The sequence below is a fragment of the Pteropus medius genome, unplaced genomic scaffold, assembly GCF_902729225.1.
Source record: "Pteropus medius unplaced genomic scaffold, Ma_sr-lr_union100, whole genome shotgun sequence".
Classification (NCBI taxonomy): domain Eukaryota; kingdom Metazoa; phylum Chordata; class Mammalia; order Chiroptera; family Pteropodidae; genus Pteropus; species Pteropus medius.
Window position 1 is genome coordinate 17,017,641 of NW_024347791.1, and position 72,089 is coordinate 17,089,729.

At 35.3% G+C, this 72,089-nt stretch overlaps 1 non-coding gene and 1 pseudogene across 1 annotated transcript; both read right to left on the minus strand.

The window, feature by feature from the left end:
* Positions 1–904: 904 nt before the first annotated feature.
* On the minus strand, positions 905–1,393 carry LOC120615140 (60S ribosomal protein L22-like; annotated as a pseudogene).
* Positions 1,394–27,646: 26,253 nt separating this feature from the next.
* LOC120615187 (5S ribosomal RNA) lies at positions 27,647–27,765 on the minus strand. The gene has a single exon (XR_005656207.1). It is a non-coding gene; the product is annotated as a 5S ribosomal RNA (ribosomal RNA).
* Between the last annotated feature and the right edge of the window lie 44,324 nt (positions 27,766–72,089).

Genomic DNA, 72,089 nt, shown 5'->3' on the forward strand with positions numbered 1-72,089 from the left:
ATCAGAAGAAAACCTGGGAGAGTTAAAAGTAAAAATAACACCATAAAAAGGAAGAAAACATAATCAAATATTAGTCAAGATATGAAATTACAGAAGAAATGATAATATATCTGATTATATAAAAGTTAAAACTTCCATTTCTCCTCTGAACCATCATAATCAAAATTCAAGAGCAAATGTCAATCTTGTTTGCTCTAAAGATAACAAGGTGCGATAGCCTAAAATACATAAAATAAATCAATACCCCTGTATGTAAATGGGTGATTTATATCAACGAACATTCAGAAAAGTGAAAAGAAGGCTGATAAATGCATGGGAAGGTTTAATCATAAAGCTAACGAAAAATAATTTGAGTGCAATATTGTTTGCGTAACAAAAAAATCATTATGCATATGAGGGTATAGGAAGATAGGCACATATGTATATCGAATTTGCAGTATAAATTGGTATAACTCTTCCGAGAAGCACTGTGACAATAATATGTATTAAAACTTAAAAATGTCCCTTGCCTGGTAATTTCACTTAGTCTCCAAGGAGGAAATAATCTCTAATTCTGACAAGGTGTGATGTATAAAGATATTCATTTTAGCATTATTTATAATAAAGAAGCATTGAGGAATGTCTAAATGAACAGTAATAGTGAAATGTTTGTAGCTATCTTATTACTACACAGCCATTTAAAATTATGTCTATGAAGGGGATGAGAGAAAGGAGGAGATGTTGACCAAAAGGCACAAAGTTTCGATTATACAGGACGAGTAAATCCTGGGGAATCTAAAGTACAGCAAGTTGACTGTAGTTAATAATACTGCATTGTGTACTTGGAAGTATTTCAAGTAGATTTTTTTTTTGGTTCCCAAGTTTTATTTAAGAACTCATATAAAATATTCCAGATAAATGAGCTTTAATCCTCATCTTCCTTCTCTTCTTTGTCTTGGTTAATCTGAAAGTAACATAATTTGTAACTCTCTTTGCTGTTAGCAACTATATGTAACAAATCACGTAGATTATTTTTCAAATATTTTTTGGTGAGATATATTTCAAATACCTTTTGGAAAAAGGCACCTCAGAAGCCACAGTGATCTTGCTTGTGCTCCTTTCAATGGTTACAACCCTTCCACCGAGATTCCCAGCTTTTCCATTCACTTTGATTCTCTCCTAAAGAAACTGCTCAAAATTGGCAGCATCCATAATTCCATCTTCTACAGGATGAGTGCAGTCAAGGGTAGACTTGAGAACCTGCTTCTTTTTTTTTTGCCCGTTTTGCCATAAGCTTTTTCACAGGCTCTGTGGTGGCAGCAGAGGCAGTCAAGTAGATTTTAAGTGTTCTCACCTCATACACACAAAAGCAGTAACTATGTGAGGTGATGGTTATGTTAATTAGCTTGATCATGGTAATCATTATATTATGTATGCATATATTAGAACATCATCTGTATACCTTAGATATGTATAAGTTTTATTTGTCAATTATATATCAGTAAAGCTGGAAAAATGAAACTGAATAATTTTGAATACAAAGGAAGATGTCTTTGTTAAGTGAAATATGAAAAGTAGAATATGTCACTATGATATATATCTACATATATATTTCTATCCATAAAAAGTTATATTCATAGAAAACTAACCAAAAATGTTTATTTTTAGGTGGTAGAATTATAGGTAATTAATGTTTTAATTTATTTCTGCACTTTTAAGTTTAATTGAAATAAGAATTTACAGAAAAAGAAATTGCTATTCTACTAAAGGCACCGAGCAGGAAGTTTCAGTGTAAACACTCTGGGCTCAGGCCATACAAAGTAACTTCTAGGGAGTTTCCAGATGCTTGGTGCATTCTTTTATCCCTTTTTCCTATCATCCTTTCAACTAAGAAATATTCCCTCCATTTTCTATGCTCCCCAGATTCCTCCATCATCCTTCTAAGTTCGAGTGTTACTTCCTTTGTAAAATATTCCCTGACATTTCTTCTCTTTTCCTCCTCAAAAGCTGGGTACATCCTTCCTTTCTAGTGGTCCCATAGCATCTGATATATAGATAAGGGTGGCCTTAAATTCTGGAGACACAGGCAATATACATATTTATTGATAATATATTCAAATATACATAAAATAATATGTTTCCAGATTGGATGGCTATGCTTTATATTAAAATATTTATTACATTCAATTATAATCATTATATTGTTCTTTCTGTACTGTGACCTTTTGAAGGCAGTTCCTTTGCCTTTCTTATCACTGTACTGGAGCCTACCTATTACAGTGCCTAACATGAAGTGGGTTCTCAGGAAACATGTATGGAATGAATGATCTAATTGGCCATTTTAAACAAAATGGTATTTGCTGTCTCTTGTTTATTAGTATTTTAAAAATAGACTTTGAAACATTCTAAGCATCTCTCCTCTTTTTTTTCTGGAAGATGTCGGATCTGTTTCCCTTTAGTTTTGGCTATGTTGGTTCAACTTCTCTTTTTGGTCTCTTAACATTTGTCTTGACATGTGAACAGCAGACAGAATTGAATCCATTATTACAGGTTTTGATATGCTGCTCTTTTGTACAAAGGTTTTGCTTCTAAACTTTTGTAATGATGTTTGACATGTGGGAATTTAAATAGCATAATGCCCTACTTCCTGCATTCAAAGAACATTCCAAATCATCTTTATTTCTTGTTAGATTATGAAGCTAGATTATGTTTCTGGATAACACTTTTAAGTTTTTATCCTAATTTTTCTTGCAGACTTTGTAGTAGTTTCTATCTATTGCTGTGTAGTTTACAATCAAGTCCAGAATCTTGTGTATTATCCTCCAAATAGTTTTGAGGAATGTTTAAAGTGGTATCTTGAAGAAAAAAGTACAATCTTTTCAAGATTTTTGTACTTTAAAAACTGAAACAAAAATTTATTCAACTTTTCTACCTTTGATTCTGTTTTGTTTTACTTTGAATGCATATACCTCTGATCTATAATACCAAGTGGGTATTTCTTCATCCATTCCAAACTAACATCTCCATCTTACGTCCTGGTAATGTGTTTTAAGATTTTGGGTAATGGTGTGGTTGACTGCTATATCACTATGACTTGGCTTGCTGCATTTTGAACACATGTCCAATATAATTGTGAGACTTAATAGTAAGAATATTGGTGGTGTTTTGATAGTTTGATATTAATTCTAATATCTAATCCAAGACCACAAAATATATAGCTATTTTCTTTCAAGACATTTTCTTGTTTTTCTGTAGTTTTCTTATTTTTTTAGGAGAAAACTTTTATGCATTTGATATTTCATGATTTTAATTATTTCTGTCTTTAGAAAATACTTAGCAGAGTGTACTGTGCTTAAGAAAACAGGTATTTGTCTTCGAATTTTTCTGCAAGTAGCTAACAACTGACTGTATCAGCACAGCTTAATTTGGACACTAGATTCTCACCAGTAAACCACTTGCTATTTATGGATTTAGATTTCATAGAGTTTACAGTTGAGGAAATAGATTCACACACACCTAAATTGTTCCAAATATATTTAAAAGTTTCCTAATTGTATTGAGGATGGATTTTTACATTTAAATTAAATTAACCACAATTAATCATTAAGTATAATTTAAAAATGTATTTAGAATTACATGTAACTTTAAATTAGTTTAAATTAAATAAAATTAAACATTTAGTTCCTCAGTCACGTTAACCATATATCAATACCACATGTGGTTGGTAACTTTGTATTGGATAGAGCAGGTTTGGATGGTTTGCTATAGTTCTGAGAAACTCCACCTACTGTTTTCCTAGCAAGCTTTTAATTTCTTAGTACTTAAAGAAACGTATTTGGTATGTAATATCTACTTTTCCTTTCAAGAAATTTCAAGTTGAAATTATCACATTCTGGTTCAAGTGGCATGATGTTCTTTGCCTTTATCGTTTTAGGGTCCTTCAAGTCACTGTCTAAAAAATGTGTTCATAGAGCTGGCATGTGTTAACAATTGCCCATGAAACTGTACTTATACTAGAGATTGACACTTTCATCTACTGACTAGATGATCGGTTATGCTCTCAATTTGGGTGTGTACATATTCTGTTGTCAACTATATACTCAGAATTGGACAGAAGAATTTAAAAGGCCAGTCTTAGATAATTTTTATAGATAGCATTTATCAAGCCTTCTTCAGACTTCTTGATATATTTATTTATAATAAATGCACATGTACTGATGAAGATTTAGTATGGAATTTACTTTGTATGTTTATATTGTTATTCTCTGAAATGAGTCCAATCTACCTGTCATGTCAATTGTTGATTGAGGGTGTGTGTGTGTTTTAAACTAAAACTATTTCCTTTGATCTAGGGTATACTAGGCATCCGTATGATTAAATAGGTGTGTGGTTTTATTCTAGCAGAATAATTTTAAATGCTTCTAGATTGTAAAAATATGTATAGATCAATTAGCCATTTATTTGTTCTTGGATTTATCATACGTTTATGGGGGTACCTACTGTGTTCAAAGTAATGCATTCTCTAAGAGAGAATTCATGAGCTTTCTCTGCCAGTACTGTTTTTTTCACATGCAAATTTCATTTTACTGTAGTTTATCTGTTAAAATATTAGCTGTGGGAATCATAGCACTATGCTAGTTGGCCATCTTGGCCAGAAAATGTGTCCACTTTTGTCAGAATTATGAAAACAAAACAGAGTGGAGCTTTGTCACTCTCTCATTAAATTATTGAATGTTCATATAGAAATCACTAAATCTTTTTGTTTCTCAGTTTCCACATCTAGAAAAATTATGATAAATGTGCTACTCACTACACCAGCCAATTTTAAGGATCAATTCTAACGACCAAATGAGACTGAATGTTTTTTTTTCATGAAAAGCTTATGTTATAGTACTTGAAATAACATAATAGAAAATTATACATAGGTATGTTTACAATTATTTGCAAAAACTGCAGATCATTATTTTTTATTCATTTTTTAAAATCTTCAATTGTAATTTATATTCAATATTATGTTAGTTTCAGGTATACAGCATAGCTATTAGACATTTATATAACTTAGGAAATGATTCCTCTTGATAAGTCTGGTACCCACCTGGCACTGTACATAGTTATTACAATATTATTGACTATGTTCCCTATGTTGTACTTTACATCCTTAGGACTATTTTATAAATGCCAATTTGTACTTCCTAATCTCTTCACATTTTTCACTAAGCCCCCAGCTTCCCTCCTATCTTACAGCCATCATTTTTTTTCCTCTGTATCTATGAATTTCTTTTGTTTGTTCATTTATTTTGTTTTTTATTTTTATTTATTTATTTATTTTATTTTTATTTTTTTAAGTTTATTGGGTTAACATTGGTTAATACAATTATATAATTTTCAGGTGTACATTATCATTTGACATCTGTATATTCTATTGTGTGTTTACCACCCAAAGTCCAGTGTCCTTCAGCTACCATATGTTTGATCCCCTTTACTTACTTCACCCTCCCCCTATTCCCCTATATTTGACTCCCTTTCTCCCATATACCTCTCCCCTCCTCCCCAACCCCCTATCCTCCGGTAACCACTAGTCCATTGTCCATGTTCCTGAGTCTCTGTTTATTTGTCCTGTTCATTTCTTGCTTTTAGGTTAATATCCCACATACAAGTGATATCATGTGATTTTCAACTTTTCTGTCTGGCTTATTTCGCTTAGCATGATTATTTTGAGGTCCATCCATGTTGTCACAAATGACAGTATTTCATCTCTTCTTATGACTGAGTAATATTCCATTGTATATATGCACCACAGCTTCTTTATCCAGTCATCTATCATAGGATACTTTGGTTGCTTTCATGTCCTGGCCACTGTGAATAATGCTGCTATGAGCATTGGTGTGCAAATATCTTTTGAGATATGGGTTTTCAAGTCTTTGGGGGTAAATACCCAGTAGAGAGATTGCTGGATCATATGGTAGATCAATTCTTCATTTTTGATGAAACTCCATACTGTTTTCCATAGTGGCTGTACCAGCTTGCATTCCCACCAGCAGTGTATGAGGGTTCCTTTTTCTCTGCATCCTCTCCAACATTTGTTATTACTTGTCCTGTTGATTGTAGCCATTCTAACAGGTGGTTTTGATTTGCATTTGTGGTTTTGATTTGCATTTCTCTAATAGCTAGCGATGTTGAACATCTTTTCATATATTTCTTGGCCATTTGAATGTCCTCTAGGGAGAAGTGTCAATTCATGTCCTCCGCCCATTTTTTTATTTGACTGAATTGTTTGTTTTTTTGTTGATATTGAGTCATATGAGTTCTTTGGATATTTTGGATATTAGGCCCTTATTAGAGGCATTGCTTGCAAATATATTTTCCCATTCAGATGGTCGTCTCTTTACCTTGATGACGATTTATTTTGCTGAGCAGAAGATTTTTAGTTTGATGGAGTCCCATTCATTTATTTTAGCTTTTACTTCCTTTGCCTTTGAGATCAAAATAATAAAATCCTCTTTAAGTCCCAGGTCCTTGACTTTAGTTCTTATGTTTTCTTACATGCATTTTATTGATTCTGGTCATATATTCTAGTCCTTAATCCATTTTGAGTTCATTTTGGTGTGTGGTGATAGACAATAGTCTAGTTTTATTCTTTTGCAGGTGAGCTTCCAATTTTCTCAGCACCATTTATTGAAGAGGCTTTCCTTTCTCCACTGTATGTTTTTGGATTTTTTTGTCAAAAATTATTTGCCCATATAAATATGGGTTTACTTCCGGGCTCTCGATTCAGTTCCACTGGTCCATGTGTTTGTTTTGCTGCCAATATCGTGCCGTTTTGATTACTGTTGCTTTGTAGGATAATTCGAGGTCAGGCAGAGTGATGCCTCCAGCCTCATTCTTTTTTCTCAGGATGGCTTTGTCAATTCGGGGTCTTTTGCGCTTCCATACAAATCTGATGATTTTTTGTTCTATTTCTTTAAAAAATGCAGATGAGATTTTGATGGGGATTGCATTAAATCTGTATAATGCTTTAGGTAATATGGTCATTTGAACTATGTTGATTCTTCCAATCCAAGAACATGGAATATCTTTCCATTTCTTTGTGTATTCTTCTATTTCTTTTAATAGGATCTTGTAGTTTTCATTATATAGGTCCTTCGCAAGTTTTGTTAGATTTTTTCCTAGGTATTTTATTCTTTTTGTTGCAATTGCAAAAGGAATTATTTTTTCCCACTTCTTTTTCTGACACTTGATTATCAGAGTATAGGAACACTATGGATTTTTGAATGTTGATTTTGTATCCAGAGACTTTACTGTATTTGCTTATTGTTTCTAGTAGTGTTCTTAAAGAGTCTTTAGGGTTTTCTATACAGAGAATCATGTCATCTGCAAATAGTGACAGTTTGACTTCTTCGTTTTCTATTTGGATGCCTTTTATGTCTTTCTCTTGCCTGATTGCACTTGCTAGAACCTCCAATGTTATATTGAATAAGAGTGGCGATAGTGGACAGCCTGGTCTTGTTCCTGATCTTAGAGAGAAGGTTTTTAGTTTTCCACCAGTAAGTGTAATGTTAGCTGAGGGTTTGTTATAGATGGCCTTTATTGTGTTAACGTACTTTCTTTCTATACTGATTTTGTTAAGTGTTCTGATCATAAATGGATGCTGTATCTTGTCGAAGGCTTTTTCTGCATCTATTCATATGCTCATATGATTCTTAATTTTTAATTTGTTTATATGATGTATCACATTAATCAATTTGTGTATGATGAACCATCCCTGTGCTCCTAGGATGAAGCCCACTCGATTGTGGTGTATAATCTTTCTAATATGTTGCTGTATTCAGTTCGCTGGTATCTTATTTAGGATTTTTGCATCTGTGTTCATGAGAGATATTGGTCTGTAGTTTTCTTTCTTTCTTTTTTTTTTTTGTGTTATCTTTACCAGGTTTTGGTATCAGAGTATTATTGGCCTCATAAATGAGTTGGGAAGTATTGCCTCCTCTTTGATTTTTTTGGAAGAGTTTGTGGAGAATAGGTATTAAATCTTTGAATGTTTGGTAGAATTCACTGGTGAAGCTATCTGGTCCTGGACTTCTACTTTTTGGTAGGTTTTGGTGATTGTTTCAATATTCATACTGCTGATTGGTCTATTTAGATTTTCCAGATCTTCTTGATTCAGTCTAGGAAGATTATATTTTTCCAAGTAGTGGTCCATTTCTTCTAGGTTATTAAATTTTGTGTTATATACTTTTTCATAGTATTCTTGTATGATCCTTTGTATTTCTGAGATGTCAGATGTCTCATCTCTGATTTTGTTTATTTGTGTCCTTTCTCTTTTTTCTTTCGTGAGTTTAGCCAGTTTGTCAATTTTATTAAACTTCTCAAAGAACCAGGTCTTTGTTATATTTATTTTTTCTATTTTTTGTTTTCAATTTGATTTATTTCTGCTCTAATTTCGATTATTTCTTTCTTTCTGCTGACTTTAGGCCTCATTTGTTCTTCCTTTTCTAGTTTTTTAAGATGAAGCATTAGGTTGTTTATTTGGACTCATTCTTGTTTTTGGAGATAGATCTGTAATGATATTAACTTTCCTCTTATTACTGCTTTTGCAATGTCCCAAAAGTTTTGATATGTTGTACTATCATTATCATTTGTTTCTATGTATATCTTGATCTCTGTTTTTATTTCTTCTGTGACCAAGTTTTTCTTCAGTAGCATGTTGTTTAATCTCCATGTATTTGTGGTTCTTCCTGATTTCTTTTTGCAGTTGATCTCTAGTTTCAAAGCATTATGATCAGAGAATATGGTTGGTGTGATTTTAAATTTGTTGAGGCTATTTCTGTGTCCCAGTATGTGGTCGATTCTTGAGAATGTTCCATGTGCGCTAGAGAAGAATGTGTAAGCAGCTGTTTTGAGATAGAAGGCTCTGTATATGTCAATTATGTCCAGCTGGTCTAATGTGTCACTTAAGGATGTTATTTCCTTATTGATTTTCTGGTTGGATGATCTGTCCATATCTGACAGTGGGGTATTTAGGTCCCCTACTATGATAGTGTTTTGCTCTGTTTCTCCCTTTTGTTCTGTTAGTAATTGCTTTACATATTTCAGGGTTCCTTGATTGGGAGCATAGATATTAATAAGTGTTATGTCTTCTTGGTGCATAATTTCCTTTATCATTATGAAGTGTCCCTCAGTATCTTTCTTTACCTTTTTTATTTTGAAGTCTATTTTATCTACTCCCGCTTTTCTCTGAATGCCATTTGCTTGAAATATAATTTTCCACCCTTTCACTTTGAGTCTATATTTGTCTTTGGAGCTGGATGTGTCTCCTGGAGGCAGCATGTGGTTGGGTTTTGTTTTTTGATCCATTCTGCAGCTCTGTGCCTTTTTATTGGTGAGTTCAGTTCATTTACATTTAGGGTGATTATTGAAATATGAGGTTTTCTTATAGCCATTTTATCTTTTGCTTTCTGGTAGCTTAGCGTTTCCATTGTCTCCTTGTCCTTGTGTTTCTGTTTTCTTTATTTTGGTTGGCTTTTGTGGGTTTTGCCTCTGATTCTTCTTATTTTATGTTATATACTTCAGTTCTGAATCTTTGGTGTTTGGTTACCATTACGAATGTGGAAAGGATAGTTATATATATACACACACATACATACACACACAGTCATCCATTTTCTTCTGCGTGTGCCCTATCTCCATTCCCTTTTGCGAATATGGATCTTCAAATCCTCCCCTTTTTAGTCATTGTTATCTCAATTTGTCCCTATGTATGCTGAACGTTCATTACTATCTTGCTATAGCAATTCTCTTATTATTTAAGCTTATAATGCCCTGTTCTTAGTAAGGGTTGCACTTCTTTGCTTCTGTTTGTCTGATAGTCACTTTACTCCTAATTATGTATTTTTTTGTTGCTGTTATTTTGTTTTAGGTGAGTTGACCTCTTTCAGTATTTCCTGTAGTACAAGCATCGTAGTGAAGAATTCCCTCAATTTTTGTATGTCTATAAAGGTCTTAATTTCTCCTTCATATCTAAAGAAGAGCTTAGCTGGATACATTATTCTAGGCTGGTAGTTCCTTTCACTTATAGTTTAAATATTTGATTCCATTCCTTTCCGGCTTGTAAGATCTGAGCTGAGAAGTCCAAGGATAATCTAATGGGTTTGCCTTTATAAGTTACCATTTTCTTCTCCCTGGCTGCCCTGTGAATTCTATGTTTGTCATTGATTTTTGATAACTTTAAGACAATGTATCTTGGCGAAGGCCTTTTTGGGTAGATAATTGGGTGTTCTGTTGACTTCTTGAATTCCCAGCTCTAGCTCATTCTTTAGATTTGGGAAATTCTTGTCCATTATTTGTCTGAAAATGCTTCCTAGTCCCTGCTCCTTTTCCTCGCCTTCGATAATGCCCTTTATTTTTATGTTTCCTCTCCTGATACTATCATCTAATTCTTGTATTACTCTTTCATTATTTTTCATTCTTCGGTTTCTCTCTTCTTCCTTCTGATTTATTTCTAGATTTCTGTCTTCGATATCACTGATCCTTTCCTCCATTTGGTCGACTCTAATTCCCAAGCTTGCTATTTCATTTTTCAACTCTTGCAGTGTGTTCTTCATCTCCAGAAGTTCTATTTGGTTCCTTTTGAGGGTTTCAGTCTCCTTACTCTGTTCATCTAATTGTTTTTTCAGATGCTGAAATTGTTGATTTGAGTCGTTTTGGATCTCATTGAGTTTTTTTAGAAGTACCATCGTGAAGTCTCTGTCATTTAAGCTGCATATTTCTATGTCTGTAAGCTTATTTTCTGGAGCTTTTTCTCTTTCTGAGATGCCTTGTCACCTTGGTTGTTCATGGTGTTTAATGGACTATTTCTCTACCTGGGCATTAATGGAAGTGTTTTCTGCCGTTTTTCCAGAAAGAAGGTTTATTATATAAAGGTCTTTCTTTAGCCTGCTACAAAGAAGTCACTTTTCTTTTGGTTTCCAGTAGGTGACGTCTAAGCCTCTTGGATCCCTGCTTTATATAAAGCCTTAAAAATGTTTAGTTTAGTTTAGTTTAGTTTAGTTTAGTTTTGTTTTCTTGTAGAAATTTAATCACACTTGCTATTCTCACTTCCAGTCCCTGTCAGTGTTAGCAAACAGTTTCGGCTGCTTTTGCTGATTCCCCTGAGGCTCCATTGTGATTGGTCTCGGAGGGTGGAGATGGCCCCTCTGGGTTGGGATTTGGGGGCTGCGGCTCAGCCTCGGTTTTGCAACCACAGCCGGCAAAAATCTGTTTCTCTGTGGTCTCGTATCGCTTCTCTGTTTTCTGCACCGATGACTGAGTCCTGCTGCCAGCTAAATAGAAGTCCTCACACTTCAGGCAGAGTTGTTCAGGGAAGTTGCCTTACCTTCTCCTCTTCCCCTCCTCCTGCAGGGAGCTCTAGAGGCTCAAGAGATAGTTTCAGTCTCAGCAGCATTTGCTCAGATTCTTCTGGGGCTCCGTGGTAATCAGTGTTGGAGGGTTGGAGGGTTTGCAACCAGGGCCAGTAAAAATCCACTGTTGTTTCTCTGTCAGCCCATCCCACTTCTTTGCTTTCTGCCCCGATGACTACTGGGCCCTGCTGCCGGCTGCATAGAGTTCTTGGCACTTCCAGGCACGATTGTTCAAGGAAGTCGCTGCACTTTCACCCCTCCCCTTCCTCCTGCAGGGAGCTCTGGAGCCTGTGAAAGGAAGTTTCTTTATTTCTCCCAGTCCAACGCTCGACACCCGGGGATTCTGACATGTGGTAGCTCTTATGCACAAATCCCATGCTCAGATGTGCTGATGTGCAGTTTGGATGTTTTCTGTTGAGTTGTAGATGTTTAGCTTATAGTTGTTTCAAGAGGAGGGGTCTGAGGACATCTCTCATTCCACCATGTTTCCCAGAATCCCTATTTTTTTTAGACTCAAAATATCAGTGCAATTATATTGTATTTGTCTTTCTCTGTCTGACTTATTTCACTTAGTGTCATACCCTTTAGGTCTACTCATATCATTCCAAATGGTAAGGTTTCATTCTTTTTTTGGTGACTAATATTCCATTGTATATATGTACCACAACTTCTTTAGCTAATTGTCTATCAGTGAACACTTAGGTTGCTACTGTATCTTGGCTACCGTAAAAAGCTGTGCAATGAACATAGAGATACATATATCTTTTTTGAATTAGTATTTTGGGTTTCTTTGGATAAATACACAGAAGTGCCATTGCTGGGTCATTAGGTAGTTCTATTTTTAATTTTTTGAGGAACCTCCATACTGTTTTCAATAGTGGCTGCACCAATATGCAATCCCACCAACAGTGCACGAGGGTTTCCTTTCCTCCATATCCTTATCTTCAGTTATTTGTTGATTTATTGATGATGGCCATTCTGACGGTGTAAAGTGTGGTTTTAATCTGCATTTCTCTGATGATTAGTGACATTGAGCACCTTTTCATATGTCTATTGGCCATCTGTAGAGAAATGTCTACTCAGGTGATCTGCCCATCTTTTAATCAAATTGTTTAATTTTTCAGTGTTAAGTTGCACGAGTTCTTTACATTTTCGGATATTAATCCGAAAAACACCTCTTATTAGATGTATCACTGGCAAATATCTTCTCCCATTCAGTAGGCTGTCTTTTTGTTTTATTGATGGTTTCCTTTGCTGTGCAAAAACTTTTTAGTTTGATATAGTCCATTTGTTTATTTTTTCTTTTGTTGTCCTTACCCAAGGTGACATATTAGAAAAAATATTACTAAGGGCAATGTCATTGAATTTGCTGTCTGTTTTCTTCTAGGAATTTTGTGGTTTTGTGTCTTACGTTTAAGTCTTTAATACATTTTGAGTTTATTTTTGCTTATGGTATAAAAAGGTGGTCTAGTTTCATATTTTTTGCATGTATCTGTCCAGTTTTCCCAGTACCATTAATGAATAGACCGTCTTTACCTCACTGCATATTTTTGCCTACTATGTCATAGGTTAGTTGACCATATAGGTGTGAGCTTATTTCTAGGCTCTTTATTCTGTTCCATTGATCTGTGTCTATTTGTATGGCAGTACCATGCTGTCTTGATTGCTATAGCCTTGTAATATAGTTTGATATCAGGTAGTGTGATACTTTCAACTTTGTTCTTTCTCAAGATTGCCATGGCTATTCGGGGTCTTTTGTGGTTCTATATAAATTTTAGGATTATTTATTCTAGTTCTGTGAGAAATGCCATTGATATTTTGATAGGAATTGCATTAAATCTATAGATTGCTTTGAGTAGTATGGACATTTTAATGGTTAATTCTTTCTAACCATAAACATGGTACCTTCTTCAGTTTCTTCACTGTCTTATAATTTTCTGAGTACAGGTCTTTTACCTCCTTGGTTAAATTTATTCCTAGGTTTTTTTTTTTTTTTTGAATGCAATTGTAAATGGAATTGCTTTCTTAATTTCTCTTTCCTAGTATAAATTTTTCTATCCTGCTACTTTCCTGAATTCTTTTACAGTTCTAACAGTTTTTGGTGGGATCTTTAGGGTTCTCTCTATATAATATCATGCCATCTGCAAGTAATGACAGTTTTACTTCTTCATTTCCAATTTGGATACCTTTTATTTCTCTTTCCTGTCTGATTGCTATGGCTAGGACTTCCAATACTATGTTGAATAAAAATGGTGAAAGTAGACATCCTTGTCTTGTTCTGGATTGTAAGGAAAGTACTTTTAGCTCTTCCTTGTTCAGTATGACATTAGCTAATAGTTTGTCATACATGGTTGGCCTTTATTATGTCAGGTATGTTCCTTCTATGTCCGCTTTATGAAAGTTTTTATTATAAATGGATGTTGGATTTTTTCAGGTGCCTTTTCTGCATCTATTGATATGGTCGTATGATTTTCATCCTTCATTTTGTTTATGTGGTGTATCAAGTTAATTGATTTGTGGATATTGAACTAACCTTTCATTCTGGGAGTAAACCCCACTTGATCATGGTGTATGATCTTTTTAAGGTATTTCTGAATGTGGTTTGCAGCTTTTTGTTGAGAGTTTTTGCATGTATGTTCATCAGTGATATTGGCATATATATATAATCATTTTTTTTTTTGTAGTGTCTTTTTATGGTTTTGGAATCAGGATTATGGTGGCCTCATAAAATGCTTTTGGGAGACTCCTCTCATCAATTTTTGGGAACAGTTATCCAGAGGACTATAGACTAGTGATTACTAGCAGAGTGGGAGTGGAAGGGGGAGGTAGATGAGATAAAGGGGGTCAAATATAGAGTTTAGGGGGAGGATGAAGTGGGTAAAGGAGATCAAATATATGATAGCTGAAGGAAACTGGACTTTGGGTGGTAAACACACAATAGAATATACAGATGTCAAATGATAATGTACACCTGAAAATTATATAATTGTATTAACCAATGTTAATACAATAAACTTAATTAAAAATTTAAAATAAAAATAAAATGATTATTGATGATATGTAGTTATTGTCATTTTATTATTCATATTTTTAAATTTTTTTCTTCTTCTTCTTAAAGAAGTCCCTCTAACATGTCTCATAATGTTGATTTAGTGGTGATGAACTCCTTTAGCTTTTTCTCATCTGGGAAGCTCTTTATCTGTCCTTTGATTCTTAATGATAGCTTTGCTGGGTAGAGTAATCTTGGTTGTAGATTCTTGCTTTTCATCACTTGACTATTTTATGCCAGTTCCTTCTGGATTGCAGTTTCTGTTTGGAAATTAATTGACAGTCTTATGAGAGTTCCCTTATAGGTAATTGCTATTCTCTTGCTGCTTTTAATATTCTCTCTTTATGTTTAACTTTTGCATTTTAATTATGATGTGTTGGTGTAGATCTATTTGGGTTCGTATTGTTTGGGAATCTCTGTGCTTCATAGGCTTGTATATCTATTTCCTTCACCAGGTTAGAGAAGTTTTTCATCATTATTTCTTCATATAGGTTTTCAATTTCTTGCTCTTTCTCTTATCCTTCTGGTACCTCTATGATGCAAATGTTGTTATGCTTGATGTTGTTCCAGAGGCTCCTTAAACTATCCTAATTTTTTTGGATTCTCTTGTTGTTCATCTGATTGGTTGTTTTCTGCTACTTCATCTTCCAAATTGCTGATTCAGTTCTCTGCTTCATCTAATCTATTATTGATTCCATCTAATGTAGTCTTCATTTCAGTCATTGTATTCTTCATCTCTGATTGGTTTCTTTTTATGATTTCTGTTTCTTTGTGTAATTTCTTACTGAGTTCATCTATTCTTCCCCCGAGTTCATCTATTCTTCCCCTAAGTTCATTTTTTATAACTACTGTTTTGAATTCTGTATCTGGTAGATTGTTTGCCTTCATTTCATTTAGTTCTTTTTCTGGAGTTTTGTCCTGTTCTTTCATTTTGGATATTTTCTTTGTCTCCTTATTTTTGCTGCCTTCCTGTATTTGTTTCTGTGTATTACGTAGATCACCATTTCACAGTCTTGGCATGCTGGCCTTATGTAGTACTTGTCCAGTGGGGTCTGATGATGTACTTTCTCAAGTCATCTGATCTGGGTGCTCCAGGAGTATTTCTTGTTTGGGTTGTATGTGCATTCCTGGTGTAGCTGAGCTTTGACCGTTGTTGGCATGCCAGTGGGTGTGATTGACCCTTAGGCTAACTGGCTCCCCTTGACTATAGTTGATGAGTTGTGTGGGTACCGACCCTATGGAGTGGGATTCAGGTTAGTGGGGCTCTGGTGCCTGCTTAGTCCAACCTTTGGGTGTGTCATTTGTGGAGCTAACTGGGTAGTACTCTGGTGTGGTCTGAAATCAGCTACTGGGTATATTGGTTCTGGGGTCTCTTGGTTGGGGCTCTGGTGCAGGTTTAGGCCAGCTGCACTATGTCCTGCCCAGGGCCCCCTGGTGGGAGCTACAAAGTGATTTGCAGTTTGTAGCTGCCTGTGCCAGCCTTGGAAATGCCTGGGGGAGGCTAGGCTCTGAATTGAGGCCGGCTGCCACTAGGGGCAGGATTGAGACTTCTTAGCAAGAGGTCCAGGGCCAACTGTTTCTTGTTTGGGATTTGTGGACCTTTGAGAGATTTTAGCAAAATCTTCAGTGTGAGTCGAGGCTGGCCATTTGTTAGGAACAGCTGCTGAAAGATTCGAGCTGGTGCTCAAGTTGGATGGAATGAGGTTTCAGGGTATCACCAGGGCAGGGGAACCACTGTTATCCAGGCTGTTGGAGATTCAGATTTAGCACCCACCTGCACCTGTAGGCTATGTGGAGGGAGAGCTCAATAAAAGAACTCTTTTTCTGGCGAGAGCTGCTCCTCCAGCCCTTTCCCTGAAGTTACTTTTCAAGCTGCTCTCTCTTTGCTGGAGCTTAGGGCAAGAGTTTGTGTGTGAGTTTGTGCATGGACCCTTTAAGAGAACACCTAGGTTTACAGCTGCCCTCTGTCTCACCCGAATGAAATCCCTGCCAGTTTTCACAGCTGGATGTCATGGCGACTTCTCTTCCTGGCATTGGTACTGTGGTCTTGGGAGCCCGGTGTGGGGCTGGGAGCCCTCACTGCTCAGGGTGGACCTCCACTACCAAGATCTCTCTCCTGATTCTTATCTACCACACATGAGTGTGGGCCCAGTTCATTACATGTTTCTGCCCCTCCTACCAGTCTCGAATGTGGCTTCTTTATTTCCGTAATTACAGTTCTGCTCAGCTAGTCTTTAGGTGGTTCTCAAGGGTGGTTGTTCTGTAATTTAATGTAATTTTGATATGCTCATGGAAGGAAGTGAATACAGCATTTACCAAATCTTGATTGGAACCTGTCCTGTTACTATATTCCTGAATGGTTTATGTTAAGATGAAGAAAACAAAGAGATGAAAAAACTGGATATGAAGGAGAATAGAGTCATCTACCATAGATTTGGTAGTTAAATTTTCAACAGTTGTAGCAGGCTGACCAAGAGGTAGAAGAAAAGGAAAACAATTGAAGCACAAGCCCTATGCAGCATAATAGTGAGAATAATAGAATTTTGAATGTCCTGTGACCCCATATTTCCCTCTGGCTTCAGTGAGGTGCGAAGAGCATGTTGAATTTTGAATTTCGTTTCCTGGGCTCCCCAGGAAGAGAGCTTGAAGTAAAAGCTCAAGTCTGAGTGCTTTATTGGGGAGCAAGATCCTAGGGAGTAGCAGTAAGAGGTACAGGGTCAGCAAAGCAGGAAGGAGGATGCATTATAAAATCAGCCATGGCTATGGTTGGCTTTTGCTCCATCCCATGGGACCATGACCTTATCTCTCACCTCTCATTACTTATTGATTGAAGGTCACCCTATGAGGTGTTCAACTTTTCCTGCATTTCTCGGTTATGCATTGATGGATGCTGAGCATGTCCCATGCCTTGGTACATGGCAAATTATCATTAGACTATGATAAGTACAGAAGTTAAAAGTAAGTGTTTAGAAACTTTTATAGCATTTTATGTCTGTTGAATCTAATAGTAAAAAAATCAGGCTTGTCTTTTTGCATGCTTTTTTTTTCAGTTCATTTTTTTTTCTAGCCTTTTTTATTGCATTTTAAAAAGTGTCAGTAGCAATGAATTGGAAAAAAAAAATGACTCTTCACCAATGATAGTTTAACAAATGACTGCCTTAGTTTAAACAGGAAAATCCTGTGCAGGAGGTGACAGCTTCATTGTGCAGGTAAGAGGTAAGATAATACCAAGTCTCACCTGATGAGGTTGATCAAACCCTACACGGAACTGGTCACTGCAGAGCTGGCTGGAACAAGTGACTAATCTCTAGAGAAAAGAGAGACTGGGAGGACTTGGAGAGATACTAAGAGGTTGATACTCATCTGGATGATTTAGAATAGTAGTTCTCAAATTTTAGGGTCTCAGGATGCCGTCATAGTCTTAAGAACTGCTGAGGACCACAAAGAGCTTTTCTTTAAGTGTGTTTTCATTTACTCATGTTTCTATACTAGAAATAAAACTGGAAAATGTTTCAAAGTAGTTATTTATAAGTTTACTTATGATAACAATAAATCTACTACATAATGACATACATAAACAATTTAAAATGATTACATTATAATGTCAGTTATTCAGTGAGAAGGGTGGTATGGTTTTATGTTTTATCAAATCCCTTTAATATCTGGCTTAGTGGAAGACAGCTGGCGTCCCTATCTGCTACTGGATTCATGTGTCGTGGAAAGTGGATCCTTTTTGCCATGTACTAGCCTCTATGATAAATACTGATGATACAAGTATGAAGAAGATCCCATTCTCTGTCATTTGAATTTTAAATTTTAGAGAGAAAAGTAGATGAAAAAATGAAAGAACGAAAGTATGGTGTGGAAAGTGTCCCAATCTAGGCAATGTTCTGAGGGACTAGGTGGGTGTGGCCCTTTATTCGTAGAAGGAACTGGGTGTAATGCATGGCAGATTATGTCCCAATTTAGTATAATTGTATTTAAATTTTAAGTAGATAGAAGGGGCACCTTTTTGGTAGAGCATGAGAAGCATTCACATTTCACTAGCCCAAGGCTGGTGGAGTGAGCCAGGAAGATAAATTTAAGAAACAAAAAAGGGATTAAAAAAAAATGAAAATAAATGCTGAGGAAGATAGCAGAGTAGAACATAAAGGCAAAGATTGAAGAAATGATAAGCAGAAATTATTATGTAATGGAATTACCAGAGATGGCCTGGACTTGAGGCTGAGGACATTAAAAAGACTTTTAAGAGGCTATGGGAATTTTGAAAACTAGGACAAGACATCTGTCATGTATAATTTATTACCTAGAAAACTGTTAGTTATAAAATTCCAAGGAAGGAGAATCAGGTGTGGAAAAAGGTACTCCAGCAAAAGTTAATGTGCTAAAGCAATATGCTTTCAAAGTCGGTTAGTCAAGATTATTGAGAATTATGGGAGGTAGAGTGGACAGCTATAGTTAGAATTTATGGGGTTGTAATAAAAAAGAAAAGAAAAAGAAAAGCCAGAACTTTTTGTTCCAGCAAAAATATTGACGCTTATAAATGAAAGACTAGAAATGATCTGGACTATGGGGTAAAACATATATTTTTTTTTAAAAGGAAATAAAGTAAAAAGAAACAATGACCACTGAAGACTCTTAACTTTGAAATTTATTTTTACTTAAAAAATTCTAATTCTAAAAAATTTTCCTAAAAAATAATTTTGAATGTTTTTATTAGAAAGCAATACATTCTCATTATCAAACATTTAGGAAATGTAGGAAAATCAATCATAGCTCCACCATTTAATTTTAGCATTTAATATTTTTTTCCAATTTTTTTCAATGCATGCTCTTTGTTTTGACATTGGTAAAATTTTGATAAAGCCATCTAATTAGGTTTTATTTGATCATAGGACAAAATTATAAATACAAATACTTTGTAAAATCTTTTTATAAACAAAACAGATGAGAGTCAAATGAAGTTGTATATAAATTGCTTCTCATATCATAAGCATATGTGTGTTGAGCTATATAGAAACAATTGCATGTGCTCAATCTTGAGCAAGTTCAGCTTATTCTAGCAGGCAAGGAGGACTATTTAGTGGGTTGTGGTAGTGTCTTAGTCCTTTCTAGCTGCTATAACAAAATACCTCAAACTGAATAGCTTATAAACAACAGAAATCTATTTCTCACAGGTCTGGGGGATGGACAGTCCAAGTTCAAGATGCCAACATGATTGAATGAGGGCCCTCTTACTGAGAAAATACTCCAGAGAATGACTGTTTTGCAGCTTATTTTATACATCAGAATCAAAAGAAGAGAGGTAAGGAGGGTTACATGATATCATTGGTGGTAGGTTATGGGGGTGGGGAAATCTCTGGAATAAAAAAGCACACAGAGACACAGGCTTCTTTTACATTGGTGGGTATAGGATAGTTAACGTTTACATTACATAGAGCTAGTATGTGGGCAACAAGATAACAGTGTAGTTTCATTCTCTGGTGCTTGTGATTGTGCCTTAGAGGGGCCTGGAAAAGAAAATCACTCTGACATTTCAAAGGTGTATTATCTTAGGTAAAGATAGACTTCTGTCAAGGAGGCTACAGGCCTAGGATGTGACTACCCATCATGACCCACTTTTAGTTAGGTACTTTTATATTTAAACTACCCTGCATGGTTACTTTCTGTATCTGAGCTTGTAGGGCCTGCCATGAGGGCCTTTTCTGAGCTTGTTAGTTTTAGTATATGGACCCTTTTTTTGTCCACAGGTTTATATTTATGTGGATTTCCTAATAGAGCAAACGAATAATTCAGATTACCAAAGTTAACCCCATTTTCTGTTGAATATACATTTATTCTAGGCTTAAAGCGTAAGTGGTTGCCAACATTCCAATTTCTTATAGAACAGAGCATTAGGTGAATTGTCAAAACAGTGTCTAAAAACATTTCTGTAAAGAATCACCATCCTTCATGTGTGGTGCCATACCAAGGTAGCTCTGAACTAATAATTGTGAAAAATTAACAATGACTTCCATTGAGAACAGAATAAGAAGAAGACTTTGTAATATAGCAGAACTAGTGTTTTAATGCTGGTGTTACCAAAAGGGGCTGTTTCACAAGCTCCTGAGATTCTCCTGGGGTCTCCCATGCTATAGCAAGTTAAATAAATGTCACTTGTCTTGACTACAGGTGTTCTCTTGGTGGTCTTTGTTTAATGGGCTTTGACACTTAGCTCCACATTAAAACACCTGGAGAGCTTGTAAAACTCTCAATACTTGGCTATCTCCGGAACAATTAAATTAGAATTTCTGGGGTTTAGGGCTGGGCAGCAGAATTTTAAAAAGCTTCTCAGATAATTTCAATGTGCAGCCAAGGTCAAAAGCCACCGGGTTAAGTGATTATATTGGAGGTGAAGGAAGCATCAAATAATAGCTGAAAGGTACTTGCAGCCCTGAGATTTTAACCCGATACTGTTTTACATTGGCTCTGCTTGCGGTTGCTTGTGAAATTGTCTTTATTGAAGGGAGGGGAACTTGGTGAGCTGAAAGAAATGCTTTCTTGATGATATTCATGATTAGCCTGGAAGAAGGTAAAGAGAGATATTGACAACATTCATATTTGGTTCTTGGAATGAAAGCGAATGAGGTTATTTGAAAACTCAGTCTGACTGAAATGGCAAGAGGTGTGTGTTCTCTTTTCACATTACCTTGTCAGACCATCTAAATGTTAATTTTTTGATTTAACTATTGCTTTCTTTAATCTAGTCTTTTAGAGTTGATGGTTAAACATTTAAATATGTTTGTTTCTAAATATTTCTGTTAACAATGTAAATTCATTTTTCCTTTGGGGCAATGGTAATTATGCTGTAGAGGTTTAAGGAGGAACATTTGAGACATTTATATTAATACTCTGTAGTAGAACGCTTAATTAACTTGTGTTTGCCATGTGTGGGATTTACTGCAGTGGAGAAGAATTGGTGAGAGAGGCAGAAAAACAAAACAATCATTTCTATAAAATAAGCCTTAAGCTAGAACATGAAGATAAAACCAAACTTTAACTTTTTCCTTTTTTAGTTCTGTTTAAGGCTTAAAGAACATGCTTGTTTTTGATATATTGGACTGTTCTCCACGTGTTGCTGAGTCAAGCCACCTCAAAGACATGACATTTTTTGATTAGGTAGTTCACATTTAGAATATTTATCAAATATTTGGTATTTAATTATGATTTAAATTAATATTTGAGTGAAGACAGTTCTACTTGTGTAAGGAGGCAGACTGAAACATGTGGCACTACTGCTGGCCAAGCTATGTTTATGCTTCACCTAGAAATGTAAACGACCTGCAGGTTCAATTTACAGAATCATCAGTTTTTCTAACATAGCTGCCAGAGTTGAGCAAGAGTTACGAGAGGCAAGGAAGGCCATCTTTGCTTATAATTATATTCCAACAAGTAAGTTTTATTTTTCTCACCTCTGAGGTTCAAAATAACCAAGATTTAGCTGTGTTCCTTAAGGATTGGGTTGGAATGGAAGATCAGTTAATATATTTAGATTCACCTTTGGATTGCTTACAGTTGTAATATGGTTAGACTGGACTTTGACTTATTTTGGCTTTTTTTTTCCATATGAAATTTTCTACCTTTCTCTCCATTGTCATAATGCCTAAGAATCTATCTAAGCCATGCTGCCTCTAGCTTTCCGAGCTTGTGAATAGATGACCATGGCTTTATATGAGTGGTTGAGTGATATTATGAAATGAAACAATAAACAATCTGATACATATTATTACAAAATTAGTTAGCTGTTTAAACAAATGCCTGTTAATATACTACTTTCATATAGCCAAATGGAATTTTCTTTTTATGGCTTTCTCTTGTTAGTTCTTGTGGGTCTATAAGAAGTGTCACTGACAATGCACATCCCTGAGACCATGTACTTTAATATTCTTTATCTTCCCTTTTTTATTTATCCCTTTCCAAGAGCTTTGGCTCTTAGAATTAAGTTCTTGTTGCCAAAGAGAGCTAGAAACTTTGAGAAATGAGGCCATGACTGCCAACTTTATAGCCTAAGCCATTTAAGAGAATGAGGATGAGAAACCATTCCGGTGGTGTTAGAATCTCCTGTTTTGTTTATTTTTTCTTATGTTTTTTATTTATTACTAGTGCTTGGCTCCTTCCCAGAGAATCTGAATTAATAAATCGGCAATAGGGCTTTGGCTGAAGGATTTCAAAATTCTGTACTTAGGGATGGCAGCTCCTGGATTCAGGACTCAGAGAAGCTGGTACTTTCCATCTGCAATGGACACACATTCTTGTGTGAGTCCACATGGTAAAGTGGGGAGATCACTTGCCTGAGAATCTGGGACACCTAATTCTTAAACTAGCATCACCACTAATAAGCCCTGCTATGTCCAGGCATATTGTTTCAACTCTGAACTTTAGTTTTCTCATACGTGAAGTTTAATGATGGTCCCTTTTAGAGCTGAGACTACGATTTTAGTTTTTCACTAAAAAAAAAAAAAAAAGTCTTTACATATGTCTAGCATATGTATTAAAAAAAACCCATCAAATAATTTTGCGTTTGAACAGAGGTACTACCAGTGCTAAATTAGTCTAGGGCGTTTAAAATAATTTAATTTTAATTTATAATTAATATTTAAATAAGTTCTAACTTTGGTAGAATTACTTAGCAATCCTTAGAGATGAGGTATGAATTTATAAATTCTTGAATTTTATCTATTCCAAGAATAGTGGGAGTTAAATGATCACATAATCCAAATGACTGTTCCATGAGGTATATAATATTACAGTGACAGTTTTTACAATTATAGATATTCAATTATAGATGATTTTTAAAGTTGGTTTCTTCTTCAGCATCTGAATATACTTTATTTTAAGAAGCTTTATATCTTTTGGTTTTCATTGTAGAGAAAGAGTGGAGGAGGGTGCTATTTGGACCATTATACTAACATTCATTATACATTTGCATCAGAATTTTTTTTAGCAACGTCTTTAAAAACAAAAAAGAAGCAATTTGACCTTTATTTTGGAGAAGGACGGGGGTGGGGGTGGTGAATATAGTTCTGCCTTTCCTTGTCAAACAAAAGGGAAAAAAAACCTTTAAAAATAACCTACCAATTTCAACCATTATATTTTAAGCCACAGGAGCTTGTGAGTTATCTTTCATATTGGTTCTGTCACATAACCAGAGAAATAACACAGCAACTCCCAAAGGAGAGGTCTAGCTGGGAAGCAATTCAAACAAAAATATATTATAGAAATGTGATTATTCAGTGTGTCATTATAACTGCTATTCATCTTTGCCTCTTAATCTGTGGTTTTCTCACTCCTCTCTTCACTTTATCTTTTATGTGTCTATGCTTTTCCATGGATGCATGTGGCAGAAAGAATGCTTATGAGACAATGACACTGGAGAAGAATGTTCAAGGAATTTATTGGACTTCAGTGCCACTGAGTAGTATCTATAATACCTCTGGAGATAGAGGCATTTGAATTTGGTTATCCTCCTTCCCCTTTTGATTTGCATCTTTGAAAGGAAAGCTAGTTGTGTTCAGAATGAAAAACACTTTATTTTAATACTAGACAATAATAAAAATTCACCTTCTAGAAAGTGAGCAGTGTTCATCAGGTCGACCATCATTATAGCATGTATTTTAATTCTTGCTTTCTTGTAGGACCATATTTCCAATGAAATAGTGGCATCTATTTGACATAGCATATGATAACAGGACAGAAGATTAAAACTCTGGATTGTGTTGGCCTATTATTTATTACTGATAATAAATTTTACTGTGTAAGAAACCACCTGAAACAACCGTTATTTTTTTTTCTCGTGTGGGTAAATAATTTGGGCTGGGCTCAGCTGGGTGGTTCTTTTGCTGATCTCTCTTAGATTCACTCACGTGGCTACATTCTATATCTCTAGTGAGGTTGGATAGTATAAGATGGCCTCACTGACATATCTGGCAGTTGGGACTGGTTTCTGACTGGTTGTCTAGGGGACGACTCATCTCTGCTCCATGTGGTCTCTTATCCTCTAACCGATTATACTGGGCTTCGATGAGAGGCCCATCAGGGCAATCTCAGGGCAGCATTCCAAGATGGCAAGAAAAGAAGCTGCAAAATCTCTTGATGTTTAGGATTTAGAGCTCCCTCAACACCAGGTTTCTCCAGATTTATGGTTTGGGAAAACAAAGTCCATCTCTAGTTGGGAGGAGCAACAAGTCACATTACAAAGGGACATCTATAGAGAGTTTTGAGGAATTTTCTTAGTCATCTTTGTATATAATCTGCCATAATTTGACCTCTGGCAACAATAATTCACATTTTTTCCACATGAAACTATACTACCCGTCCCACAAAAGTCTATATTTATATGGAATCATCCTTGAAGTTCAAGATTTCATCATTTAAATCAGATCCAGCTGTGGTTGAGGTTTTTTTCAGTGCAGCTCCTTGGTTTTGACACTTCTTGATCCAGAAACCTGTGAAATAAAAGGATGTTTTTTTTGTTTTGTTTTGTTTTTTTTACACACAACATACAATAGTAAGACTAAACAAGGATAACTGTAATAGACATTTGCATTCAAAAAAAGAAAGAATGGGAGCACACAGCTGAAATTCTGAAATTTAACCAGGCATATATTGCCAACTTTTTCTATTCTAGGAGCCAAGAATGTTCCTTGACTAGAGACTGGTTCAACTCTAGTGGGTTGATTCCCTGGTCCATTGTTCTCAGCTCTTGGCTCAGCCCTCCGAGAACTTTTCTTTACTATTTGAAATTCCCCGTGTTTGTAGCTTAGTTATTTTCTCAGCTTGCTTCTTGCCCATAGAAATTAGTTCCTTTTCATTTTGAGTTACTCAGTCCCTTTTAGTATAAGCTGAATGTGCTTTTGCTAGTACAACTGTCCTAAAAACTTTCTGCATTTCTTATGAATCTTATCGGGATTTGCTACATGCCCCAAAAGCCACACTGCAATTCTTTTTCAGACAGATCTCTATTTTTGTGTCAGAATGTTGTGAGACAATGCTGTAATGTTCTTAGAAGTTCTTTATTTACCTGAGTCTGCTAGGTTCTACCTTAAATATTCCTGAGGTCATACAAATAGTTTTTTTATCCACACCCTTGATCTGATGTTCGCTTGAGGTCATTTCTTAATTTTGAAATCTTTTGCCAGCTGGAGAGACTGGGGATAAGAAATAGGTTTATCTTCCATCTCAGCAACTTCCTTTAAATTCTTTTTGCAAACAATAAATTCCCTTTCTCCCTCCCTTCCTCCCTTCCTTCCTCTCTCTCTCTCTCTCTCTCTCTCTCTCTCGTTCTTTCTCTTTCTCTCTTTCTTTCTTCTTTCTCCCATTGACTTTTCATGTATTGTTAGAAACATCCAATGTTCTGATTTTCAACATACCGACTATGCCAGATCAATAAGTTCATTAAATACATTTTCTAACTTCTAAATTATGGTATTTTTTATCATGCAATAGGATGTTATTACTATTACAATTATAACTTATCATGTTTGCCACTATATAAAAATGGTCACTCCTTTTCCAGCCTCTAATAGTATTTTCTTCACCACATTCAAGGCTCCATTAACAATTATCTTTTTAGACTCTGTGTACCTCCTGGTCCCAAAGCCAATGATAAATATGCTAGATTTTGTGGCCACATTTCATTTCCAGTACCGGTTATTGCTGCATAGCATTCCAAAACTTAGTGGCATAATACAGTAATCATTTTTGTGCTCACGATTCTGTGGGTAAGCAATTTGGGCTACAAATCACTGAATGGCTCTTTTTCTTGTCTCACTTGAGGTCACTGATGTAGCTCCAGTTAACTGGCAGCTTGATTGGAGCTGGGTGGTTTGAGATGGCCTCACTCACATATCTGGTAGTTGTGATTTGGCTGTTGGCTGGTTGATCTGGAGGACTTCAGTCAGAAGAGCTTGGTCAAATGGTCTTTCATGCTCTTAGACTCTGGCAGTTTCAATGCAGCACTTCGAGAAGGCAAGAACAATTGCTGAAAGGTTTCTTGAGGCCTAGACTTGGAAGTCACGACCATCATTTCCACCATATTCTGTTGGTCCAAGCAAGTGACAGGGACAGCTCAGATTCAAGGTATGGGGAAATATTCTCTGCCTCTTGATGGAACAAGATGTAAAGTCATATCGTAAAGGGATGATGTGCATATAAGGATGGTAATAATTTTTTGTGGCTCTCTTTGTAAACAGTCTACCATAAACATTTAAATGGATATTTAGACTCTTAAAGTAACTAAAATTACACAAGATATTTTAATCTTTTTGTTAAGTGTAAAGAGAAGATGGTTCAACTGTACACACATTAAAAAAGGATACTTTGTTACTGTGTGAGATGAAATATGGAAATAAGTGATTCAAGACAGTATAAAAACTCGGCTAGAAACAATTGAGTATGTATCTTACTGTCCATTTTTAGACACAGAAAATTTATGAAAAAGTATCTTTCTTTCTCCCTAAAGCTGCGATTTTCAATCTATTCTCTTAGTACATACCTTTAAAATAGTAGCTCCTGGTTTTCCCAATCAGTTTTTTCTTTTCAATAGCTTAACATAATAGAGTTCTTCATTATCTTTTCAACTCTTGGTCTAGTTATCTATGAAGCTAGACAGCCTTTTTTTGAAGTTTCAGGATAAGCTTACCTTTTACTTTGAATAATTGAACATAAAACCATCTTCCATGAGACTATGAAATAAGGATATGTTTTTTTGCCACTTATTACATGATTTATTTTTGTTAGCCACTCTTGGGAAACACTAATTTACATTTGCTTATTGAGGTTCTATAAGGTAATGAATTTACTGGTTTAATGATAACACCATGTTTTCATAGCTAGAGGGAAAAAACACCATTGAGTAAGTCTTTTTGTTTTGGATATAGTGCATACTTAAGGCCCTGTTCTGCATGAGACTTCTAAAAGATTATGTTTTTATAACATGGATTTCTAGGAGACTAGATTAAAGATAAAGAGAGCTTACAAATAAAGTAGAAATTTGTAAAAGGCTGAAATGAGAAGGAAAGAAAGAAGGGGAAAGTGAAGCTGAAAACTTTGCGGTAACAGGAAGTAGGAAAGATTCTCAATATGCTTTTTTTTTTTTTTTTTTTAGGGCGAGGCAACCCTTGGTTGACCTCACAGATTGCAAGGACCTTGTCAGCTTACAATCTCTTATGTTTTTATTTTTTTATGTCTACAGCACCTGGTCTTCGTAGGTGGTTGCCCATCCAAGTACTAACCAGGCCCGACCCTGCTTAGCTTCTGGGATCAGACGGGATCAGGCTTGTTCAGGGTGGCATGGCCGTAGACTCAATATATTTTGATGGTTATTTCTTTGAAGTGGTGAGAGACAGGGTTTGGGGGATAAGTACTTTTATTTATCCTCTTGCAACAATATACATGCTCTAAAAATACTCAGTGTTTTAAGGTGATTAGAGCAATTGTTATTCAACTAAATACCTCATATTACTTTATACACCTTAGCATTGCCTCTGTGTTAGTCTATGTATAAAAAGCCATCAAGTTGGCTTCAGAAAACTAGAATATTATGTTGAAATGAGAAACTGAAAAGTCAGCTGCTATGTTTGCTTGGAATATAAGACATTTAATCTTTCATTTTATAACCTTGCAGTTTCAAAGAAAAGCATTTAAGACAGGCAAGAGACTAGAAAACTTTATAAATTTTAACTTTCCAGCTCAAGTAACATGAAGTCATTGTTGCCGTCCTAGCAAAGGTTTATTTGGAATCATTTATCATGTTTGATGAATGCAATGACAATCATGAAAGGAGCCCCCTTTTTATTTTCTCACCCTTCCATAATGATATTTACTGTTTGCACAGTGATCATTCAATTTTCAGAGATGCTCACCACCTTCTCCTGCTGATTAAATTTCTGTTTGGTTTCACTGCCAAGTCTGTTGGATTAAATTAACAAATTCTGTTTGCTTTAGTGGGAATGACCTGCACCAACCTTAAGTTTACACAAAATAATAATCTCTTCAATGATATATTATCTTCTTTTAAAAAATGTGCAGTGAAAATGTTATCTTCAGCTTGCTAGAATTTGCAGCAGGCTTGCATTGGTTGTTTTAATATACCAGAGACCTTACTCTTCCATACCTTATAACTCCTTTTCTTTGCTGTTTTTAATCATTCCTGATCTTCCAAAGAAGCACCAAATCTTGATTACTGTAAAGGAAGACTTTAACATGATCTTTTAGTCTATAGAATGTCCCACTCTTGAAAACTCCTTAAATCAAAGGGCCAGTTAAGGACGATTAAAACCTTTCTTTAAAAAAAGTAAATCCAATTTTTATTGAATTGCTTTCTTTTCTACCTGTTTTATTTGTTTTATAGCTAATAGCTAAGAAGTATCGAGAAGTTATTGAAGAAAATGAATTAAGTTTTTTGGTGTAAAAAGATTTGAAAGTGTAACAAAATTTTATAGGTTTTACATGGAGCTTAAGCCACTGCAAGCATTATAGCAAGCATTAGAAAATTAAAATGACATTCTCTAAATTTCAATAAAAAAAAGAATGGCAATGGTAGAATAAGGAATAGGGGCTGAGGGGAGAGTAGTGTGGAGAAAAAAATCCACATTCTCTATACATTCCAGGGCTTATTGGGGCACATAGTCTGTATGTATTTTCAAACTGTCATTATTTCTTTCTTATAGATAAGGTGAGTGAGGAGCAAAGAGACACAGTAACTGCCTGAGATCATACATAGTACACAGGCAAACTGAGGTCTACAATGTGACCTTAAGTCAATTTAGTGCTAACGCTTATTTTTTTTTGACAAAACATTCTCTGTCTTTGAGAAGTAATCACTTCCAAATCTTCAACCGTCTATTCTACTTTCTGCACAACAACATAACCCATGATTCTGCATATCACATGATAAACACATAATAACACAGGTTATTGGGGAACCTTTCTCCCCACAGAGGTTCTCGCTTATTGTATTTATCTTTTAATCTAGTTGGATTCTTTCTTGCAGTTCAGTGAAATCCAACTCTCTGTTGTCAGAGAAAAATCATTCAGTGATCATTCAGGGCATTTTCCTCACCTGTAGGAAACTCAAGAAAGTTACACTGCGAGTGAACCTGAAATGGAAGCTGTGTCTCTGCTTCTCCATTATTCAGTTTCCGCTTCCTAAGAGTGAGCATCTAGATGTACTGAGTTTGCTTCTGATGGGTGGGTCTTTTTGAACAACATCACCCCTTACCTGAATCCAGGTACTTAATCTGGGGCCCAATGAAAAAAAATAATGATACATTCCAGTGTTGGAAGAAAGCTAACTGATTTGGATTTCCTGAGAGATTGTTGGTAGGCTGTACCTAATGAGTAGTTAAAAGGCATTGTGAAGGATAATTGTGACTATATTAGATTTTCACCATGTGTGTTGATGGAGGACCTGCTATTTCCATCTTCCCCATCCTTCCTGCATTTCCACCCACTTCTCTACCACTTCAGTGCCATCTTGGGGTATGATGTTCTTTAGCATGGCATGTTACCCCACAACCTGTCCCAACTGGCCTTTTCCTCTAAAGTCCTACTACATTAGTGAGCAGTGAAGAGGCTTCTATCTGTAAATACATTCATAGACTTATCTTTTTTCCTCAGTTTGAAGAACCTCTTTTGTTAGTTTCAGAGAAAGTTCTACCTCTTTTTTCAAGTTTCTGTTTAGCTTCATTGATCCTACTCCCTTGAAAGAATCCATGCCACATATGTTCCCTGAGGTAAAGAAGCACAAGGTCTGCTTTTTCTCTGAGTTGGAAAAGGGAGGAACAAAAATTCAAATTTCAGAACCGTGTCTGCCATGGTATTATGGTCAGTTACAATATTTTCCAGCTTAGCTGTAGAAATTCTTGGACTCAATATTGTTCTGTTTCTTGTTTGGCATTGTACAGAGTAGATAATAGTATTTTTTTTCTACTTTTAACCCAAGAGGAATAGTTTTATTCAGTGATATCAGTGATATCAGGGAGCTCTTGTATAAAATTCAGCTGACTCAAATTCAATCCTAGAAAAATAATGCTGATACCAACCAACAGGACCCTTGTATTGTGGCATAGGCTGCAGGAGGAGTTAAGGAAGGGATTGAGAGTATGGCAGTTGGACAGTGAGCCAGGTATCCTTTTTTTGTGTGTCCTTCTGACACAGTCTAGAATGTTGGTGATATCTTTCCTAACCAATTGATGGTTGTTGCTCGGGATGGATTTCAAGTCCTGGATTTGCCTTTGGTTTGTTAAATTTCCAAGTACCATTATTGCCTATTATTGGCATTAGCAACCTTTCCATACTTTTATTTTTCTTTTAAAAATTAGTTTCGTACTCATGCACTGTGAGAGAGTGCTGAGGTTATTAGGCTAACATTTTTCTAAGGCCGAATTTATTAGTACTCTTCCTCTACCCCTCAGGTTATCTATGAAAGAATTTCAGTCACTCAACCTTTCTTCATTGAATTCAACAAAGAATTCAATCTTTCTTTATTGTACTTGAACATTGCTCTTGAGTCTATTTCTTTTTTTCCCCTCAAGTGAGTAATATTTTTCACTGTCATTTTCATTGACACAACATCAATATCCAAAAAATGATTTCCGAGTAGTTGTGCGTAAGTTGAGGTTTCCAATTGATCTTTGCAGTTCTTTTCCTGCAATCGAGGTGGAGGAGCAAACAAACAGAACAGTTGTAATATATTGAAGCAGAAGGAAAAAGGGGGCTTATAACTGGGCTGTACTCTAACCGATTGATTTGAGACTGACACTGATGAAGGACAGCATTCTTCAGTAAAGAGTGATGAGGTAACTAGCTATTACTCAGATAGCAGGGTTTTTGTACTTTATCGCTGTCTGTGAGCAAAGATAAGGATTGAGGCGGCCTTCTAAACTATGCCACAACATTTGTAGTGATTGCTAGGCCTTGAACAAGCCTTATTATGGGCTGGCTATTTATCTTTTCAGCAAGAACTAAAATATACTTGGACAATGTCTTATGATCAATTTTTGGTGAGGAACTTCCATATTAAAACAGAACAAAATGAAAATATGTAAAATAAAAGAAAAATAACCCAAAGTATGAGATTATCAAAAGGAGATGTGATTATTTTTCTTTCTTAAAAAGAGAGATTGAGTGTCAGGATTTAGAGATGGTGTAATAGAATGTTGTGGTTTTGATTTGCGTGCAATTAATTTTTTAATCTGTTTGGGAGAAAGAACTGTCTATTGATAATTCAATATAAGATCAATGGTGAAGTGCCAAAAAGCCATTAAACTTCCTATTCTGGCAGTGCTAGCTGGGGCGGACAGACGGAGTCATTAACATTAGACTCTTTTTTTTCCTTACTATTTCTAGATGTCTGTATTCAAAATTTTAGTTTTAACCATTTCTCTTTTATTCTTGCTATAGTAATTTCTCTCCCTTCTTTCTTGTTTTTTTTTTTAACACGTTCATTTTTCTTGGACTTAATGTTGCTTATTTGTCCTCAAAGTTATGAATTTTATTTCTACTATACTTTAAGCTCCATGTACTTTTCCTTATGTTTTAAGCAAGAAACCTTTCAGTACTTAATGTGTATGTACTATGTTCCTCATATTGTTTGTGTTTTAGATACTTCACACATGTGATTTAGTGAAGGAGGAAGAGGCATTTTTTCCCCTTATTTATTCTTGACAGTAAAACAGAGCACAAATATTCCTTCTCATAAATGATCACAAATTTATTGACAAAATATGAATTGTAACTGTCTCCTGATTCTTAAGTCTGTGTGTGTCTGAGCTTATGTGACTCACAGGATGCTGACTGTGAAGTGAAAAATAGTGATATCTCAAGTGACTCACTGCCTGGAAGGATGGTGGAAGGTACTATCGTGGTACATACAGGTGTCACAGGGCCACACAAATGAAAGCTATCACTCTAAATATATGTAACTTTCTCCATAATAATAAGTTCAAAATCCCCATTCTGTTTTGTTGGTGCTAGAAACATGTTGGTTCTGCAGGGAGGGCATCACTGTCATAGAGGAGAGCTATGTTTGGAGTCCTCGATCTGCAGAGGCAGAGAGCTTTAGTGCCATGCAGCCTATACAGGGTTAACAATATCAGAAGTATTTACGTTACCTGGTATCAATTTCTTGAATCTCTCCTCTCTACTCACTTGAAATGTATTCTGGCCTGACCTTAATCTCTTCCCCTCGTAGGCTTTCCAAAGTGGGTTATGTTGGACAGGTCAGTATTTGAGATTTTGTGATAGAGAATTAGAAAGAAAAGGGAAACTAGAGAGAAACTTATGGAAGTTTTGTTTTGTTTTTGTGGTGGGGCAGGAGTGGGTTGGGAGCACAACCATTATGTGAGCGCAGAAGTGGAAGAGGAAAATGATGATAGAAAAAATGTTGCTAGCACCATATTTTCTTCCACATTTGAAAAATACAAATAAAAGATTTGTTATTTTAGTTTGACATCATTTTTGGTTATATGACCTGTGTTCTATAAAGATGAATCCCAGTGTTCTCCTGTACTATGTGGTCCAATCATAAGCTTGTTTTATGCTTCTGAAAGCATGAAAATTCAATTTAAGAAAGACCCAGACTAGACTGCTATGTGGCATGAACAATAATGGTTAATTATTGTCACCACCTTAGGGAGGAGAAGCTTGAGGCCACTCTTGGTCAGTTAATGTCTGCTGACTGCTGGTTGCCTACTGTGTGTGGGAGACAGTGTTATGCAGTTAGCATGACAGTGTTGGTAATCCTGTAAGCTCTATAGGAAAATAGAAAATTGCTTCAACAGCACAAAGTTGAAAAAAATTAATTATAAAAGTAAAATACTCATTATAAAAACCTAGTTAATGTCAAAAGTCAAAAGAAAAGATCTCCTTTGCTTTTACTTTCACTTTTCAGGCATTGCCCCTACAGTTAACTGTTTCATGTGCAGAACAAAATATATGGTATAATTCCATTTCTGTATAGAAAAACCCCAAACCTGTGCTTACTTGTACTAGCCAGGTAAAATGTGATTCTAAAGGAAAGCAATCTTTCAGTTATATAACCCATTTGTGCTTGACATCGTTTCTAATTTTGTGTAATCTAGTTGGAATGTGAAATAGATTTTACTTGACTACTCCTTCCTAAATTTAAAGATCATTTTCTGTATATGTATTGGTGAAGGTCCAGTCAGGAAAACAGGAACCGCACTAAGTATTTAAGCAAAAGGAATCTAATCTAGGGAACTGGTTAAATAAAGCTGAAGGAACAAAATAGGAAAGTTCCATGATTATGACTATCCCTAGGGCTGGAACATGAAAGGAAAACTTTAGGGTTTGTAGTCTCCAGAAGAGTACAGACTCTGTAACTTGAGGCTCGGATTACTGAAGAGGAGTAATGACCTGGCTAGTGCAGTTTCTCTGATAAGGGTGAGATGAAGCTAGTTCTAGGAATGTCAGTGGCTGCTGTCAGGATGACAGGCCGGTGCTAGATGACAGAGACAGGGATAAGAATGAATAATTTCCTTCTCCCTTTCTTCTGTTTTCCAGTGTCCTCCCAGAGTCCCCTACTGGATACCAAATAGGGAGCAAGCTGACAAAGGACAAAGGAGTTTTCAGGGTCTTAGCCACAAGTATATAGAATGATAGATTGCAGCTGAGAGATAATATCTTTATAACCAGCAAAATATTAATGATCATTTAAAGATATTTCTGAGTTTAGAGTTTTTGACTTTAGGTCATAGCTTAGATGTGATAGCAGTCTCTATAAGTGGCCAAAAATTTGGCAGAAAGCAGACAGGGTGAGGAAACCAATTGTATGTACTCTTTACTAGCTGGATCAAAATAATTCTTTTTTCAGGAAATGGTGAGTGTAATGCCTTCAAGTATTAATTTAATTAATGGTGATCGTTTCTACTTCTTAGGTCTAGCTTTTAATTAAACAACTCAAAAGACATTACTTCTTATTATCAATTCCAATGCCAATATTTAGAACAATTTTCACCACATTATACACAGGAAATAATTACCATAGTAATATATGGTGGGATTTGTGTTCTCATTGGAGAGAATGAGGATCCTAGAATCCCATTTCTATTACTGTGATTCAGTGTTATACTAACAAGGACGTGTGGTTCAGGGTTTCCTTAGGTGGCTAAAGCACAGTGTAATGGTCTTACCACAACATCCTTCTGCATATGAAATCAGTTAATGGTAATTTTATCTGTATAAATATCTATATCAGGAGTAGCCTTAAGTGTGAGAAATCTAAGAGGGACAAAATATGTGTATGGCATTTTTTCTTAATAGAAGGACATAAGAGCTTTAGTATTTTCAGCCTCTTTTCATATGGTGCTTCGTAGGCCATCAGCTTTTTGCGGAAAGCATCATGAGTGTGTGGATGAGAGCAGGAGTGGGGAAGAATCTTGCTTGGCTTGCTGATTGTGTTAGTCTGCTTGGGCTGCTGTAACAGTATCACAGACCAGGTGGTTTAAACAATAGAAATGCATTTTTTCACAGCTCTGGAGGCCGGAAGTCTGAGATCATGGTGGCAGGATTGTTGTTGCTGATCAGGGCTCTCCTCCTGGCTTGCAGATGGCTGCCTTCTCACCGTTTCCTCATATGGCCTTTCTTCTGTGACTCCAGAGAGTCCTCTGGTGTCTCTTCTCATAAGGATACTAATCCTATCAGATCAGCTTCCTTCCCAACCACCCTCATAACCTCATTTAACCTTAATTACTTCATCCCCAAATACAGTTACACTGGGGGTGGGGTGTGGGGATAGAGTTTCAACATATGAATTTTGGGAGGACAAAGACATTTAGGCCATAACACTGATGTTTTCTGCTTCTTTCATATTCTCAGCATAAGGTCTAGGTACCTCAGTTTCTTCATTTGTAAAAATCAAGAGCAACATTTAAAAGGACCTGAGAGCTAATGATGACAGTTGTATCCCCTGCTGTTAATTTTTTGACTGATAACTGCAATGTCTGCTCTTAATTTTTCTCTAGAGTAGACAAATTTTACTTTTGATTTTTATTACTGATTTTAAGTGAAACTAAAAAGTAAATTCTTTTTTAGCTATAAAATATTCTCTTACTACATGACATATTTTATATGACATTTCTAGCTCAGTATTTAAAAGGCATTGCTCATTTTATTATATCCTAATTTCTCTCTAATCAAGCCTCCAGTGGATAGCTGGTTATTTGTATGGAGTTCAAATAAATATTGTGTGTCTTTTGGCTTTTTTGTTGTTGTTGCTGTTGATATATGACTTGGTAGTTTACAATCACAGACCTGTACCTAGGCTGCATTGTGAAAGTAGATCAGCCTACTCCAGAGATATGAGAAGCTAGATATAGACATTCCTCTTTACCTACTGCACTCTAATGGAGAAATTATTATGAATGGAACATAAAATATATTCTGAACATTCTTTTGACACTTGGTCTATATTAGAACATAAAAAATAAATTCAAATTGCATACTGTGTTTTTACTTGTTAGGCTTATAAACATGCTTAGAGGTTATTTAACACAATGCATAAATGCACTATAATTTACATAAGTGCAATAGGATGCTTGATTTTCTATTCTACAATAGGATGAGCAAATTGATCACTGGAGAAAGTACAATGAGTAAAATATCTATTAGAACCAAAGAATCCTGAAATTCGCATTTTTAATTGAATAGCATCCTAGCATATTATTCTTCCAACAAAGGAAGAATCTACTGAATTCTCAATAGAATTGAATGTCATCGTTTCCCAACTCTGTATTTTTGAATGAACTAAAAGAGGAAATTGAAACTGAAAATTTCACTTTTCAAGTTCATATTTTTTGCAAATGAAAGTGCTACTTAATACTATTTGGTGAAATAAAATGTGCCAGGCATATTATATGCCAGAGGAGGCTATGCTAGGCAATAGGGATTAAAAAAGGTGAATAAATAATAATTAGGTCTTTATAATATATCCACAAATATTACAATAGGTGAGACTACTAAGATAATAGAAGAATATGCTTGGTAAAGAGCAGAGGTGATACAGGGGAGGGAAGACTCTTAGGGCGTGGAAGTCCAGAGAAGGGCTTAAAAGAGGATACTGTCTACTGACTTTCAGCATCTATTTCTACCTCCTCAATGTCCCTTTACCTTTTCAGGGATTAGAAGGCTAAAAAGTATACTGAGATGCTCTAGTACAAACTTTGCAAAGCAGGAGAGAATAGAGTCAGAGTCATTTTTTCCATTAGTATTGATGGCAGCCAACATATAAAGATCCAGTAAACATTGGTTTTTACAGTGATCAGACTCCTTGTTTCATTACCAAGTCATCAGTCTTGGCTGTTGGGATAGCTGTGACATTGGTAGTAGTTTTGTAGCTTTCTGACCTCGGACTGTCAGCAGCAGCTCCCAATTTTTGGATTATACCTGCAATGTTGTGATCTGAAAGCTTGTTGGTGGTCCTTGACTTGCGCTCCTTACATACTTTCGATAGTTTTGTTGGCACTTAATTTCTTGCATTAAACGCCTTCCTGTCTGACGTACTCAGAGTTGTTTCTATTTTCTATGTTAAACTCTGACTAATACAAAGGTTTGAAAGGTGAATAGGAGCTCACCAAGTGAACAAAGGCAGAAAGGGCTATGCTACTCAAAGCAGAGTGAAAAATTAATGGAGGCCATGAAATACTATGGTATGCTAATATGAATCAAAGTAAGTCATTGTTGCAGTATAAGGAGGTGGGAAAGATAGGAAATGAGGCTGATGCATTAAAAAGACAAGAGATTATGCTGTGAGTTATATGCTTTTCTAAAGCTGACGTTAGGTATCTGCTGAGTTAATTTAACCAGAGAGTGGTGCTATGAAGGCTGCAGTTTTTGGTAGCCTGTTCTCATGACTCCATGAAGGATAAACTGGGAGAAGATGGTTCAGAAAGGAGAGAGGACCCAGGGAAGCATGTAGAGTAAGAAATTGTCAAAGAGAAAATTCTATTCAGATTTAGATCTTTGAAGTAAATTATTATTTTTTTTCATAAAAAATGTTCTTACGAAAATACATTGTGCAGGTTTGTTTTCTAATAGTCTTCCATTTTAGAAAGAATTAAGGTTTTAGAAAAATTGTTTTTCTTTTTCGTGCTCTGAGTACATCTCCTTTCTTTGCTATCCAAAATAATCTTCAGCCTCACATATTTTAGATTTTCTGGAAAAATATGTTAAGACAAAAAAGAGCTACTGATCTGTGTAGAAAGGGGATATTTTAGTCTTCCTTTGATGTTTGCATCAATTTAAATAAAAATTTCTTTTTAGAACACAAATAGATTTATCCCAAACTTCTCTGCTTTTATATTATTGTAGCACTTGGTAAGATAATAACAAAAGAATTAGGGGCCCTGGGGAAAGATGCCTTTGGCAATTAGAATCAGAACTGGCATGGTTAGTCCCAGGCACACAAAGCTACTGCTGAGCTGTTGGAGTTGTTGCATTTGTTCACTCCATACCTTCTCTTCACAGTTTTTTCACACCGTACTCTCTTAGAAATGAGCCTCTAACTTTTCCTCAACCCAAGAGAAGCTGAACAAATAACACAAAACACTAAGAACCAAATGTTTGCAAAATAGTTTGAAAACTATGCATGTCTTTAAAAAGGCAAACAAAAGCAAGGAAACATTTTTCTTCTTGTAGAGTGAAATTCTAATGAAGTTCAAACTTCTAAAAAGGTGGCAGTAGGAATTGGTTAATATTTGGATAGATATCTTAGTCAGTTTAGGCTGCTATGACAAAATACCAGATGGATTGGCTTATGAACAACAGAAGTTTACTTCTTACAGTTCTTGAGGCTGGAAGTCTGAGATCAGGGTACCAGCGTGGTCCAGTTCTAGTGAGAGCTCTTTTTCTGGGTTGCCGAATGCTGACTTCTCATTGTGTCCTCACATGGTAGAGCAGAGGCAGGAAGCAAGCCCTCTCCTGATTCTTATAAGGGCACTAATCCCATTCATGGGCGCTTCACCCTTGGGACCTCATCTAATCTTGATTATCTCCCAAAGGCCCCACCTCCTGACAACCTGGGGGGCAGTGAGTTTCAATATATGAATTTTTGGGGGTACACAAACATTCAGTCCATAGCAGTAGGTCTCTTCTGCACTCTTGCCAAAGATAGACCTTGAAGAAAGGAGAAAATTCTCTCTTCTTGTAGGCAAAACCTATTTGGCCTTTTGCAGAGAAGCAGAGTTCCTTGCCAATAGACATTTGTCTATAAATGGACAATTCTACATATAAACTAAAATGTAATGCAGATGTATTTTCCAGGCTAATATAATTTATTAAATAATTCAATTAAAGAATTCCTTAAAAAGAATCATTCTAAAAATGAGCATTTATACTATGGAATGAAAATCATTAATAATTTTCTAAATTAGTAACTCAAGCATAAAAGGATATTTAAGAATAATTATTGTATAACGGGTTTCTCATTTTAATTTTCAATACTTTCTAAATAAGGTTGGGGAACTCCTTAGCCATATTATACTCTTCTCCCATCATTTAAGTTTAAGTCACCCTTTGCAAACCATGTCAATCTCTAATAAAACGCTTATTTATCAGATCTTTGAATATTAATATCAGAGTCTTTAGTCTCATTCATAAAGTTGAAGAAGCCTCTATAATTAATCAGTGTTGTTTTATTTGTCCTGTTTTTGCTGACAACTGCACAGATCCATGCATTTTTGGGACTGAAGGATTTCTGTCTCTTTTATCATGCTTCTTGAGAAATGTCAATTTCTGGGGGAATTGTTTCCTTTTTTATATTGGAGCTTACTGTATATGTGCTTCATCCCACTCTCCCTGTTCTGTGACCTCAGATCTTTGAAATCCCTGTATTGCTCTCTCATCTATAATAGTGAGAGAGATATTGTAGCTCCTGGATTTTTGGAAAGAAGAAAAATACTTTTTAGATGAAATGACTCTCCTCCAATATATCTTGAGCCCTCCACAATGCCAAAGCTGTGGCTTTATAATTTACATGTCAGGGTATCAATAAGTGGTGAACGATAGCAACTTGGAAGGTTCTGTTTAACCATTTCATGGTTAGTTTTATGCTGGCTATAATCCTTTATGTTGACAACTCACTATTTCAAAATCGTTATACTTTATTTCCTCCCTGCTTGATCACACAGTTCTCTCTGTCTGGAGTGCTTTTCAGCTTCATTTATTACTTGTCACACCGCTGTCCATCCTTTGAAACCAAGTTAAAAGGGCTCTGTCTCCATGAGGCCTTTTCTATTAACTCTTGATTTAAGTGATCTTGTTCTCCTTTGAAGCCCAGATCCCTTAATTTTACTATGTTGACGACATTCTAAACTATAATTTTGGTTGCTTGCCTATCACTCTTATTATCTTACATAAATAGATCTGATTTCGTCCCCCAAAAGTTTCAAAGTAGTTATCTCTCTTATTAGAGGTAAGCTCTTGAGAACAAGATTATTATATATGATTATATTAATTATCTTAACAGATAAACTGCCAAGTCATAATAGTTTAACACAACTGAAGTTTATTCTCACTCTTACGACACTCCGATGTGGTCTCTGACAGGCAGTCTTCTGTATGGTGATGTAGCAACCAGTCTGTTTCCATTTTGGAGCACTGCCATCTTCAACCTAGACAGTGTAGCATTCATATCTTAAGATATGTAAATGTTGAATCATTATATTGTACACCTGAAAGTAATAAAATACTGCATGCCAACTCTACTTTAATAAACAAAGCAAAGCAAAACAAAACAAAACAAAGTGAAAAACACGTGGCTTCCAAGGATTCCATGTAAGGACAAAAGAGAATAGAGATCACATGTGCTTCTTAAAGGCTGGCCCGAAAGGGTTCACTTTTCTGCTTAAAGTCATAGTCACCTGGCCACAGCCAAATGCAAAGAAAGACCAGGAAATATAGCATTTGGCTAGACAACACTTCCCTAGACACTATGGGATAGGAACACAGATCTTTGATGAACAGGTAACTCTGCCACAGTGATATAAGCTGTCATAGGTCTCTACAGCTCCCTTGCCCATAGGAGGTACTTGATATGTTTGTTAAAAAAAAAAGAATGAATGAATAAATATCATGTACCAGGTCAAGGGTAAAGGCAATTAGAAGGTGAGTGCCACAAGTTAGCATGTGTTTTATAGCTACTGGATGTAATTGTTCACAAACTTAATGTGGGTGGTAGAGTAGGTATTTACTCTAAGGGAGAAATAATCAGTTTGAGATTTATCTACGTTCTTTAACTATGTCTTATTCCAAAGGTCGCAGATTATTCTACAGAAATAGTAATGAATACTTATGAAAATATATAGTCATCTTTTTTCCTGAGTACATTTTATCACTTAAGTACTTCAAAAATAATTTATTTGCCCAAGGAACATACTATAAGGTATGTTTCAATTCTAGAAAATAATTGTTCCCATTGTTGGACAAACATTCATTTGTTCTAATGATTAAAGAAATATTCTACCACCTAGTGAAAAACTCAAATTTTTGAGAGGCAGGGACAGAATCACATAATTTTTAAAGGAATAAAGTGGTTCCTATCCCACCCCCACGCCCAGGAAAGATTTATTGCTGCTGCTCTTGCTATTTTTTTTTTTTCCCTATCAAGAGGCAATAGATAGGATAATGTTACAAAGTGACAAGATGTCAAATGCACAGGTTAAGGACAAGTATCTCTTAATGCAACATGTTTTTTGGAAGCTTCTAGAATCCATTAAATTGTACAAGTGAATGAAATCGATACTGTTAAAAAAGAAATTAAAGCATCAGCCTTGGTATGTTTAGAGTCTGCAAGTAAAACACGTTAGACCCGAATTTCCACTTCATTTTATATGTGTGTTTACTCAGGAATTGTTATGCCTTATCACTTTTATCATCCTTTTATCACAGTTGTGTGAAAAATTACAGTCGGAGCAATGTTCCTGTTTTTACTAAAATACATTTTATTTCATGCTATGAAGCAGATTGCTAACGTTTGCTACTTTTATTATTATGGCTACATGACTCCCTCCACTCTAGTTAATGTTGTGTCAGTATTTCTATGAAAAAAACCCTTTTTATTTATGTATTTGTTTTATTCTATGATTGCTTTAGCTAAAGAGGTGAATTTCAGAAGAACTCATGCTAAGTTAAAAAAGATTGGGCAAATAAAACCTAAGCATAAACACTGACTATGAATTCCATACAACAAATGTTGCATCTAAAATGAAGGTAAAGTTCAAAGAGGATTATTTCCACAGGATTTGGTAAGAAGGCACCTTTATGATGTGACTTAACCATTTGCATTCTTGAAACTGAGAGTGATAGTATGATACATCAGATGTCAAGAAATCAGATGAACTGTTAGAAAGTACACTCTGGTTGAAACTTGGTGTACAAACCTTTATCTGGAAGCATGTGAAAAACTTGAGGTAATGGTGCTTCTAGAAGTATAACACATTTTGAATAGGGAACCGAGGTTTCTTCCTCACCACCCTAGCTTAAAAGGGGTAGTGCTCATTTATGTTTGCTGGAGTAAGACCTCCATCTGTGCTCGGGAGCATCATTCTAACTCTTTTTCTACATTTGGCCTAGAAAGTGCTGACATTGTTATACTTTTTTGAGTCAGCTATCACCCTCTTGGTAAAACGACTGGAAAATGTAATCCAATGAACAAACATTTTATAATTTCATTTTAAAACGAATTTGTCTTGCCTAATGATAATCCAGTCATCCATTAATATAGACAGACATGTGTCAGGGGAAAGTAAAAACTTGTGCCTGAGACAATGAGCTAGGAAGCTTTCAAGTGTGAGAATTACCAGGGAAAATGTCCTGGTTGCTTTGCTAAAATTTTAGTTCCTGTCCTACTTTTCAGCCAAGTTCCTCGTTTTCTTTTCTTTTCTTTCCTTTTTCTTTTTGGCACAGGAATATGGATAAAAGTATGATGTGAGCAAAGCTTACCTGCCACCCCAGCTCTTTAACTTACTATGGACTCTGTGAGCCTCATAAGGAATAGTAAATTTTGAGACACTGTATTGCTACCCTCACAGAGTTGGAAATTGAGTACAGTTCTAAACCAGAGCTCCTGAAGATGTCCTGGCAGCACCATCCCCAAAGCTAAGGCAGGGCTGTATAGTCAGAGACTTTCAAGTTCTCTTCTTCATCTGCTGTGCGTTTATTCAATTATCAAACATTTCTTGGGCCTTGAAACAAATAAGACTGGTCAGTGAGACTGTGTATCACATATAAGGAATTTTGAGAATCTGTGGTTATGTATAACTATTATGGTTTGAAGTCTAAGACAGTAAACATTTCAGAGCATTAGAGGGGTAGTCTAATAACTGTGATCAGATTGAACAGTCAGGCTGGGACACTTGCAGCACAAATTCAATTGGTTTCTAAGGCAAGAGGAAGTAATACAGCCTAAGGCCATTCAAGAAATCATTGTAGCAAATATAGATAGATAACTGAAAAAATCATCACAGAGGCATGAATTGCCTTAATTTACATAGGAGGAAGGGGGAAATTCTGTTCGCATTTCCAGCACAACTCTCTGAGACTCCCTTGCATCTACACAGAGAATGCATTGAATCTGAGATTTGCTGTGCAGGTTGGGGAGGGAAATTATGTACTCTGCCTCAAAGCTGAAAGCTGAACATTACAAATCGATGCATCTGGGCTGTGCTGGAAGAAGATACACTCAAAACTGTCCAAGGAAAGAGAAGCTCATTTGTGTATGAAAGCCAGAATTGGGCTGCGTTTGCTTTTGTTGTAAAAATCTATTCTGTTCAAGTCCCAGCTAATGAAAATGTGCATCTGTAAATAAAAAAGTCAAGAGAATGTATTAATCCTGCAGCTGCTGTCCACTGAACTTTACTTATAAAAAATAACTCGATTTTCTGGTCTGAATGTTCTTGCTATTTAGCAATGTGATGGCAATTTGAGGGGGACAAAGTAGGTATTGAAATGTATTTATGTATAACAACCTTGGCAATAAAAGCAGATATGCAGTAACTGTACAGTCATTTGCTTTTATAACTGTGTGGATACTTGAGGTCTAGAGTCTGACCCTCAAAATCCATCACCTGGCTGTTTAAATTGTTTTATTTGCCCATGCTATTAATTAAATTGTTTCTCTAACCTAGGACTGGCACTGTGCTTTGGTCAGCTGGGCAACCTTCCAAGTTTTATAATTGGAGAAAAATAGAAAAGGCTCCTGACCAAAAATTTCTTCCCACTTACATTCCATGATGATGAAAATGTTGTTTTTATAAAAATTGTTAGACTATGATTTCCACTAGGAAGGATAATATGTGAGCTAGAATTTATAAAAATTAATTCATCTCATCTATCACAATCCACTGTAACTGAAAATGAGGCAAGACCTCAAATAAAAAGAAAAAAAATTTCAGTTTTATCGAAGAAGGAGAAAGATCTGAGAATTGCGCTATCTTTAAAAGATTAGCTCTCCTAGATGGTTGGAAATTTTTAGATCTTGGCATATATCCCATTGCTAGTGTTACCATGGAATGGGCAGGAATGGGTGCAGCTTATTAAGAATAATTTTATTCTAGGAGAGACGTTCATAGAGAGGATGTCTGGTTAGAACAAGTAAAAGTGACATTGAAGGAACAGCCTTAAAGTATCTCTCAAATCAAGAACAGAATGTCTGATATAGAACCAAAGAGATTGTAGCTTTCTAGTACCAATAAAAGTGAATGAAATTGTATAGTCACTGAGCTGCCTTTTTTGCGGGGGGAGGGATTTTGTCAATTTATTTATATATTAGTCTTATATTTTGTTACTAATGCTATGATTCTTTTAATAGGAAGGATTCTGCCTCTAACTCCCAGAGACAAATCCTAGAGGTAAATAGTAAGTCCTAATTTGTCAAGATGTATACTTATTTATCTCTTGTGCTGTTAACTCACATTTGGTTTTGATTAATACTGGCCAAAATGTACAAAAGAGGAAGATTTTAAAGCTCAATAAACAGTTTATGCCACAGGCACAATGTTGTCGTTTTCTCGTCTTTTAAAATATTCAAAATAATCAGCAAAGAATTTATTGAAATGGCTTTTATAACTGGCCATCCTCGTGGTTTGTAATCCTCATAGCTTCAAGAGTTTGTTCTGGTGAAATTTTGTAGTGGTTAGGGAAAAGTCGAGGGTTTCTCTAAGGATCTCTTCTCTTAATTCCTTCACTTACAATTTTTAATTTGCCTGGAGATTTTTTTTATAAAGAAAGTACATTAACTTCCTTATGCAAAATTGCTGCCTTGTTCCTTGGTATCCCATTGTTCATGGTGGCCGCAGCAGATATAATTTTTCTCTTCTGCTAAGCCTGATTGTGTCCACCATGCCCATAACTTCCTGAAACAATGAGATTGATGGCAGTATTTTACATTCACCTGACTGTTCCTACCATCTCTACCTATCCATTTTCATTTTTATGCCTTTTCATGAGAGGCAAGTGTAGGAAATCGAATAAACTTGCGTAATTCCATTTTGAAATTCAGCTGATTGATCTCAGTTTGAAGGGTGGCAACTAGACAATAGGAGGCAGCTAGATGAAGTCCAGGGTTCGCTGGATGCTGGTGGATTTTAAGAGACGTTTAATAGTTTATGATGCTGTTTTTCTAGATTTTATTTGATAATGGTAATTAAATTTTAGGTAGGTACCTTGGATGATTGGTTTCATTCTTTTTCCTTATGAGAAAAAAAAAAAACTATCTGTGTAAAGTAAATTTGTGATTGTGTTATTTTCTTTTCAGCAGTGGGAAAAATAGCCTCATGTAAACAGGCTTTTTTCCACCATGCTACTCCTACTAAAATGCTAATGTTGATGGGCATTTGTAATTGACTTATATGCTGAGCACACAAATTGTGCTGAGATCTTTACGAATAAACAGCATGATCCCTGTTTATCATCTAAGTGTTAATCTTTTCTACAAATGAGAAGATTCATTCTACACCTAGTTTTATACCTTGAGCATTGAGAGCCTTCAGATAGTACACAGGACTATTTTGAGAGTACTTGAAAAACAGCCTGGGGCATAGCTTAGGCGTAATGATTTATTGGTTATTCAGTCTCAGGACAGTGAGAGTGACAAAAAAAAAAAAAAGGGACTTAAGTAAAGAAGGAAGAAAGCAAACACAAGGAGGTGCATTACTGAGCAATCCTTTGGTTCACAAAGGGACACAGGTGGTCTTCTAGCACAACAGGTCTCCTGTCAGAATGTTTAGAGGCACCTTGCTCCCTAATAGTCCACCGCAGGAGTGAATGCAAAGCAATGCAAAGAGAGTTTATTGCCTGGCTCCCTCCATCTCTAGTTTCTCACTGGTCAAAATAAAGTCTATGGGGAGTTGACACCCCCACATTTTTGGGTTATATCACTAGGCTGTGCAGTTAGGGAATCCAGATCCCATATCCTGTAGCTGGGTACTTCACCTGAGTCACGAAGTGGAGGGAAGAGACAGATTACAGGTTTTGTTAGCTGCTGATATCTGAACCACACAGTATTCTGGGTCTTAGAATTGGTCTATGAGGTGGTGACTTAGTGAAATTGGCTGAAGGCCCAGAAGACAGGTGGGTTGGGAAGAATCTGAGGCTGTGCATTTGATGTATCTAATATGAGTATATTCTCTCCTGTTAGCTGTTCTTTGCTATATACCTTGACAAAAAGTTGTCTCTTTTTACTCAGTTTGCTTTATATATTTATTTCTCCCACAGCTTTTCTTATTTATTTGTTTTTATTTTTTGTGGGACAACTTGTCCTTTCTCCTTCTGGTCTTTCAGAAGCTAAGACCGCAGCATGAAGAAAGGGCACTGCTTGGTTTAGAAAGTACCAAGTTTAAAGATGCTATTCAATAATGCTATTCAATAATGTAATTTTTCAAAAATTCAATGAAGATATAGTTAATTGTATTAAAGCAATTTGTATTCTATAAATGTTAACAATTTGATTATTCACAATTACTTAAAGTACTTTGAAATCTTCTATACAAAAAATCATATGGGAATTATAGTAATTGGTAATATGCCTAGATACAAGTTCACGTGAAAGGAGAGGTGAAATGATTTGCTTTTGAAGTATATTGACTATATTGAACACTAGAGTCAGAATTGATCATAGAGTAGCTTTGAGGTCATAACTAATATTCCTAACTTATGTTTTCTGGGTCCAAAGCTTAATTTTTTCACTTACTAGTTTGTGACTTTGAGCAGTTATTCATCCTCTCTAAGTCTTTGTTTTTTTCATACGTAAAATGGCAATATTAGCATTTCACTGTGCTCCGTAAAGTACGCAAGATTTTTTTTTTGCTGTTATATAAAAAATGTAATGACTTAGATACATGAAAATATTTTAGTATAGACCTTTCATATTTGAAACAAAAGCAGCTCTCAGACCATATTTCTCTGAAATCATAAAGGCCCACAATGCTCCTTTCCTACTAAGAATTACCATAATAAAAAAGTTGCTTTATAAAGTATAAAGTACTACACAAATTTAAATTTAAAAAAAGAATTACAATTTTCAAATAATATTGTGTTTAAATTACTCTTTCAACTGTGTCTCATTTCATTTATCATCTACCTTGTTGCACACTACCTACAACCAATTCAGATTTTCATTGATTCTTTGGATGGAATTCTCTTATAACTCTCTTATCAATTTCTTTTGGACCCATGATTACCATGTTAAGAAACATTCCACTAAATATTTTAGTCAGTCAATCATTTGACAAATATTTATTGAGCAACTGCTATGTGTTAGGCATGATTTAAAGCATTAGACATTAAACGGTGAAAAAGACAGAATTCCTAATCTCCAGATGCTTATTCTAGAGACAGAAGCATACATAAATACATAAGGTAATTTCTAGTACTGATAGCTAATGAAAGTGATAGCAGTGAGGAACTTGGGTGAGACTGAAAACCTTAGGGAGGAGGACTGTGCCCCCTGTGGAGAAGGTCTCCTTGACAGCAGTGTTGAAAGAAGAGCTTGGGCAGGCTGTGTTTGTTTGTTCCTTGTAGCTGAAGATTTGTTTGTCTTTATTTTTTGTTACTACTTACCCACAACATCTTTAATTTGACATTAGGCCTGCTGAAGTGATTTTCGAAAATAAGATTATTCTATTTTTCTTCCAAGCTTTAATAGATGTGCAAAATCCAACAACTGAGTCAGATTACCATATTTAATTGTCACATATGTGGCTTTATTATAGGCTGACATATTTCAGGAGATCAACTTTTAGTATGTAGAGGTATCTTGTTAATGATTTCTAATTACTTTCCCAAAGACCTCTAAGTTTTAATATGAAATGAGACAACACATAATTTAAATTCTTATTCAACATTTAAAAATAATGGCAATAATTTGTTTAAACATGTTAATCATTTGAGTTGCCTATTGATACATCTTTTTGGTTTATCTTGGAAATATATTCTTAGGTATTGTAGCATGTAACTGGATAATACTTTTTGTTATTAAGATTTTTTCTTATTATATTTTCTATTTTGCCATCCTCATAAGGAATTTTGAGGAATAAGCTGGCTCTGGGCTCTTTTGACAAGGGCAGATATAGGGCAAGTCAGAAAGTGAAGTATCCCATAAGGCTTTGTAGCCATTCATTTATTCAAGAAATATTTATGGGCCTTTCTAAGGGCCAGGTACTGTATTGTCTGAGTGCCAGGGATATATTGTTGAACAAAACAGATTAAAAATAAACAAACCCTGCTCTGATAAACTTAGTGGATGTTACTATTTTTAGATGTTCTCAAAGTATTAGAAAAATGGGGACTGTTGCAGAGGAGGCAAAAGGAAGGAAATTCATAGCACAGAGAATTTTGATCAGAAACATGAAAGGAGAGGAGATTTTTGAGACTATAAACCTAAACCTTCCCTTCTTCAAGTAGTGTTATGGATTGAATTGTGCCCTCCAAAAGGGTATATTGAAGTCCTAACCCCTGCTACCGGTGAATGTGATCTTATTTGGAAATCGGGTCTTTGCAAATGTACCCAGGTTTTTAAAATGAAGTCATAAGGGTGGGCCCTAAATCCAATATGGCTGGTATTCTAATAAGAAGAGGAAAACATCATGAGAAAACAGAGAAACATTGGGAGGACTCCATGTGACAGCAGATGCAAAGATTGGAGTGATACAGGTGCAAGCCAAGAAGTGACAACCACCACCAGAAACTAGGAAGAGGCAAGGAGTAGTCTATTCAGAGTCTCAAAGTGAGCATGACCCTGATGACACCTTGATTTTGGACTTCTAACTTTCAGACTGTGAGAGAATAAATTCCCCTTGTTTTAAGTGATCCAGTTTGTCTTTGTTATGGCAACCCTAAAAATTGAATCCAAGTCATAAGGAAAGAGTGAAGGTGAAATAGGATGAAGGAGGATTACAAAATGCAAGTGGCGGGGTTAAAGTAAGTAGCTGGCATTGGAGCTGTTGCCCAAGAAAAGAAAGTGGTTGCTGCCCAGGAGAACCAAAAGGGTTTTCTTGGCAGTGTATTAGTATCCTAGGGCTACCATAACAAAATACCAGACCAAGTGGCTTTAATAACACATTTATTTTCTCATAGTGCTGGAGGCTAGAATTCCAAGGTCAAGGCGTTGACAGCTTTGGTTTCTAATGAGGTCTCTCTGCTTGGCTCACAGATTGCTGCCTTCTCACCGAGTCCTCTCATGGTCTTTTTGTGCATGCATATCTATGTCCAAATCTTCTCATAAGGACACCAGTCAGACTGGATTAGGGCCTACTCATCTGACCTCATTTTTAATTACCTCTTTCAAGGCCCTATCTCTAAATACAGTTACATTCTGATGTATTGGCAAGACTTCAGAACTTTCATATGTGAATTTTTTTGGGGGGCATAATGCAGCCCATAACAGGCAAGGAGAAGGGCATGTTTGTACACCCAGGAACTATGTGAGAACTGGGTCACAGACTTTCCAGCTTTCCTCAGAGGCAGTCCACTTTTGTCTACACACATGGACTATAGTAGTTCTTTTAGACAGCAGATGGTGAAGCTTTCATTTTGTTGGTAAGAAGTACCTCTCTTGGTACCTGTTCAACAGGAACAACCTCTGTCATTGCCTAAGATTTGCTCAGTTTCCATATCCCAGGTATAAATCTCCCCTTAGACAACCTTAGTGCCCATGTAAGCCTAAGAAAAAGATACCTAATAGAAAGGTGATGGATGGGAGTCTTCTATATCTGTATTGAGTGGGCTAATAAACCAGCTTGGGACTCATGATATGGGAGAATTATTAATGATACCCTAACTACAAGTATTCAGTATATTTTATTTATGAAAAATTATACCAATAAGTATATAAATATTCTTGAGCTAGACTCTCCAAGAAAATATAAACTTTTAGAATATGCCTAAGAAAGCTTCACCATCTGCTGTCTAAAAGAACTACTATAGTCCATGTGTGTAGACAAAAGTGGACTGCCTCTGATTAAAGAAGTGTCAATTGTAGTCAACAAGGAACAAAAGAGATTAGAAGCACAAAGATGTGAAAAACATGACGTACTTACTCTTCCATTTATTAAAAGTGCAATATACCGGTCTTGTTTACTTCTTGAAAATATTACCTTGGTGTATTTTCATAAGAAATGGCCAACAAAGCTTGCTTCTTAGAGGTTTTGGGGATATAGACATAGGTACCACACCCAACCTTGAAATGCAAAGCTAGGAGCTATGACCAAGGCTAGTACTGTTTGGATGGTGTCACTGCTAGAGGGAAGTTAATAGTGTCTGGCAGTATATGTTTTGTTTGGCCAGTGCCTTCAGGTCTGCATGTGGTAAGGGTAAGAGGGTACAAGGCCTGGGTAGCCCTGCTGCTGTGAACTGTGGGGAAATGTCAGTAGTTATCAAGATGGTGCCAAGCTGCTTTGTTGAAGGAGTGGGGAGGGAAAAGAAACTGCAGGAACAGAAAGTGTTCCTCATTATGTATTCAGCAAGATTTGCCACCATTTCACATTGATCCCTTATGTTTTCTCATTAACCTAAAACGATTCCTAAAATGCTCGTTGGCTGTGGTACGAATGGCTAGGAGTGAAATACAGGCTTTTAGATTTATGGTCAATTCTCGACATTTGACAGGATGTAGTAGGGCCATTTGAGAAAGTTCAAATTCTCAATGAATAATATAGCCATGAAATTTGTTGACAAGGAAAAGACCACATAGCTGTGTTGAGAGGCATCTACCTCTGGATTCACTATCTCTTTATCATAGTGTTTCTCAAAATGTACAGAATCACCTGGAGGCCTGTTAAAAATGTAGTTTCCTTGACCCCACATCAGATCTACTGAATCAGAAGCTCTGTCTTTTTTTCAAACACTTTGAGTGATTCTTAAGCACACTACAATTTGAGAAGTACCATACATATTATTCACATTTACATCTGAACAAAAAGAAGCTCAAGGTTTTATTTGTAAAGAGATGCAGTTATAAATGTAATATATGACAGTGCCTAGGCTCTAGTGACTACTATTTCAGTCAGCACCAGAAGCATCAGAGAAAACTTGGAGAGGTCTCTTCTTATTTGCCCATTTTCTCTTCATTCTCTTTCTTCTTCCTCTTATCAATAAATAACAAACATGAACCATAAAAGAAATAGGAAAAAAGCAAGTGTCTTTTAAAACAGTTCATCTTGTGTTGAATAGAATATACTGAATATTGTGAGAAATTTATAGGAATTAAAAAAAAAAAAACTCAGGTGAACAGTTTTACTAATCATAATAATTCCTGGTAACACATTATCATTATTAGTCTATGTATGACCCCCCACCAGCTCTCTATATGAAAAATTACTACTAATGGAAGAACTAGAAATTTGTCAGTAATGGACATTTACTTCTGTGTGCCTCTTCTGTTCCATTTTCATAGACTGTCCGAGGCATATATACTATCCTAAATTTTGTCATCCTTTCTTTTTTGAAAAGTATTTATTCTATGTATTTATATGCCAAATAATATATTGTTCAGTTTACTTTGTTTTTAACTTAATAAAAGAGCTTATGACTTTACAACTCTCTAATTTTCTGGGACATGCCATTTTAACTCTCCTATATTATTTATTCATGTTGCTGCTTTTAGCCAAAGTTTATTTGTTTAACATTATATTATGATATATACCAGTGTTTATTTATCTATTTATTTATTGATAGGAATTTTACATGTTTTCCAGTATTTTAATGGTATGGACACTGTGCCCATGCTTATTAATTAGTTCATGTCTCTCATGTAAACATTGCTGTTGGTACAGTCTCGAAACAAAATTACTGGGTTACAGAGTCTGCTTACATATACCTTTATAAGATAATGTCAAATTATTTTTCAAAGTTGCTGTAGCACCAGAAATATAAAAAAATTCACATTAATTTCCATTGTTTTTAACATTTCATATCATCAGATTTCTTTTTTTTTTCCAAACAGGTTTAAATAATATTCCATTATGTTTCTAATTTGAATTTTCTGAATCACCATTATTGATCATTTCTTTCTATGTTTATTCTCAATAGGTGTTTCTTCTTCTATAAAACACCTATTTATATTTTTTGCCTATTTATATATTTTGTGTTCTTCCTTATTGTTTTGTAGGAATTCTTTATATATTTTAATACTAATCCTTTGTCAATTTTATGTGTTATTAATTATTTCTCCAAGTTTTAGCTTGACTTTTTACTTTTATTAAGGTAGATTTTATGAATATATCTTAATGTTAATATAATTAAATTTATCAGTTTTTTAAAACAATTTGGGATTTTTTTTTTGTCTTGTTGAAGCTATCCTTCCATACCTCAAGGACAGGAAAATATCAACTTATATTTTCTTCTAGTTTTAAAGTTTTGCTTTAAACATTAATATTTTAATACAGCTGGAGCTGACTTTTATGTTCGAGATGAGGTACTGAGTTGTTTTTATTTTTATGTGGATAATCATTTTTTTAGCTCATCTTCTTGCACATTTCTTCCTTTCCCCGCTGATAACTATCAAAATTCCATATATGGTATGGGCTTATTTCTGGGTTGTACTCTTTTCCATTGGTCAGTTTTTCTTTCCTTATGCTGATATATTGCCTTTTTAACATGTGTCTATTTATGGTGGGGCACATCTTTTTCTTCTAAGTATTATTCTTGGTTCTTTGCTCTTCCATAGAAAATTTAAAACCAATTCTATAAAAATTCCTATTGACATTTTGATTGGAAATGCATTAGATTTATAAATCAATTTGGGGAGAACTGATATTATTATTATCTGAAGGCTTTCTATCCATGAACATGGGATAGATCTCCATTTATTTGGGTCTACTTTATTGTTTTTATTGAAGTTTTATAACATATCATTTGTAATGTATTTTGTAATTTTTTTGGTGCTCTTTGGTGTAATTTTTTTCTCTATTTTATTAAACATTATCTTATATTTTCTAATTTTTTGCTATAATCTTGGGTAGATGATGTTATATCTTTCTCAGGGTATTACATACAAAGGTTATACATATCAATCTGTTCCTCATGGGTGGTGATAACTTTGATCACTCGATTTACTATAATTACACTCCTCTAACCGCTTTGCAAGTAGTAATTTATGAGGAGACATTAAGGCCATGCAAATAACCTACTCCTCAAGGTTTGAATCAGAGTAAGTCTCAGCTTCAGCTTACTCTGTTCAGCTTAATATGTAGCTATATTGTGGAGCCTGTGGCATCTGTGGGTAACTTTGCTCTTTTCCGATTTGCTGGTCTAATCAGGCTATGTGCCACCCTGGCCCACGTTTACTCAGATACCCAGCAGCTCAGCTATCAACTCTCACTTTTGCCATGGCCTTGGGCAGTTCTGCTTAGGTTCTAGGCTCCTAAATATCCCCATTTCCACCATTTACTGTTTAACACTCAGGTCTGGATGGTCTCTCAGTTTTTTTATGTGTTGGTTGAGGAAGATACCTTGAAAGCTTTTCTACTTCCTGTAAAACCAGAGTGCCATATGCCTGAGGTTTGGTGGTAGCAGAACAGGAAGGTCTCTCAGAGCTCTAGTTAGTCTTGACTTTGGAAGCCAGTGACCTCTGGGACTCTTAGAGTACAATCTGTCATTTTATGAAAATATTTTTCTCATATTAAGTTAACTCATTCACATTTGATATCATATTTGAAGCACTCAGCATTCAAAAATGGAAAGCAAAATTAGGTTATTTATTTCTTTAGTTGATAGTTATGGGTTAGGGAAATCAAGATGTTTCTGAAATGTTAGACTGCTTGAAAGTTGAGGTCAGCAAGGACATTCCTTGAAACCTGTGAGAGGCGGAAAACTGGGTTGTTAGATGATCTATAGCTCTAACCCAGGATGATAATATATAGATCCTTTAAAATAGTTTCGAAACACACAGGTATCATAAATTGAAAGAGGCTATAAAGGGAATTACTATTCCTTTCATAATTTTTCTTTACTTTTAGAAGATTACTTTTTTTCCATGAGCTTGACGAATACAAGAAAAAACAGTTTTAGAGGATTTTAAATTGTTGTATACATTAAGATAAATGTTATAATTTTTTTCTCCTTTCTTTTATTAAGGAGACAGCTATATTCCATTTTTTTTCACTTATTTTGTAATAGCATTGTCTGATTTGAAAGATTTCAAGTTGAAAATCTATAGGTCATGAACAGAAAATACCATTGAGATTATTGGAATTGCTGGAGGCTGGCATTCTGTAATGTTTAGAAGCACATTACCCAAGTGTCGCTGTAGCTGCATGTTTTGTTTGTTTCCTTGTTTTTGAAAAACAGGGATGTTATGAAAAGGAATTGATTACAGAAATTTAATAATTCACTAATTTTTGAAGGGATTTTTGATTCTTGAAACTCTCATGTAACTTGTATTTTTGGTTTAGAAAAAAACCCCAATTGAACAGAAATAACTTTTGAACTTTAAAAACTATTTGAAATAGGACAAATTAGTTTATACTTGCTTTACACTTGGAGATGAATACAAGTCCTATGGCTGCTATTTTTTTTCAAATCTGGATTTATTTTAACAATGTTGTCAGAACACTTTTTGCATTGTATTAGTTTATCTTTTGAGAACTGAATTAGTTTCCCAGGGCTGACACAACTAACTACTACAAACTTGGTGTCTTAAAACAATAGCAGTGTATTCTCTCACAATCCTGGAGACCATAAGTCTGAAATGAAGTCGTTGGCAGGCTGTGCTCCCTCTGAACACTGGGGGAGAATCTATTTCTTGTCTCTTTCAGCTCTGAAGGCTGTTCACATTTCTTTTTTTTTTTTTTTTTGGTTGTTGTTTGTTTTGCCTTGTTGCTGTGTCAATCCAGTCATTGCTTCTGTGATCATATTACCTGTTCCTCTTTGTGTAGCTTCTTTGTGTGTTTGAATCAAAATCCCTCTATTTTTTTCTTATAGGGATACCTATGATTACATGCAGGGGCCACCAGGATGACCTGGAATACATCTCTCTCTCTTCCAGCTTCTAGTTTCCCTCTAGTACCCATTACTGGCGGTATCTAAGAGACTAGCTGACAGAGATGAAAGATGGTTTGCAGAGTCCCAGCCCCAGCACCACAAAACAGAGTGTAGACAGGATCTAGGAGTCCATAGATTAATAACCATCTTAGACATGGTTGCATTATATATAAATGAAAACAAATGAGGTGACATAAGTAATTTTAACTATGAAGCATTGAGTCTTATTTTCTTTCCTAAGTTCTGAAGCATCATATAACTCATTGGGAGTGAGTGAAAGCCAGACTGCTTGGGGAAAGATGCTGCTTGTTTACTGAGAGGAGAGTGGACAGTCAAGCTAACCGCTTATGTGATTCGGTTGCAATATTCTTGAGGTAGAGCAGTGACATTTCCAGAAATGAGGTACAAACTTTCCTGGGGCCTACTGGTGGGGGTGAGAGTGGATGGAGGATGCTATGATGTTATCAGGATATGGTGGTGACTGCATTGAAGGAAGATGCTTTTGTACCAGAGAAACAGCCACTATGTTTATTCTTGAGAATCATTTAGAGCTGCTGCCAAGTGCCCCACTTAGTCATAAAAATAGATGCAATTTGAGAAAATTATGCTCCTGGCAAGCTATTTTACTGGAATCAGAGGGCAGTTTGATGTTTTCCAGTTATGTTTCCTCTTGAATGGAGACGACTTTTAGTAAAAAAGTTTTGCTTTTGACATTTCTCAGGATAGATGCTTTCTTGTCCTCCCACACTCTCTCTCACCTTTTGCATAGAGGTCCAGACTGCTATGTATGATTCCTCACATATAGTCACAGCACCTACCTTTTGTCTTAATTAGGTATCTTGACCCGGATCATTTGCCTCTTGTTTCAAGTTCATTTAGTTAGGAAGGTGCAGGGCTGCAGTACCACTAAAATTCTCTGGCATCCTCCAAGGGGTGGAGGACTTATATGGAACCTCTGGCTCTTTTGGGACCTTTCAAGGTACCTGGGGAGTCTGGATTCTCAATAGTTGCTGGGATGTCCTGGAAGGTATGGCTCCATGGCTATCTATGTTAGCTAGTCTTAGCATAATTTTCTCCAAAAGCACTCTGTCTTCATGCTATTTAAAACTTCCCTTGAAATTTGTGCTTTTTGCCATGATTTTGTAATTTTCTCATTTTGCATTCATGCCATTATGTCTTAAATTTATTATAAGTCTAAGTTTTCCAGAAAATTTGTACCAATGACTCCCATGTGAATGCCCTCCTCACTCTGCTTAAGCTTTGCCAGTCTTCTCTGGGCCAACATGATTGCCCCTCTTTTAGACTTCTAGCATGGATGCCTACTTTGCTCTATCTCACCTAATTGTTTTATTGTTGAGTTCTCTTGAAAAGAAGGGAGTGACATGGAAGGGAAAGGAAAGGAAGAAATACAGAAGAAGGAAGAAAACTGGATCAGAAAAATTTTAATATATATTTGCTTAGGGTGCTTTTTCATTTTTTTCTTTCAAAGAGTTTTAAAGATTGGGACTAGAGTTGGGAGTGGGGAGACAGAGAAGAACTCCAATAAAAAATAAGAAGTAGAGGAACAGAAGGTAACAAAGACCTCCATTGTAGCAAGCAGGGAAAAGAACAAAAAGGACTCATTGCCAAGCTTTGAATTGTGGGCCACCCAATGACATGTTAATCCATGGGCAAAAACCTCTGAACAGAGAGAGGGTGGGGGACTCAAATCTCAAATTGCTACTCTGCGCTGCTTAGTAATCCCTCCACACTTGCCTTGTGTATTTGCTTTCTACCTCTTCCTTTCTTATTTTGTGATGAGACAATTGCCTCTGATACTTCAATAAGAGAAACGGGGTCTCACTTCACCAACTCTATCCACTTACCTGCATTATTTGCACTGTTTCTTTTGCTTTGCTGTGCTCGGAGTGTGCAAGCTCCTACTAAAACCAAACCCACCACCTCCTTTGGGTCCTGGATGATCCCATTTCTTTTTGTCTTCTCAAAATTTTGCATCTATAGTTCTCCCTCCTTTCTTTTATATTGTCAATTCCTTTTACTCTACTTAAAAATAACACAACATACTCCCTCCAAATGCCTCACAGAGGCTTGCTTAGATCCTGCTTAAGGCTAAGGCATATTTAGCCCTGGGATAATATTGTCTTCTGCATTTCTCATCCATGGTGTCTTGACACAATGTATTTTGCAATGAAGCAAAATGTGTTGAAAATATTGTTACTATTAATTGTTGATGTGTTGATATTTGTAATTGATTTACCTATACAATTAAAGTGAAGTTAGTGTCCCTAGTAATGTCACTCATTCACTAGCATTTTGATACACTTTCTTTAGTGAGAAATAAAGAGAAGAAGTAAAAGCTTTTACACTAAGAGTAGGGTGTGTGTCTGGCAGGAGGGTAATCTTTATGATGGAGAAAAGTTTTCTAATTGTTTCTCTGAGACATTTAATGGTTTCCCCAACTTCTCATTTCATGCAGAAAGCTGCTTTTTTTTCACCATGTGGGTTGTTTCAGAATATCATGTTTTTCTTAAGTATTTATACACATTCCAAGAAGACTAATTTGCTTTAAAAAGTGATGTCACTAGGTGAATTTTGCAAAAAAAGTTTTTATTGTGACCCTTGTGCTTTGCTTATTTAAAACAATGTACTGATTCAGAAGAACTTAGAGCCAGACTATGAACCCTAAACTGGAAAACAATAGCTGGAACTTAAACCAATTAAACTGCCATTATTGTTTTTACTCAGCTACAAATCATAGTAATTAAAAAATAAGCAAACGAAGACACAAAAATAAATCACAAACTAGTTCTAAGTTTTCTAAAACAACTATGGTAGACTATCCAAATATTCTATCAGGATTTCATTCAACGAGACCCAGGTTGAAACCAGTATTCTAACAGTGACACAAACTCATGATGTTTGAAATGCAATATAAGCAAAGGACAAGTTGCTTATTTGTAAACTCGCTGAGAGCCAAGGATAAGACAGTGCTGAGCACTTTTTACATGCTCAATAAATGCCTGTTAATTGACTCAAAAATTCATTCTATTATAATTGGCTGAATTCATGATCACCTCTCAGCTTCACCTCCCAGCTATAAATTGTAGGTGGAATTCATCAGATAAGAATTAAGGTAGCCTTTATGTACCCCTTTTATTATTATTTCTTACTCACCTTTAACCTCTCTTCCCTTTGAACTTCTCCCATATCCCTGAGGTAGAGACTTGGACATGTAATTCTTGCCATGAAGCATTATTATTAATAGGATTTACAACTTTACATTTGAGTTTGATTTACAGGTAAGGTAAGAATTGAGAGATGACAGTGCCAGAGTTTTGAATGGATCTTAATTGTTCTTATTTCAGCACTTAGTGTTTGGAGCGAACATTAAGCTTTTTAGAGATTCTTCATCTCATTCTGGATTAAATGATCTGCTACAAAATGCTTCTGTGCTCCACTGATGTGCTAGGAATTATTTTTCTAAAAGAGAAGACTGAAGTTAAATATTGATTAAATGAGATTTGGTTCTCTCTTCTTGTTTTCAATTATTCTTGAGGTCCCTAAGTATAGGAGTCTTGCCTTCTACTGGTAAGACTTTTCATAACAATTGTGCATATATTTTATTCACGACAGTTAATTTTCAGTTTTCACCTAGAGTAGATGGTTTCTACCAATGCACATCCCCGCAGTTCCTGTAAAAGAAGACGCTATCTCAAAGTGCTGAAAATCTAGGCAGTAATAAAGTATAAACGAAAATGATAATCACTCCACTGGTCAATATCCTTGATTTTTTTCTTCACCAGAGAAACTGCTTGTGCTGTGAAGGTTAGGTCCTTCCATCTGGAATTAGCCTAAAGTGTCCTATTGAAATAAGAAATGTACCTGCATTACCCTGACTCCTGGTCAAGGCATGAACTACACCAACGAAGAGTGTTACTTTGTAAACATGGACCATGAGGTTTTGGGGTGGTTATAAATAACAGTGAGACTGAGGTGAGATCCAGGAAGGGCTCTATTATTGAGGCTGATTATGTAGTAGGATTATGCCTCTGTGACCAGCAGAATTAAAAATAAAAACAAAATCCAGCTGAGACTTCATTTTAGGCTTTCTGGTTTCAAAGTATTCTGTGCACCTATAGGTTATTCCTGATTCAAAAGAGAAAGTGCTCATACAGAGGGAGGGCAGAAGAACCCACATCTGGCCCCCCAGGATTCCTTGCTTTGAGGCAGCCTTTGGCTGAAGTGCATATCCTTACTTAATGCTGTTGCTATATTGTATCCTTTAAAAATATTTCTGGCATTGTACCTTTATTAAAAAAAATCAGAATTTTGTTGACATTTAGACTGGCTCTTTATTTTTTAAATAAAGACTTTTTGAGCAGTTTTAGATTCACAACAAAATTGAGAGGAAGATACAGAGATTTCCCATATATCCCCTGCACCCACACATGCATAGCCTCCCCATTATCAACATCGCCCACCAGAGTGGTACATTTGTTACAGTTAATGAACTTATATTGACACATCATGATGATACAAAGTCCCTGGTTTACTTTAGGGTTCATTCTTTGTGTACATTTTATTGGTTTGACAAATATATAATGATATGTGTCTGCTATTACAGTATCATACAGAGTATTTTCACTGTTTTAAGTATCCTCTGTGTTCTGGCTATTTATCTCTTCCCCCTAACTCCAACTAGTGGCAACTGATCTTTTTACTGTCTCCACTGTTTTGATTTTTCCAGAATGTCATATAGTTGGAACAATACAGTATGTCGCCTTTTCAGATTGGCTTCTTTCACTTAGCAATATGCATTTAAGTTTCCTCTGTGTCTTTTCATGTCTTGATAGTTCTATTACCTGAATTTACTACAGTTTATCTATCCATTTACCTGCTGAAAGACATCTTAGTTGATTTAAGTTTTGGTCATTATGAACAAAGCTGTTATAAATATCCATATCTAGGTTTTTGTGTGGACATAAGTTTTTAATTCCTTTACATAATTCCTATAAAAACCCATAAATTTTTTGAGCATTGTCATTTGAGTCTAGTGAGTCTTCTTTAGCAATTAAATTCTGTTTAAAGGCCACCATTAGAACACTACAACTGACAATTTCTTTTATATCCTTGTAGAACGTATTACTTGTATATTTAAAATTTTTACAAATTAAAATTATACTATTGATAATGCTTAATAGTTTACTTTTTAAAAAATCATGTGAGCATGTATATTATTTTTAGTTTTAAACTAAAAGGAACAACAAAAATTCAAGTATCTCAGTTAAATTAAAAAAAATCTTACAACTCTATGTATAATTTATATATTTTTTAAACAAGTGTTTCAAATTGCAACAAAGCAAAGTTACATATCATTTGTGGTAATTTCTTGGGTGCTTCTAATGGAAAAGTGCCTTTAATTAGAGATGTCTGTTGAATTTATGACCCAAGTGACAGAAATATCTAGAGCATTTTGAACATGCTGCATATTAGTCAATGTTTTACTCTTATATTTTTCCTTTACATTTAGAATTTTTACGGAATTCTCTTTCAAAAGTATGTATTTTCCTGAATTCCATTCTCTAAGATTAAATTTGACTTTGTATATCACTCAAGACTTTGGTATGTGAAGCCTTGAGCAGTTGTCCATTTGTTTTAACAGACTGCATATATACTTGTGTGGTTGGGTGCACTTCATGACTCCTCATTAGACTAAACATCTTTAAATGGTTGTTTTTACTTTGTTGAGGGACAGGGGTATTTGTCTCTTGGTGATGGGGGCCGAAAGTAGGGTAGGACCATCCTACCCTTGAAGAAATGTGCAGTATATGAATGGACAAATGGTGGGTCAGGAAACTGAAAATCATCTTCTACAGGGAATAAACAGACAAATTCTAGCTTCTATTGCTATGTGATGTGGTGGTGTAATAAAAACTCATTTAATTAGAGTCTTTTCACTATTCCAATGCAATCATACCTCACAATAAAATATCAAATCTGCTTGCTAATATTTTCAAAAGTCCCTTGTGCAGTGTTTTTACTTTGGACTTAATAAACAAGGGATTTTTAAAAAATTAATAGCTTTTCAGAATCTAATTTGCAGAAAGTAGAAGAACAGGAGGGGTTTGTGTGTGTGCATGTGTGTGTGTGTGTGTTCACCCTGTATACTGTGTAATCTGGCTCACATACCTAGTATTGTCTATAAAAGCGGGCAGGCCCACTCAATTTTTCCCACCAAATTTTCTCATTTTTGATATTTTACATGGGGTTAACTTTCAGGTTTTAAATGTTAGAATATGTTCATGGCTTAGTTGGTTTCCTATAGAACTTCTGTCTTGTGGATCAATAGAATTCTTTCTTCTTATGTGTTTAATAATATCTCTTACCTTTAACAATCCTTTCAAAATGTCTTTCTGATATGTCATCTCTACTATATAGTAGTTTCTAGTGTACTGTCATATACATGAACATGGATTCATGAAAAGTGTCCGTCTGACAGAAGCAGGAAGTCAAGAACCCCTAAAGAGCTTCACACCATTGGTAGAAACTGAAAGGGTATTTAGGGTTTTAGGGCAAATTTGGGAGTCATCCAGCATTCATTAATATGGTATAGTGGGGAATATCAAAGAATCATGGAAGGAATGGCAATTTTGTTTCATTGAGTTTTTTTTTGTTCACTACAACTGCACTGAACTTCCACTTGAAGATCTGCCCTCAGAGTTCTCCCTCTGCTCAGGAGAAGTCTGTGAAACACACATGAGAGCAAGGTTCTGTTTTCTCTTTCAGCTACTGTCAGTCCAAATACTTCAAGGAAGACTATTGATAGGAAATAGAAGAAAGAGTTAAAAACAGAGAGGAAATGGAAACCATGCCTACTTTGGCAATTAGAAAATTCTCAGACTATTCAGTAAAATCATGCTTTTCCTTTAGGTCAGGAGATTCTAGTTGGTAAGAAATTTAAGCAATTTTATTTCCATAATCATTAACATCTTGCTTTCAATTAGCAGAAATTCTTCAAAAGTTAAAAAATGAGAATATCTAAAATCAAGGGAAATTTTAATACAAAGCATATGGAAAACCTGATACGGAATATATCAGATTTATGTTCATCCATTTGTTATAATAGATTGCATACGGGTAGAACAAATAGGAAATTCATAATTTGGAAACTTATTAAGAAGTCTGTGCAGTATGCTTATGTTTAATGTTTCACTTTTTTCTATCAGAATACAGCATAAGATTGGTAGAACATAGATCCCTGATATAAAGTATATGATATAAAATTTAAGTATTTCCAACGCGCACACATACACACAGCTATAGTCATCAAATAAATACTAAAATAAAAACAAAATAAAATAAAACAAAATCTCCCCAAATATACAAAACATTTTATGTGTGAATGACTGATGTTGGAGGCCCCCTTTCCTCAATATAAGCCATTTAGAGTAACAGAAACGAACATTTTTAGTACCTATCATATGCCATGTGTTATATTTATAGTTCATATTTAATCATTATAATGATCGTACTAGTCAATTATTATTTTACCCTTGTGAAAAACTGACATATTAGAAATTTAGACATATTATCAAAAGCAACTAAATTTTATCTTGCTACCTTACACCATCCTCCTTTTTCTTAAAAAAAAAAATGACAATTTATCTTTATCACATAACAAGAAGTCCAGAGGCAGGCAATTGCTTATGTTGGTTCAACAGCTCAGCAAGTCAGAGCTAATTTCTTTGCAGATCTCTTGGCTTTTCCTTCATGGTTGCAATATGGCTGTAGCCATTTCAAACATCACTTACTGTATGCAAGGGAGAAAGAAAAGGACAGGAAAAGTTGTACCAGCCACATCTGTTCCTTTTTGTAAAGAAAGAAAAAATTTCTCATAGATATCTCTAGCAGATTACTGCTTACTTAAAAAATTGCTTTTAAATAATAAAGCATAACAACGTATAAAAAGGTACACAACTTGAACATACTGCTCATGATCATCACAAAATAAACACCTAGGGCAAGAAAAAGGACATTGTCAGCATTCTAGAGACTCTCCACCTTGCACTCTCCTAATTACTACAATTTCTAACCCTGCCCCCCGATATTACAATTATACTTTTATAAAAACCATGTCAATGCTTTTCTTTATTATATCCTTAAATGTGCATAAACACTATAACTTTACAAGTTTCTTGAACTTTTAAAAATGAATGGAACCACACTGTTTTATTGAGCCTTTTCTTTTACTATTTTATTTTGAATATGTATCAGATTTATTTCATGTAATCATGGTTTGTTCATTTTAATTTCTGTATATTATTTCATTGTATTAATATACTTCAATTTATTTATCCATTATATTGTTGAAGAACATTTAGATTGCTTTTAGTTTTTGGCTAATGCTGATAATACTCTAGTGAATATTCTTATTAATGTTTCTTTTTGGGCATGTGAATACCTTTCTACTGGATATTTACATGGTATATTGAAGCTGACTCCCACTCACAAGAGCCAGTTATGCTCATCTATTCCCAACTTTGAGTTCAGTAACATTTTGTTGGTAGCTTGGAATCAGTCATGCTGAGTGTTTACTCTATGGAAATCAGCAGATACTACCAATAAGAAGTCCCATCTTCCACCAGAGAACTAGATATTAAAGATTTATCAGCACAACACTTGGTATTTATATAGAAATGGATTTGCTTAGTCATTGGTTATGTCTTTCACTTTTAATATATGATGAGAAACTGCTTTCAAAGAAGTCGTATCAATTTATATTCCCATCAGCAATATAGGATAATGCTTATTTTTCCATATCCTTGTTGTTTTAATTTTACCCATTTTGATGAGTGTGTAGTTGCCTTTCATTGTATTTTTAATTTGCATCTCCCTGACGACTAATAAGTTTATGGGCCAATCGGATGTATTTTTGTGAAGTGTTCAAGTCTTTTTACCAGTTTTTATTTGATTGTCTTTCTTGAGAAATTGACTTCTAGTACTCCATACATTCTGGATTTGAGTCTTTTATTGGATTTATGTCTTGCATATATTTTCTGCATTGAACTTGCCTTTTTACTTTGAACATGGTATCTTTCAATGGACAGAAGATTTTAGTTTTAATGCAGTCCAATTTGTAAGCCTTTTCCTTTATGGTTAATGCTTTTGGTGTCTTCTTAAATAAGTCCTCTTCCACTTTAAGGTCATGATGAGAGTCTCTTATGTTATCATCTAGGAGCTATACTATTGCCTTTTACATTAGATCTGCAGTTTACTTGAAATTGCTTTTTGTGTTTATTTGCTTTGTGTTTACAAGGGCCAAACACCATTTATTTTCATATATATAGAATTGTATCAACAATATTAATTGAAAAAATTTTTTTCTATTCACCTTTACAACAAAGATACAATCTTTGTTGTAAATTAAGTATCCACATATGTGTGGATCTGTTTTTGGACTATTTCTTCACGTTGATCTAGTTCATTAATTTATTTGCTCTTCTTTGAGGCAGTGCATTGTCCTAATTACTGTTGCTTAATAATAAGTCTTAAAATCAAGTAAACATACCCTCTCATCATATTCTTTTTCAAGAGTGTTTTGGCTACTTCTTGTGCTTTGGCCCTTAACATTTATACATAAATTTTGAAAATGTTATTTTAACCTCTCTCTCTCTCTCTCTCTTTCCCTCTCCCCCTTTCTCACACATGCATACACACACTCCCTCCCCAAGACACACCTGTCTATTTTTTAAATTTTTACTTCATGGATCTTTACTTCTAATTAGAGAGACATACACATTAATAACAATCATATATATAAATGTATCGGAGAAAAACTCATTAGGATTATAAAAGGAAATATATGCAGGGTTTCTTTTTTTTATTCCATTGCATTTTTAATTTTATTTATTTATTTTTAATTAATTAATGTTTTTAAGATGACATTGGTTAACAAAATCCAGCAAGTTTCAGCTGTACACTTTAACAATAAGGCATATATATAAATATATATATATATATTTACACTGTTTGTTCACTGCCCATAGTTAGAATTCTTTCTGTCACCACATATTAGACCCCCTTTATCTTATCTTCCTCCCCTCTCCCCCAGCCTCTTCCCTTCTGGTAACCACTAGTCTATTGTCCATGTCCATAAATCTCTGTTTGTTTGTCTTGTTCATTTGGTGCTTTTAGGTTTATATCCCACATATATGATATGTGATTTTCAACTTTTTCAGTCTGGCTTATTTTGCTTAGCATAATTATCTCGAGGTCCATCCATGTTGTCACAAATGGCAGTATTTCATCTCTTCTTATGGCTGAGTAATATTCCATTGTATACAAATACTACAGCTTCTTTACTCAATCATCTATCGTAGGACACTTCAGTTGCTTCCATGTCCTGGCCACTGTGAATAGTGCCGCTATGAACATCGGTGTGCAAATACCTTTTCGGATATGAGTTTTCAAGTCTTTGGGGTAAATACCCAGTAGAGGGATTGCTGCATCCTATGGTAGATCAATTCTTAGTTTTTTGAGGAACCTCCATACTGTTTTCCATAGTGGCTGTACCAATTTGCAGTCCTACCAGCAGTGTATAAGGGTTTCTTTTTCTCCACATCCTCTCCAACATTTGTTATTACTTGTCCTGTTGATTATAGCTATTCTAACAAGTGTGAGATGTTATTGCATTGTGGTTTCGATTTGCATTTCCCGAATAGCTAGTGATGTTGAGCATCTTTTCATATATTTGTTGGCCATTTTTATGTCCTCTAGGGAGCAATGTCTGTTCAGGTCCTCTGCCCATTTTTTTTTTTTTTTTTCTAATTGAATTTGATTGTTTTTTTTTTTTGTTGTTGTTGTTATTGAGTCATTTGAGTTCTTTGTATATTTTGGATATTAGGCCCTTATTAGAGGCATTGCTTGCAAATATATTTTCCCATTTAGATGATTGTCTCTTTACCTTGTTGATGGTTTCTTTTGCTGTGCAGAAACTTTTTAGCTTGATGTAGACCCATTCATTTATTTTTGCTTATACTTCCCTTGCCTTTGAGGTAAAATTCATAAAATCCTCTTTAAGTCCAAGGTCCTTGAGATTAGTTCCTATGTTTTTATCTATGTACTTTATTGTTTCAGGTCTTATATTCAAGACCTTAATCCACTTTGAGTTCATTTTGGTGTGTGGTGATAGACAACAGTCTAGTTTTATTCTTTTGCAGGCGGGCTTCCAATTTTTCCAGCACCATTTATTGAAGACGCTATCCTTTCTCCACTGTATGTTTTTGGATTTTTTGTCGAAAATTATTTGCCCATATAAATATGGGTTTACTTCTGGGCTCTTGATTCAGTTCCACTGGTCCATGTGTTTGTTTTGCTGCCAATATCGTGCCGTTTTGATTACTGTTGCTTTGTAGGATAATTTGAGGTCGGGCAGAGTGATGCCTCCAGCCTCATTCTTTTTTCTCAGGATGGCTTTGGCAATTTTGAGTCTTTTGTGCTTCCATACAAATCTGATGATTTTTTGTTCTATTTCTTTAAAAAATGCCAAAGGGATTTTGATGGGGATTGCATTAAATCTGTGTAATCTGTTGATTCTTCCAATCCAAGAACACGGAATATCTTTCCATTTCTTTGTGTCTTCTTCGATTTCTTTTAATAGGATCTTGTAGTTTTCATTATATAGGTCCTTCACAAGCTTTGTTAGATTTATTCCTAGGTATTTTATTCTTTTTGTTGCAATTGCAAAAGGAATTATTTTTTCCCACATCTTTTTCTGACACTTGATTATCAGAGTATAGGAACACTATGGATTTTTGAATGTTGATTTTGTATCCAGAGACTTTACTGTATTTGCTTATTGTTTCTAGTAGTGTTCTTGTGGAGTCTTTAGGGTTTTCTATATAGAGAATCATGTCATCCACAAATAGTGACAATTTGATTTTTTTGTTTCCTGTTTGGATGCTTTCTATATCTTTCTCTTGCCTGATCACACTTGCTAGGACCTCCAATGTTATACTGAATAACAGTGGCGGTAGTGGACAGCCTTGCCTTGTTCCTGATTTTAGAGGGAAGGTTTTATGTTTTTCACCATTAAATACAATGTTGACTGAGAGCTTGCCATATATAGGCTTTATTATATTAAGGTATTTTCCTTCTATACCAATTTTGTTAAGTGTTTTCATCATAAATGGATGCCGTATGTTGTTGAAGGCTTTTTCTGCATCTATCGATATGCTCGTATGATTCTTATTTTTTAATTTGTTTATGTGATGTATCACATTAATCGATTTGCATTTGTTGAACCATCCCTGTGCTCCTGGAATGAAGCCCATTTGATCGTGGTATATAATCTTTTTAATATGTTGCTTTATTCATTTTGCTAGTATCTTATTTAGGATTTTTGCATCTGTGTTCATGAGAGATATTGGTCTGTAGTTTTGTGTGTGTGTGTGTGTGTGTGTGTGTGTGTTATCTTTACCAGGTTTTGGTGTCAGAGTGATACTGGCTTCATAAAATGAGTTGAGAACTATCACCTCCTCTTTGATTTTTTGGAACAGTTTGGGGAGAATAGGTATTAAATCTTTTTTGAATGTTTGATAGAATTTACTGGTGAAGCCATCTGGCCCTGGACTTTTACTTTATGGTAGGTTTTTGATAATTGTTTCAATTTCCATAATGTTGATTGGTCTATTTAGATTTTTCAGTTCTTCTTGATTCAGTCCAGGATGGTTATATTTTTCTAAGTACTGGTCCATTTCTTTTAGGTTATTATACTCTTTCATAGTAATCTTGTATGATCCTTTGTATTTCTTCGATATCAGTCATAATTTCCCCTCTTTCATCCTTGATTTTGTTTATTTGTGTCCTTTCTCTTTTTACTTTAGTCTAGCCAGAGGTTTGTTAATTTTATTAACTTCCTCAAAGAACCAGCTCTTTGTTGCATTTATTTTTTTCTATTGTTTTTTTTTTGTTGTTGTTGTTGTTTTGTTTTCAGTTTCATTTATTTCTGCTCTAATTTTGATGATTTCTTTCCTTCTGCTGACTTTAGGCTTCATTTGTTCTTCCTTTTCTGATTTTTTAAGATGAAGTGTTAGGTTGTTTATTTGGGCTCATTTTTGATTTTGGAGCTAGGTCTGTAATGATATGAACTTTCCTCTTATGACTGCTTTTGTCATGTCCCCCCAATTTTTTATGTTTTACTATCATTATCATTAGTTTCTATGTATCTCTTGATCTCTCTTTTTATTTCTTGTCTGACCCAGTTATTCTTCAGTAGCATGTTGTTTAATCTCCATGTATTTGTGGTTCTTCCTGCTTTCTTTTCGCAGTTGATCTCTAGTTTCAAAGCATTATGATCAGAGAATATGGTTGGTTTAATTTCAACCCCCTTATATTTGTTGACGCTATCTCTGTGTCTCAGTATGTAGTCGATTCTTGAGAATGTTCCTTCCATGTGCACTAGAGAAGAATGTATAAGCAGTTGTTTTTACACGGAAGGCTCTGTATATGTCAATTATTTCCATTTGGTCTAATGTGTCATTTAAGGATGTTATTTCCTTATTGATTTTCTGTTTGGATGATCTGTCCATATCTGACAGTAGGGTATTTAGGTCCCCACTACAATAGTGTTTTTCTCTGTTTCTCCCTTTAGTTCTGTTAGTTATTGTTTGATATATTTCTAGGCTCCCTGATTGGGAACATAGATATTAATAAGTATTATGTCTTTTTGGTGCATGATTCCCTGTGTCATTATGAAGTGTCTCTCAGTATCTTTTTTTACTTTTTTTATTTTGAAATCTATTTCGTTCGATATTAGAACCGCTTCTCCTGCTTTTCTCAGAATGCATTTTCTTGAAATATAATTTTCCACCCTTTCACTTTGAGTCTATATTTGTCTTTGGAGCTGAGAAGTGTCTCCCGGAGGCAGCATATGGTTGGGTTTTGTTTTTTGATCCATTCTGCAACTCTGTGCCTTTTTATTGGTGAGTTCAGTCCATTAACATTTAGGGTGATTATTGAAATATGAGGTCTCCTTATAGCCATTTTATCTTTTGCTTTCTGGTAGCTCGGTGTTTCCCTTGTCTCCTTGTCCTTGTGTTTCTGTTTTTATTTTGGTTGGCTTTTGTGGGCTTTGCCTCTGATTCTTCTGATTCTTCTTGTTTTATGTTATATACTTCATTTCTGAATCTTTGGTGTGTGGTTACCATTATGAATATGTAAAAGATAGTTATATATACAATAATAATAATAATATGTCACACACACACACACACATACATACATACATATATATGTATGTATATATATGTGTGTATATATGAATATATGTACACACATACATATATGCATATATACACATACATATAGTCGTCCATTTTCTTCTGCATGTGCCTTAAATCCGTTCTCCTTTGCGCATTTGGATCTTTGAATCCTCCCCTTTTCAGTCATTGTTATCTCAATTCGTCCTTCTGTATGCTGAACACTCATTACTATCTTATTATAACAATTCTCTTTTTATTATTTAAGCTTATAATGCCCTGTTCTTATTTATGATTGCACTCCTCTGTTTTTATTTGCCTGAGAGTCCTTTCCTCCTCATTATGTACTTTTTTTTGTCATTTTGTTTTAGGTGAACTCACTCAGAATTTCCTGTAGTGCAGGTCTCATAGTGGAGAATTTCCTCAGTTTTTGTATGTCTGGAAAAGTCTTAATTTCTCCTTCATATCTAAAGGAGAGCTTAGCTGGATACATTATTCTAGGCTGGTAGTTTTTTTCACATAATAGTCTAAATATTTCATTCCATTCCTTTCTGGCTTGCAAGTTTGCATTGAGAAGTATGAGGATAATCTAATGAGTTTACCTTTATAAATTTCTGTTTTTTTCCTCCCTGGCTGCATTGAGAATTCTATCTTTGTTATCGATTTCTGATAACTTTAATACAATGTGTCTTGGTGAAGGCCTTTTTGGGTGGAGATAATTGGGTGTTCTGTTGACTTCTTGAATTCCAAGGCCCAGTTCATTCTTAGATTTGAGAACTTCTCATGCATTATTTGTCTGAAAATGCTTTCTAATCTCTGCTTCTTTTCTTCACCTTCGATAATGCCCATTATTCTTATGTTTTCTCTTCTGATGGTATAAGCTAGTTCTTGAATTTCTCTTTCTTTATTTTTCATTCTTTGGTTTCTCTCTTCTTCCTTCTGATTTATTTCTAGATTTCTGTCTTCGATATCACTGATCCTTTCCTCCATTTGGTCGACTCTATTTCCTGAGCTTGCTATTTCATTTTTCAACTCTTACAGTGTGTGTGTGTGTGTGTGTGTTTAATCTCCAGAAGATCTATTCTGTTCTTTTTAAGCATTTCAATCTCCTTGGTCTGCTCATCTAGTTGTTTTTTAATTCCTGAAATTGTTGATAAGACTTGTTTGAGAACTCACTGAGTCTTTTTCACAAGTACCATCCTGAAGTCTCTGTCATTTAAGTTGCTCATTTCTATGTCAGTAAGCTTATTTTCTGGAGACTTTTTTCTTTCTTTCTTAGATGCCTTGTCACCTTGGTTGTTCATGGTGTTTAATGGACTATTTCTCTGCCTGGGCATTAATGGAAATGTATTCTGCTGTTTTTCCAGAAAGAAGATTTATTATATAAAGATCTCTCTTTAGCCTGTTGCAAAGAAGGCACTTTTCTTTTGGTTTGCAGTAGGTGGCGTCTAAGCCTCCTGGATCCCTGGTCTATATAAAGCCTTAAAATACCTTCTTAAAAATTTTTCTCATACATATTTAATCACACTCACTACCCTTAGTTTCAGTCTCTGTCAGTGTCAGTGACAGTCTTGGCAGTGTTTGCTCAGATTCCCCTGGATCTCCGTGGTGATTGGTCTCGGCTGGTGTGGGGGTAGTGGCCCTGTGGGTTAGGGGTTGTGGGCTGTGACTCAGCCTAGGTTTTGCAACCATGGCTGGTAAAAATTAACTGTTGTTTCTCTGCGTCCAGTCTCACTTCTGTCTTCTGCCCTGATGACTGGTCTCTTCCACCCAGCACTGGGGCTCACAGCAGTGCAGGCAGAGCTGTTCAGGGAAGTTTCCGCACCTTCACCCCTCCCTCTCCTCCTGCAAGGAGTTCTGGAGGCTGCGAGAAGCAGCTTCTTTATTTTTCCTAGTCAACCACTTGACACCCACGGTTCTGACCTGTGGTAGCTCTTATGCGCAGATCTCACACTCAGACGTGCTGGTGTGCAATTTGTGTGTTTTTTGTTGAGTCTGAGATGTTCAGCTTATTGTTGTTTCAGGGGGAGAGGTCTGAGGACATCTCCTACTCCACCATGTTTCCACCAAAATCTCCTTCCTACCATATTTAAGTATATTTACTGCTTTGTGTTCTTATTGTTTTGTAATTTTAAATGTACATATTTAAGATCACCAATGAAACATGTAGATCTAGTTTCTTCATTTTCCTGGTGTGAAAATTTCCATATTGTATGAAGATAGCACAATGTCTATCAATTTAATCCCTATTCCCTGACTTTCAGTTTTTACTCCTAAAAATACATAGTGGATAATTTTTAATTCTCTCCCCAAGCACCTATGTTAGGTTTTCTTAGAGAAAATATTTCGAAGAGAAATGCTGTGTTATAAACCATGATATTTTCAATTTTTGCTAGATGTTGCTAGATAATTGTCCAGTTCCTCTATAAAATGATGATTCTAATTTACTTTATAGAACTTCTTTAACATATCCCTGCCAGGACATATATTGCCAAAATTTTATTTTTGTCAATCAGATGAATATGGAATGTTATGTAGGTATAATCTCACTGATTAGTAATGCCGATGAGCATGTTTTCACATGCTTGTTTGCCATTGTGGATTCTCCTGTAATTGCCTCTTTGCAGCCTTTACCTTTTTTCTAGTTATTTATTTTATATCATGGATACTAAGCTTTTACATATTGCATGTATTTTCTCTTGTCTGTGTAGCTTGTTATTGAACTTCATTTATAGCTTATTTTGCCTGAGAAAGTATTTAACTTTGAGATAGCCATATTTTATCACCTTCATTTTTTTGGTGACTTGTTTAAGAAAATTTTACTATCCCTATATTATATGGAAATCTTTCCCTAACATGCTATCATAATTATTTTTC